This window comes from Stegostoma tigrinum, chromosome 19, assembly GCF_030684315.1.
Source record: "Stegostoma tigrinum isolate sSteTig4 chromosome 19, sSteTig4.hap1, whole genome shotgun sequence".
Taxonomy (NCBI): domain Eukaryota; kingdom Metazoa; phylum Chordata; class Chondrichthyes; order Orectolobiformes; family Stegostomatidae; genus Stegostoma; species Stegostoma tigrinum.
The window spans coordinates 60,030,777-60,102,865 of NC_081372.1; the positions used below are offsets into that span (position 1 = coordinate 60,030,777).

At 43.3% G+C, this 72,089-nt stretch overlaps 1 protein-coding gene across 2 annotated transcripts; it reads left to right on the plus strand.

Moving 5' to 3' along the window:
• The first annotated feature begins 2,656 nt into the window (after positions 1 to 2,656).
• On the plus strand, positions 2,657 to 39,340 carry pigt (phosphatidylinositol glycan anchor biosynthesis, class T). Of its 2 annotated transcripts, none has more exons than XM_048549719.2 (12): positions 2,657 to 2,928; positions 4,200 to 4,377; positions 13,625 to 13,752; positions 14,311 to 14,411; positions 15,197 to 15,283; positions 17,506 to 17,593; positions 23,173 to 23,270; positions 24,454 to 24,622; positions 29,124 to 29,324; positions 30,441 to 30,606; positions 34,188 to 34,271; positions 34,947 to 39,340. In XM_048549719.2, exons 1-12 carry the CDS (start codon positions 2,682 to 2,684, stop codon positions 35,194 to 35,196), a joined length of 1,797 nt encoding a protein of 598 aa, XP_048405676.1. In that variant the 5' UTR covers positions 2,657 to 2,681; the 3' UTR covers positions 35,197 to 39,340. The 2 variants fall into 2 exon arrangements, with proteins under 2 accessions (XP_048405676.1, XP_059508869.1); XM_059652886.1 differs by having other exon boundaries at positions 29,187 to 29,324.
• The last annotated feature ends 32,749 nt before the right edge of the window (positions 39,341 to 72,089 follow it).

Below are 72,089 nucleotides of genomic sequence, written 5' to 3' on the forward strand. Positions count from 1 at the left end.
CAGCAATGTGGTTGTCTCCAAACTGTCCTCTGGGCAATTAGGGATGAGAAATAAATGCTGCCATAGTCAGCGATATCCTCATCCCACAAATGAATAAAGAAGTTGTAAAGGAGCTTGGTTGGACCATACCTGCAGTGTTGTGACAAACAAAAACAGAAACTGCTGGAGAAACTCAGCAGAATTGGCAGCACCCGTGTAGAGAAAACAGAATTAATATTTTGAGTCCTGTAATACTTCTTCAGTAGACATACAGCTGTACTGTATGCAGCTTTGGTCTTTGTTTCAGTAAAGATATTCTTGCCATAGAGGGCGTGCAAGGAAGGTTCACCTGGCTTGTTCTTGGGATGGCAGGACTGTCTGAATTTCAATTGGGCAAGATGGGCCTGTAATCTCCACAGTTTTGAAGAATGAGAGGTGGTCTCATTGGAATTTACAAAGTACTTAAAAAGATGGACAATGCAGATCTCGGTAAGATGTTTGGCTGGCTGCAGAGTCTGGAACCAGGTGGCACTATTTAAAAATAAAGGGGATGCCATTTGAGTCAGAGATGAGGAGAAATATTTTTCACTCAAACGCTTGTGAATATTTGGAAATTTCTAACCCAGATGGCTGTTGCAGCTAAGCTTTTGAGTATATTTAGAGATTAATAATACTTGATTACCAATAGCATCTGTTATGGGGACAGTGTGATTCAAAGGCTTTCAGGTGTTTGATCAAACATGATCGTATCAAATGGTACAAGATTGACAGACTGAATGCCCTACTCTGTTCCTATCATCCTATATTTCCAACGTGTGCAGCTCCAACAACATAAGAAGCTTGATACCATTCAGAACAAAGCAGCCCACTTGATTGACACACATCCACAAACATTGATGATTAGCAGCAGCAGTGTATACCATCCTCGAGGTCTAAAGAAATTCACCACGGGTCCTTTTGCAGAACCTTCCAAACTCATGACCACTTTCATCGAGAAGGACAAAGGTCTGACACACGGGAACACCACAAGTTCCCCTCTGACTGGCTCATCATCCTGACATGGGCACATATTGCTGTTCCTTCAGGGCTGTTGGGTCAAAATCTTGGAAATCCCTCCCTAACAGCACTGTGGGTCTACCATTAACACCTAGATTGCATTGGTTTAAAAAAGGCAGCCCAATACCACCTTCTCAAGAGATATTAGGGATGGGTAATAAATGCTGGACTAGCTAGTGATGCCCACAGCTCATGAATGAAATGAAACCTCCCATAATATAGACATTGGTAATGTGGTTCTGAAGGATTCAATGAGTGTTTATTCCAGCTCTTTGTATGTAGATATAATACAGTCACAATCACTTCAGCATCTGGGCTAAACAGCACCACACTTCCATCGGCACAGCATGCTTCAAGTGGCTCTGGGATAAGATGCAGTCTGAGTCCTTTCAACCCTTAGGTTAGATGCCTTGACACTAGCATGTTTGCTAAAGATATACTAGATACTAGCTGTGAGATGCAACAGCTCAGTGACTAACACTGGCCTATCAGCAATGGACATCAGACCATTACGTGGCTGATATTGGTTCTCAATAAATGAAATACATGACAGTGATTGATATAGATTCTGACTTACTGATGTTGGGTTTCTTACGCAAACTCTTGTGTAGGCTTCTCAAGTTTTCAGACCCTCTAATCTATGCTGCTCCCCACTTCACTGGAATTGTATTCAGCCCCCCTACTCAACGAATGGTGTGTGCTCCTTAACTGATGTTGGCCCATCAGCTGGTGGTACTAAAGGGAGAGACCAAGTTGATGCAAGTAAAAAGTTTCTCCTGGTTGAGGAGTCCAGAACTGGGGCATAATTTGAAAATATGGGGATTGCCAGTTTGGACCAAAATGAGAAGTTTTTTTTTACTCAAAAATAGTGAATGTTTGGAATTTTATACCCTTGGGGGCTACTGAAACTCAGTCTTTGCATATATTAAAAGTAGAGATTGATAAATTTTTGATTGTCAATGACATTTGTTATGGGGCTAGTGTGGATAAAAATATATCTTGTAGCAGGACAGACTTCACCAGCTAAATGGCCTCAGGCTGTTTCTATGTATTCGGTCCTTCGGGCTGATATTGGTCCCACTAGGAATGGTTCTTAGTCCCTCTAGGGAGCATGGCCCTTCAGCAAGTGGTACTTGGCCCCTCTGGTTGATGATGACCCCCAGGGAGTGTTACTCTGCCTCTCTAGTTGATGATGACCCCCAAGGAATGTTGTTCGGCCTCTCTAGATGATGCTGACCCCCAGGGAGTGTTGTTCGGCCTCTCTAGATGATGCTGACCCCCAAGGAGTGTTGTTCGGCCTCTCTAGATGATGCTGACCCCCAAGGAGTGTTGTTCGGCCTCTCTAGTTGATGCTGACCCCCAGGGAGTGTTGCTCGGCCCAGGGAGTGTTGCTCGGCCCCTCTGGTTGATGACGTCCCCCAGGCAGTGTTGTTCGGCCCCTCTGGTTGATGCTGATCCCCAGGGAGTATGGCTCGGCCCCTCTGGTTGATGATGACCCCCAGGGAGTGACGTTCGGCCCCTCTAGATGATGCTGACCCCCAGGGAGTGTTGTTCGGCTCCTTTAGTTGATGCTCAGTGAAGCGTCACGCCGTTGGCCCAAACTTTGCTCTTTGACCTCGGAAGGCGACGCCGCTTCCGCTCTGGCGATGGCAGTTTCCATAGTGATGGGGCCTGCTCAGGCCCGCGGCCGCCTCCTACTCCTCGCCGCCTGCGCCCTGTTATGTGGGGGCGGCCGGGCTTTGGTGGCGGGGCCCCCGCTCTGTCCGCAGCGGGACCGCTTCGAGGAGGAACTGGTGCTGAAGCCGCTGAGCTCCGGGGACCTGGCGGCGGATTTCCAGTTCCGCACCCGCTGGGATGTGGAGCTGGACACGCGGGACAGTAAAGACAGCAGGGGTGAGGCTCAATGCCGGGGGAGTGCAAGCGTGCAGGGTGGGTGTATGCTGTGGGAGCGAACCTCCAGGGTGAGGGCCCGGGTTGTCAGGTGAGACTCTGTGTGGCAGGCATACTGTGGGAGAGCGACAGGGCTATGTATCGTCATGAGGGCCCTTTGGTGGGGGAGGGTTGCATGGACATACACCGGGTTGAGGTACAGACATGAGGCGGGCAATAGAGGCACGGAGAGGGATAAAGTGATGGAGTGGCTATTTGATGGGTGAGACCTGTCCCAGGGGAGACAGACCCGTGTGATAGGGATAAAGGTGTGGAGCTGGAGCAACACAGCAGGAAAGCTGACGTTTTTGGTCTGGACCCTTCTTTGGAAAAAGAAGTCTAGGCCCGAAACATCAGCCTTCCTGCTCCTCTGATGTTGCCTGGCCTGCTGAGTTAATCCAGCTTGTTATCTCAGTAAATTCTAAGGACTGCCTTAGGTGACAGTTGTGCTGGACAAGTTATAATCAGAGATACTCAAGCAGCTAGAATTAGCTGAGTGATGATATCTCGGACAGTTGTTGGGCTGGAGGAAGTTATGAAAGCAAGAACAGGCCCCACCACTGTGGAAGCCCCCGTTGCCAGGGCAGAAGTGGCATCGCCTTCTGGGGTCAAAGAGCAAACACTGGGTCAACAGAGTGATGCTTCACTGAGCCGTGAACTACAGGGGGTGAGTACTGCTCCCTGAGGGTCAGCACCAACTAGAGGGGACAAGCTCCACTCCCTGGAGGTCAGCATCGACTAGAGGGGCCGAATACTGCTCCATGGGGATCAGCATCAACTAGAGGTGTGTGCTGTATCTTTAACTGTTTATCTTTGGCCTGGATAAAATAACATGAAGTAGTTTTTGTTACCATGTTGTTGCCTGTAGTGTCTATTTGTCTATACATAAGAAATACACTGGTCCATTAAGAGTGATGAGGAATTTATTCCTTTCAAGGGTGGTTAATCTGCAGAATTATTTACCACAGAGGGCCTTCGATGTTGAGACATTAGGCTCAGATTGATGGATTTTTTAATCAGAAAGATAATTGAGGTTTATGGAGAAAAGGCAGGAAAGTGTAGTTCATAATTGGGTCAGCCATGATCTCATTGAAAGCAGAGTAGACCTGATGAGGTGAATGGTCAGTTTTTGCTTCTACATCCTATGGAGTGATCAAGTGCTATCCCTTTGGGGTTTTGATTCCAGAAATTCTGGTGGTAATGCTCCACTACTAATGCTCAGGTTCTTTCTAAAGTGTCTCACTACAGGCTGTTTCCAAAGTCACTGGGACAAGTAATTTCCAAGTTCTCGGTTCGCGAGCTGCACCTCTCCTTCACTCATGGTTTCTGGAGGCGGTCTCGGTGGGGGCAACCTTTCCTGCAGGCCCCACCTGGAGCGGAGCTTTGGATCTGGTTCCAGTCGTCAGTGTCGGAGTAAGTCACACGCTTACCTTGGCTTGTCCGATATTTACCCTCTTGAGTCTGGGTGTGCTTCCTTTTGGTTTCTGCTATTATAAATTCCTACGTTCATATTTTTGACATGCATTGCCTGTGTAAACTTCGAACACTTTTTAATTTAATCCTACTTTCTTGAATAGCAGGATCACAATTGCAGGGCGCTAGACAGAATGGGTAACTACAAGCTAGGTAGCTTGACATCATAAATTGCAAAGTTGCTAGAATCTATTATCAGGTAACTGGTAACAGGGCACCAGGGAAATCAATGTGTGATTAGGCAGCATCTGTTTAATTTTATGAAAGTGATAATTATTGATAAATCCAATAAAACATCTTGAGAGTATGATTAGTAAGGTAGATAAAGGGGGATGCAGCATAAGCATAAGGGTCAATTTAAATGTGACCTTTTAAATTGGCCTTCGAAAAATTGCTTCTAAAATGGGGCTTGACTTGTACATGGAATATTGATGTGATGATCGCAATATTTGTGAATCTGTAAGGGGTCTGCTGTATGGGCGTGAGCTTAAATTCCTGCACATCTATGCAGGACATCCCATATTGCCTGCTGGATCCCAAGGCACCTGGTTATAAGTAAGTAGAACATCAACATGTGGGCTAAAAAAACTAAGCCTAACACCTAATGTGAGTATGGAATGTCATGGCTAAAAAAGAGGAATTAAATTTTAAAGCAAGTGTGTAGAAAAAAAACATTATTTGGGGCAGAAAATAGCAGATCATCTTGAATGGCAGGTAGATTTGTATGTTGCAGTGTACGGTACTTAGATTTTCCAAAAACAGTCGATTTAAAAAGTTACATGGCAAGGTTCTGTGCAAGATGAGAGTTCAGTGGGTTGGGCTAATATATTGCATAGACAGAAAATTTGTTGAAACAGGAATAAACAAGTAATGTTGAGGTTAGCTGGCTGTTACTACTGGAGTGCTGCAAGGGTCAGAGTCTGTTGTTCGTGATCCACATTAATGCCTTACTCTCAGTATTATTGTCAAAGTCTAATATAGCAAAGCTCATGATTATTTAATCTTGGCTGGGAAGTGAAGGGATGAGATAGAAACAGTGTTTGCAAAAGAATGAGCAAATGTGAGGTTATTTACTTTGGCAGCAAGTAGAGAAAAGCTATTATTTAAACATTAATCATTTTGGATTTCCTCACACACTAAACACAAAGTGTGGGTACAGAAAACCACTTGGAAGGTCTGCTGATCTTGTAAGGAGGCTGGGGTACAAGAGAGGGGAAGTAATGCTAGAATTGAATAGGCCTTGGAGAGATTACACTGGGTTTAGCTTGTACGATTTGGTTTCCGTATTGAAGAAAGGATATACTTTCCTTGGTGGGAAAGATGCTGGAGTCAGTTATAAAAGATGAAATTACGACTCATTTGGATAGCAATAACAAAATAGGTCAGAGTCAGCCTGGATTTACGAAGGGGAAATCGTGCTTGACTAATCTTCTGGAATTTTTTGAGGATGTATCTATGAAGATGGATACGGGAGAACCAGTGGAAAGTAGTGTACCTGGAGTTTCAGAAAGCCTTTGATAAAGTCCTGCATAGGAGATTGGTGAACAAAATTAGGGCATGTGGTATTGGGGGCAAAATACTGAGTTGGACTGAAAATTGGCTGGCTGACAGGAAGCAAAGAGTAGTGATAAATGGGTCCCTTTCGGAATGGCAGGCAGTGACCAGTGGGGTACCACAAGGTTCGGTGCTGGGACTGCAGCTGTTTACGATATATATTAATGATATAGACGAAGGCATTAGAAGTAATATTAGCAAATTTGCTGATGACACAAAGCTGGGTGGCAGTGTGAAATGTGAGGAGGATGTTATGAGAATACAGGGTGACTTAGACAGGCTAGGTGAGTGGTGGGATGCATGGCAGATGCAGTTTAATGTGGATAAATGTTCGGTTATACACTTTGGTGGCAAGAACAGGAAGGCAGATTACTATCTCAATGGAGTCAAGTTAGGTAAAAGGGAAGTACAACGAGATCTAGGTGTTCTTGTACATCAGTCAATGAATGCAAGCATACAGGTACAGCAGGCAGTGAAGAAAACTAATAGCATGCTGGCCTTCATAACAAGAGGAATTGAGTGTAGGAGCAAAGAGGTCCTTCTGCAGCTGTACAGGGCCCTGGTGAGACCACACATGGAGTATTGTGTGCAGTTTTGGTCTCCAAATTTGAGGAAGGACATTCTTGCTATAGAGGGAGTGCAGCGTAGGTTCACGAGGTCAATTCCCAGAATGGCGGGACTATCATATATTGAAAGATTGGAGCGACTGGGCTTGTATACACTTGAGTTTAGAAGGATGAGAGGGAATCTGATTGAGGCGTATAAGATTATTAAGGGATTGGACACTCTGGAGGCAGGAAGCATGTTTCCGTTGATGGGTGAGCCCAGAACCAGAGGACACAGTTTAAAAATAAGGGGTAGGCCATTTAGAACAGAGTTGAGGAAAAACTTCTTCACTACTGAGAGAGTGGTGGATATATGGAATGCTCTGCCCCAGAAGGCAGTGGAGGCCACCTCTCTGGATAGTTTCAAGAAAGAGATAGATAGAGCTCTTAAAGATAGTGGAATCAGGGGTTATGGGGATAAGGCAGGAACAGGATACTGATTGTGGATGATCAGCCATGATCATAATGAATGGTGGTGCTGGCTTGAAGGGCCAAATGGCCTACTCCAGCACCTATTGTCTATTGAGTGTTGCAATAAAGATAGCCAGCCGGAGAGGGCTGTTATGTGGAGAAGATAAGGATAATGAGTATGTATTGTAGGGTGTTTAGAATAATGAAAAGTGATCTGTGAAATAAACTTACGACCTTGAGAAGCTAAATGCAGATTGGCTGTTTCTCCAGCGAATGGTTTTCCCCATTTCAGACTGAGATTGGAAGAAATCTCTTTGCTCAGTTCTTTGGCTGCCAAGTTGTTGAGTACATTTAAGACTGAAATCAGTACTCTTAAGGACTTGTGGGCATATGGGTCAACAGTTGAAGCCAATTGTTTAAGTTAGTTGTAATCTTATTGAATGATGGTGCAAGCTTGAGGGGCTGAATACTTCTGCATTTGTTGTTGCATGCTTCTTGCATGCTCCCTTCTATCTCAGCAATGCTGTGCCAATATTAATGGGAAGGTATGATTAAGCTTTGGTGTGTTTAAAAAGGCAACTTCCCCAAGAATTTATTAGGAAAATATTTTGAAAGAAAAAGAACTGAATTCTGTCTGCATACCCTGGCCTATAACCCCTTTTTTACTTGAAGATGTTTAATATTGACTTGCTGCTGTTAGGTTCGTTTTATTCCCTCCTTTTATCATTCCATGATAACCTCTATCGGGGCCAAGAAGGGAGTTACTAGTCTGTTGGTAATAATTCTGCAACAAGAGTTCAGGCATACCAGGAACGCGCAGCAAACAATTACGACAATCAATAAGACAACCGATTCTTACAGTAGGTATAAGCCCCAAGAACCACCCAGAAGCCATCCCAACCATCCTTCCCCAGATTGGGGTCCTTCTCTGTACTGGTCCAACTGACCCTGTATGGCTTGGATAGCTTGACTAATATTATAGAATTCATCGGTAACATGGGTAATGCATTTATTCCCTATAATTGTACATACTCCTTGTTGAGCCAGCTGATAGTCCACTGCATACTGGGTTTGCTGAGCATAGATCCGAAGTTCGGCTAATTCTTGATTTACTGCTTCCAATGCCAACATTGTGCTGTTTCGGTATTGGCATCCCAGGGTGACCTACTGGATCGGCTATAGATTATCTCTGCTGTCGTGAGTCCACATACAAGGTAGTTTCGGTTTTTAGCGGACACCGTCCCTGAGGACACTCCCAAATTGACAGTTCCCAGGAAGCCATATCCTAAGGGTGAGCCCAGGGTTACTGGATCCTGCTACTCAGCCCAAAACTCTTTGCTTATGGAGCATGTGGCAATTCGTTGTCGAGTATGTGCTCGTTGGGGACAAGGGACTGTGAGATGCCCAATGGCCCCAACAGCAAACAGCACCGGTGAAGTTGGAGTAGCAGTAGACAAGGTCCCATTGAGAAGCAAAACAAATCCCTTCTTAGCATGGTAGCAGGTGACAGACTCACATACTATCCTGTAACTATTCCAGGAGGATTGACCCTTAAATGGTTGGAAGTCTGAGGAGTGAAACAGAAATATCCCATACCTCGTTTGTGGGTGCCATTACAACTCCCACAAGTCCACTGTATGCCTGAAGTTACGTTTACCGGGCTTGATTCCAAACAGGGGCAGTTCAACTTTTCTGAAGAAGGGTCTCGGCCCGAAACATCAGCTTTCCTGCTCCTTTGATGCTGGTTGGCCTGCTGTGTTCATCCAGCTTCACATTGTGTTATTGCAGTTCAATAGCCCTCCTTTAGTTGTACAAGTTCGTTTTACATTCTGACGGGGCTAGGAAGCATCATGGCGATGGTTGGTGACGTTTACTAAGGCATATACAGAACAACTTGCAGTACCATTAAAGCAAAGCGGATAGCTGGTAGGATCTGTGCTGTTGGCCCATTCCTTCCCAGATTTAGACTTAGGTTTAGTACCTGTACAATTGGAGGGGCCGTTAACTATCAATTCCACACATTGACCCTGCACACCCCTCCTCCAAGTTCCTCCCTCCCCTTGGCAAGGCTCACCAGAATAACCTACTTCATAGAGTTGGTGAGGGTTCCATCCTGGGGTTGCTACAAATAAAGCCTGTATAGACTGTGCTAGCGGATAACACACCGTTCGATTAACATGCAGTTGGATATGTGTCTTATAAACAAATTGTCCTCCAACCCTCTCGTGGTCTGAACAATACTCAGTCCAATGATTAATTACAAGCTGGTGAGGGGACCCATCGTTTACAGTCACTGAGGTGGATCCAGCGATTCTGCCCTTTGACTTTAAGTGCTGTCGGAGTCTGGAGAAACACTTAAAATGGCCTTTTCCACCTTGGTCCGAGCTTGAAATCTCCTGTCTGTGGCCACGAAGAGCAATTCTGATCCTTAAGGTCCTGGTCTGATATCTGCGAAGCTGGTCCGAAGGCACACTTTACCTGTGAATGGAGAAACTTTAGAGATGACGTTAGCTGCTGGAAGTATTATGCATTTCTTCACCCATAACATTCAAGTCTATTTGGGTGAGTGGGCCAGTATTGGCATCCCAGTGTTCCCTACTGGGTCAGCCATAGACTATCTCTGCTGCCGAGAGTCCAGTGGTAGAGTGGGGTGTTATTCTCATGTGGTACAGAGCTAGGAGCATAACCTTTAAGCAGTTAAGGCCGGTTTCAGATGTTAGCTTAGTCAATTTAGCTTTGAGAGTTCAGTTAGCTCCTTCCACTATCCATGCCGCCTGGGGGGTGGTAGACACAGTGGAATTGTTGTTTCACACAATTCCTTACTGATCTTTCCTAGAAAGTGGGGGCCATTATCCGATCTAATTTGTCAAGGCACTCCAAACCTTGGTATTACTTCAGTTAATAACAGTTTTACCACCACTGAGGCTTTATTATGTGTCATTGGGAAAGCCTCTATCCATCTACTGAATACATCAACAATCACAAGGCAATACTTATAGCAGTGTACACGCGGTAATTCAATAAAATCTAGCTGAATGCATTTCAATGGCCCACCTGGCAAGAGTGTTCTTCCTGGTGGGCATCTCACCCCTTGACCAACATTGTTTTGCTGGCAAGTCAAACATGATGCTTTACAAGACTGGGCTGTCTCAGCCAGTCGGGGGTGCCACAAGGTACGGAGCATGATACCTCTCATTCCCCCCTTGCCAAGTTGGATATCAGAATGAAGATAATCAGCAAAGGCAACAAAGCATCAGGAATACACAGAGATAATGAGAACTGCAGATGCTGGAGAATCCAAGATAACAAGGTGTGGACCTGGATGAACACAGCAGACCAAGCAGCATCTTAGGAGCAGGAAAGCTGATCTTTCGGGCCTTTAGGCCTAAGATACTGCTTGGCCTGCTGTGTTCATCCAGGTCTACACTTTGTTATCAGGTATACACACTTGGCTGATTGGAGTAACCCTAAGGCCTGATGATGCAAAATGTGAACATGTATGTGCCTTCCAAATGTCCTTTTCAGAGGCAGGGGCGTCCCCCTGCCAGTGCTGAACAGTGACAATATCTGGCATGCCCGTCGTGTTCGAAGCACGTGAGCAATTTATTGCCTGCTTGCTCAGAGGGCACAATAAAAGTGTGATCTGCAGCAGCCTGTTTGGCAGCCCTATCAGCACGAGCGATGCCCTCTGCGGCATGGGCAGCGCATTTGATAATGGCCAATTGTTTATGGAGAAGGATTGCCTGGAGAAGGCCTTGGACATACAAATAATCCTGGATGGGTGTGCCCAAGGATGTTAAAAACCCACACTGAGACTACAACTGGCCGAAGTTGTGGGAGATGCCAAAGACATACCGAGAGTCAGTGTAAATATTTGCTGCCTTCCCTGAGGCTAGAATGCAAGCACAGGTGAGGGCAAAAAGTTCTGCTTTCTAGCAGACACCGGGGGGGGTCAAATGCTGCCAGTTCTAATGTGGAGGCGACGTTGACAATTGTGTATACGGAGAGGGGTGTACCCAAGGGATCATAGAGGAACTGCTGTCAGTAAACAAGGTAAGGTCCGGAGTAGGGAGAGGGACGCCAGTAAGGTCTGGGCAGGGACAGGTTAAAAATTGCTTCCTTAGTAAGCAGTCATGGGGGGGGGTTCTGAGACCTCATCTGGCGGGGCGGCGCACTCAAAAACGTGGCTGGGTTAATAGTGGAGCAGAAAGAGAATGTCAAAACGGGATTGTTAAGGAGTGCTACTTTGTAGCAGCTTAAATGTGCAATGGTAGGGTGTTGAGTCTGGTGGGAGATGAGGGGGACTACAACAGCATGTGAGGTATAGACAGTAAGAGGCTGGTGGAGAGTAACATTAGAGGCTGCAGTGACTAAAGAATAAATCGCAGGAAGAATCTGAGAACAAGGAGGGAATCCCAGAGCTAGAGTCCAGGCGGGTAGAGTTGTGGAGGGGGGCAGTGATCCCGTTGGGGCAGAGCGGTGCCTTCTGCAGTCCTCCTCATCTTGCTTGTCTGTGTCATTACTTTGGAACAACATCGGCAAGCCAGATATGTCAGGAGGTACCTCCGATTTTTCTCTTTCATCAATTTGGCCTGCCGCTGTAGTCCCTCTGTTCTCTGTTTTGTCTTTCCCTTCCCAGCCTTTCTTGTTTATCTCCTTCCCTTTCATTCATTTCATGATCCTCGCACTGCAGCTTTAAAACCTCCCAGGTTTTTTGGTTTCCCTTCATTATCACATATGGTAATCCCTCTCTGACGTGCATTATTCTCCCAGCTGGCCTGTTTAGATTTATTTGTTATTTCCTCAGCAGTCTTTCTCCACTTGGATATTAAAGTTTTCTGTTTTGTCCCCGTATTACATTTCCAAATTGCCTCTTCTGCTTTTATGCATTTATCTACGTCTCAAGATCCCCCTATTGGCCAAATTTCATTTCCCAATATCTTATTTAGCCATGCCGACAGACGTCTGAACCTTTCTTCATTTTCGGGGTCATCCTGACATAATCGATGCAAAGGCGTTCCGTCACCCGACTTATCCGACGTCTGTCCCATTTTAACGCTTCAACTTATTACTTATCTCTGCATACTAGTTCAGTATCCTTGGTCTCCACACCCACTTCAGGGTCCTGATCTTCGCGTGGGGCATTTCCCCTCTTAATGACCGGTCTAAGGCAGGGTAGTTGAGACAGACACTGTAGTTATCCTTTACCTTAGGTACTCCATTCCAGTGACTTGAATCCCGGTATTGGAGGACTCTAACCTCGGAATTCCAGGGGGACTCTAACCTCCCTGCCGAATTAGTTTATCAATCTGTACTGACCTGGGGACTCGAACCCTAGTCACTGGGAAATTCTAACCTCCTGGAATTAGTTTATCATAGCCCTGGGGACTCTAACCTCCAGGCATAGGATCCTTCAGTGAGTCGTCTCAGGGTTCCATCAGTACAGAGCCACGTAGGGATGAGGGGTCGCACAAGTGGTAGCTTAGTGAGAGAGACCAAGGTGAATCATACCTTGTGGGCCGTCTGTCTCACATCACCAACCCTCGAATAATCACTTATTCAGTCCTCCACATAGGACCTCTGTACATTTTTGAACCCTGCTCGCATGCCAAATGTTAGGTTTGTTTTCAGAGACCCTCTGCGGAGAACTGCTGTGCGCAACCAACACAGAGTGCTGAGTATCGTGAATGATTCTCCCCAAACAGGGGACAGTCCCTGCTTTTACACCCTTGGAATTGGCAGATACCTAAAACAAGTACTACATCTGAGAACAGGATACAACTTTGATTGTCACAAAGTGTCTGGTAACGACAGGATGCGATTTCAAGTGGTGACAACTGCCTGGCTTGATTAAAGGTCACTGACCTGGCCGTCTCAGCAGAAACAGGGGTACCAATCAGTGTGGGTAGAGCCATAAAGATTACAGAGCTTAATGCTTTGTGTTTACAGATGTTTCACACTCCCACATATGTTTCATGCCCAATCCTATTTGGGCAGGAAGTTGAGACAGTGTTCACATACCCCTGTATGAGGACGGAAGGAGCATAAAAAATTATGGGATGTTAACCCATTAAAACATCTCACTGTGTGTAAGAATATGGTGGTTTGCCTGATGACTTACTGCAATATTTGTATAAAGGTAACATTGCCATAGCCCTGCAGGACCATAGAGCTGCCCTGTCATTATACTGGTCGTAGTTTAACTTGGTATCACTCTGTATTGCAAACTTATCTGCCCAACTGGTTGTATGATGCTTGTTCCAATATGGACATGAGCCTACACCACAAAGCTGGTACTCAGACCATTGTGAGATAATAAAATGTGAGGCTGGATGAACACAGCAGGCCAAGCAGCATCTCAGGAGCACAAAAGCTGACGTTTCGGGCCTAGACCATTGTGGTTCTGTTTATTGAATATGTCTGTATGAGTGGTGTGTTACGTTGAATGAGGTAAAGTTTCATCATGCTTGTCAGCACTGCCTTGAAATTAGGTGAGGTGCAGTTTGTAAGTGAGACTGCTGATTTTGTCCATGTGTTAAGGATTGATTGTCACATCTCTGCATGTACATTATGTATTGACTATATGAACTTAACCTAGATGAACCTTTTGTTCACAGTGTTGACACCACCTGGAAGGAGCTGACTAATGTGCTGTCTGGTTTGTTCTGTGCATCTCTTAACTTCATTGACTCAACAAACACAGTTACTCCAACAGCTTCATTTAAACCTCTTGGCATCATTAATGGTAAGCATTACATTTTTCAGCTAGTGTGTGTATGTCTTTATAGATGCATTTTTATATTTGATATGTATATGTGTAGCAGTCTTCCGTAAAATCACTCCCTTGTTCTTGGGACTCACCCCAACCTCAATTCCTTGGACTGTGTAACAGTCTTCTTTCCTCACCATCATTTCCATGGCACTTACCCTCTTTATTGCTCACTGCACTTCTCCATCTTCCTTGCTTCCCATTCCTCCATACTATGTAGATAACTTAGTAGCGTGTTAGTGAGTGTGTTATACTTTGGAAAGTAGTGATAGTTTTATTCCACCAGCTGTGGATCATTACTGGTCATTTTCACTCACTAGTATGTTTTGTGCTTTCGTGGTTGCTTGTACACTGTTTTGAAAATATTCAAGCAAGTAAACAGGTTGGCAAACTAGATGCCCCATACAGTTGAATGCAGGTTGTATCAACCTGAGTAGGCAGTAGGATACTTGCTGTAATCATGCCTCCTGTTTTGCGTCTTGTACTATAAACTGGTGTCGGGATACCTCACCCTATCTGTATATTTTCCTGTAGAAACAGACCATAAATTCCTCAGGTATGCAGTATTGCCGAGAGAAATCGTTTGCACTGAAAATCTTACTCCATGGAAAAAACTTCTACCCTGTGGTTCAAAGGTAAAATGCACAAGTGAAACATCACTAACGGGGCTAGAAATAAAACTTAACTATGCATTGTGTTTTTACTTCAGTTTGTGCACATGATTAACACTAGCAAAGATTAGAAATAAGTCAAATGAAAAATATCTAATATGTTCAATTATGCAGCAATAACAGTAATACAAGAAATGTATTTACTATACAAAGCAAAGAGCCGTGAAATCCTTTGTGTAAAATGCAGTAAAAACCAGTACATAATGCATAAGTGACGACCATGCATCTTGCATGAACTGTGTTCTAGCTGGTTACCAGAGATGGGGTGAACCAAAAGGGCTGCCCTGCCTAAATTGAAACATGCTTGAGTTTGACCTGCTGAAGTGACACTGGGGGCACAGTGTTCTCTGGAGAGGTTGGACCAAGGTTGAATGAATGTAAGAGTTTAGGGCTGGGCAAAGGGCAATGACCATCTTAAAGTTTGTCAGGAGATTGAGGGTTTGTGGAATTGTTATTATTATTACAAAGTCATCCACAGTTTCACTTTATTTGGAATCCCATCTCCTTTGATTACAGAGATATTGTGTGTTCAGTAAGTGGTTCATAGATTAAGCTGAAAGTGGGAACAGCAGTAGTTGTGGTAGCTAGTGTACACTAGATGGAGCCTGTGACATCTGGTACGTCACGTGTGCTAGGATATGAGGCTCATGAAATTGCGATAGTAAGTTTTTACCTTTATCAATTCTGTTTTCCACCCCTGTTGTTCTCTCTTTTGCCTGCTCTTTGTCAAGAGGTGTTTTGTGTTATAGGCAGGATTGGCAGTACTGCTGAAAGCTGAACGATTGTTTCACACCAACTATCATTCACAAGCTGTCCATGTCAGACCCATTTGTAGGGTGAGTGTTAAACATTGGATTATGTAGTGCAACTTGGAGCTGCTTTTACCAGAGTGACTGGAGTTTTGTGTGATATTCACATGTAATTCTTTCGCAAACATCCCAGCTTTCAATGCAGTTCACATTACTGGGTTCCAAACTGCTCCTTTCTGCTGCTTTTTGATGAAATATGTACCATATTGGAGAAATGTTACAAAGCACGGAGTCTCAGTGATTTTACAGCACAGGAAGTCTCCGAACCCATTGTACATCTGTTGGATGATTCCTCCCATCCGTTACTTCACTAAAAATCTGGATTGTGTCCGTTAAACTAGATTTGCCCGTACTAAATTAATGCCTTCCTTTCCTTAATGAATCCATATTTGTCCATATGACTGTTAAGTTTGTTTTGGATTATCATCTCCAAAGGTTTTCTGTGCCTGGCTGATCTAGTTGTTGGGCTTACTCTCACAGCCCTCGTTGAACATGCTGTAACATTTGCAATTCTTTTGGCACCACCCATGTATCCAAAGAATATGGCCAGTGTCTTTGTAATTTCCCTCAGCATCCAACCCTGATAATTCAACAACTTTTAAGTGCAGTCTGCTTTTCTAATCTCTCCCTTTTTTATCAATTTTCAGCCCAGCCAGAGGTATCTTGACTATCACTTGTTTCACTGTGATTTGACAGCATATTCTTCCTTATTAAACACCGATGCCTCTGCCCTCATGAACAGATTCTCTTTATGGTTCTGATTGGCCCCACACTGTCCTCTTGCTACACTTTTATATGTTCCCATAAAACATTTTAGGATTCTGTTCTAATCTAGTTGCCAGTCTCTTCTCATGCTGTCTTTGTCTCTGCAATTATTTTTCACTTCCCTCCATGCATCATGTGTTGGGCTTCTTACTTGTTTCATCAACCTGACATTTGTCATGTACATGCTTTCTTTGCTATCTTTTATGTTATCCTAGAAACCATGGCTTTATTGCTTTACCTTTTCCCCTTGATAAAATGTCTTGACTGCCTTCAAACAGACTGATTAGATACAGCCATTGTTCTGTTTCAGTTTGCCTGCCAGTCATTGATCCCAATTTATCTGACACAGATTAACCTGTTAACGTGTTCAAGTTTACTTTCTCCTAGAATCTTACTTTTACAGTAAATTGTTCTTTGCCCTTTCCACAGATAACTAAATTTTACGATACAACTCATTGTCCCCTAAATGTTCACCTGCTGACACTTGATTCACTTAGCCTTTCTCATTCTCCCAGAGAGATCCAGCCATACAATGCCTCCTCTCCTGTTGGATTGGAAACTTTATTGATCTAAAAAAATTCTCCTGAACATATTTCATAAACTCTGCCCCTTGTAGATATTTTCACTATCACTGCCCATGTTACTATGATAATTAAAGTCTTCCATTATCAGTACTCCACAATTTTTGCCACTCTTTGAAGATCCCAACAGATGTACACTTCTAGTTTTCCACTAATTGATGGTCCATAGATTTACACAGTGTAATGTTATGTCAGTTGTTTCCTATCTGTAATCAAGTAAGCCCTGTCCTTTATCCCACTAGTAATTTTCCTTCTGTAACATTGTAATATTCTCTTTAAATCACACTCTACCTTTGTTTCCCTCTCTGTCCTTCCTGAATCCTTTGTATCTAGGAAAATTTTTGTGCCAGGCCATAAAATTTCCAAGTGGCTATCTACATCAATAGCTTGCCAACCTTATTTACTCCACTCTGTGCATTTCTATACATGTGCTGTAAACCAAAGTTAGATCTTATCGCCTTCCCTATGAGACTGACCCCATTGTTATTTTCTCTAGTGCATTACCCACACTCTCCTTGCTTCAAATATCAATCTAATTCTTCTGCAACATGTGTTTCTGGGTTGTATTCCAAGTCCTAATATAATACGAAATTGAAATTGGACCCAAAATTATCCAGTGTCTAGTACTGCAGTAATATCAGAATTGTGTGGAATATCTAGTCTATTATTTTTAAACATACGCATATGCGGCATAAATACAAAGAATTTTCCCTGTCTGATATTCCATTCTGTCAACAGAAGAACGAAGTTGTCCCGCACTATGAGCTACAACCACCAATTCCTTGTTTGTCTACCAGTATATTTGAGTATGTTTGTTTAGGTCTTTGTAATGTTTATAAATTGGTGCACCTTATATTTTTGCATTCTTATATGAAGAATATGTATTCTTTGCTACCTATCTAGAATGAACGGTGTACCAGTACCTCCTGGGAGCTGACCCAGACCCTGTCTGTCGTCTTTGACCTCTATGCCTCTGGCTCTGGTAAACGAGGTAGGTAAATTAGATATGAAATGATAGAAAATTTTCTGGGATGAGACATTACAACCTCTTTCTGAGGGTAAAGGGCAGCTTTATGTTTTGCATCTGGGCTTTTTATCAAAGGGTTAAAATGGGTAAAAGAAAACACTTACATGACATCTTTCTCAGAATTCCTAAAATGCTTTACAGCCAAATAAGTACTTCTGGAATTTAGTCACTTTTGATGGAGGAATAAGGTAATGGCTACATTTTTGTTTTGTTCTGATGTTGATGGTGGATACTGGGAAGAACTTCTCTGTTTTTCTTTGCCTAGTTGCATCCCAGCTAGGATGTTGGGTTAATGTTTCATCTGAATGATTTGCAAAGCTCGCTCAGTACTGAAATGTTAAGCCTTATTTATTGAATCAAATCTTGAGTGGAGCTTGATCCCCCAACATTCTGACTTGAGATGGGGTGGGTTAGGGTACTACAAACTGAGCCAAGCACAACATTTCAGGATATATACTGGAAATATTAACATTCTTTCTGCAAATTACAGACCAGTGAGTCACTTATTAGTGAAAAATTTATTGGAGAAAATTGTAAGGAGAGAACTAGTCTCCACTTGGAGAGGCAGGGTTTGACCAGGGATAGTCAGCTTGGCTTTGTCAGAGGAAGGCCATGCCTAACAATTTTGAATGCTTTAAGGAGATGGTCAGGTGTATTGATGGGCTTGGCGCAGTTGGTGTAATTTATATTGATTTCAGCAAAGCTGTTGAAAAGTTCTCACATGGGAGACTGTTAAAGAAGATAAAAGAGTAACATGGCAAGTTGGATCCAAAGTTGGTTTGGTGGCAGGAGACAGGGTCGCTGTAGAAGGCTGTTTGTATGACTGGACCGCAGTCTCCCTATTGTTCTTGATACATATAATTGATGTAGAAGAAACTATTGCAGTGGGTGGGTGGAGGGTGGTGGTAGGGGAAATGGTAAGTACGTTTTTGGATAACGTAAAGATCAGCCAGGTGATTGAAAATAAGGAAGAAGATCTTGGGTTATAGGAGGATATGGACGGATTAATCAGATGTTTAGATCAATGGCAGATGGAATTTAACACTGAAAAGTGAGAAGTTAAGCACTTTCTGAGAAGTAAAATGGCTGGGTGTACTTGATGAATAGCAGAACGGTATGAAACTTAGAGGAACAGAGATATCTTGGAGTGCTTGTTTACAGATCCCTGAAGGCAGCAGGTCATGTTAATAGTTTGGGTAAAAAGGCATACGGGACACTTATAAACTGTGGCATAAATCATAAGATCAGGGAGTTTATGTTGGAGCTGTACTGAACTTTGATTAGCCTGCAGCTGTCTCACTATAGAAAGGATATGATTGTACTGGAGGGGTTGCAGAGGAGATTCACCATGATGTTGCCAGAGATGGACCATTTTGGACCATAAGACCATAAGATTTTGAAGCAGAATTAGGCCATATGGCCCATTAAGTCTGCCACAGTATTCAATCATGGCTAAAATATTTCTCAATCCCACTCTTCTGCCTTCTCCCTAGAGCCCCGAGATCCTCTTACTAATCAAGAATCTATTTATCTCTGTCTTAAAATACTTGAAGATTGACCTCCACAGCCTTCTGTGACAGGAGTTCTACAGATTCACCACCCTCTGGCTGAAGAAATTCCTTGTCATCTCAGTCCTAAAGGGTTGTCCCTGCACTGTGAAGCTGTGCCTTCTGCTCCTGGGCCGCCTCCTACTGGAAATATTGTCTCTACGTGTACTCAGTCCAGGTTTTTCAATATTCTTTAAGTTTCAATGAAATCCCCTCCTCATTCTTCTAAACTCCATTGAGTACACACCCAGAGTTCTTAACTACTCCTAATATTAACAAGCCTTTCATCCACAAGATCATTCTTGTAAATCTCTTCTGGATACTCTTCAAGTCCAGCACATCAATCCTCAACTGGAATATTGTATGCCATGTGGGTGCCTCATTAAAGGAAAGGTGTGAATGCATTGGAGAGAATGCAGAAGCAATTCGCAGGGAAGTTTCCAGGAACGAGAAACTTCAACTGTGAGTAAAGATTGAAGAAAGTGGGCCTATTAGAAATGTAGAATATAGGAGCAAGAGTAGGCCATTCAGTCCTTGAATCTGCTCCATTGTTCAATATGATCATGGTTGATCATCCATCTCAGTATCCTCTTCCCACTTTCTCCCCGTATCCTTTGACTTCTTTAGTCTTTAGAACTATATCTATATCTTTCTTGAAAGTCTTCAATGTTTTGGCCTCAACAGTTTCCTATGGCAGTGAATTCCAGAAGCTCACCACTCTCTAGGTGAAGAAATTCCTCCTCTTCTGTGTCTTAAAAGGCCTACCTTTTACCCTTAAGACTATCACCCCTGGTTCTGGATTCTCCAGTCATTGAAAAATTTCCTTCCTGCAAGTACCCTGTCTAATCTTGTTAGAATTTTGTAAGCTTCTAGGAGATACCTCCTCAATCTTACAAACTTCTTTTCTTATTCAGTTGTGAGGTATGTGTGTCGCTGACTGGGTTAGCGATTATTGTATGTCCCTGGTTGCTTTTTGAGAATGTGTTGGTGAGCTGGTTTATTGAACCATTGCAGTCCATAGACCCCTTAGGGAAGAAATCCCAGGATTTTGGTGCTACAATAGTGGAGGAGCAGTAATATATTTCCAAGTCAGGATGGTGAGTGGCCTGGTGGAGAACTTGCAGTTGATGACTGATCCAGTCTTTCCCCATATGTCAGTCTTATCATTCCAGGAATCGGTCTGGTAAACCTTCTTTGCACTCCCTTAATAGCCAGAACATCCATCCTCAGATAAGGGGATCAAAACTGCACATAATGTGCAGTCCACCTTAGAGAGAAGAAGGCAGGTAAGAGTTTGAAAACTTCTGTCAAATCTCCTGAGCAGCTGGATAGAGTAGACAGGGAAAAGCTGTTTCTAGTTGTAAACAAAAAAAAAGGACAAGAGGGCATATAAGATAACATGGCGTGAAGCTGGATGAACACACCAGGCCAAGCAGCATCAGAGGAGCAGGAAAGTTTGACATTTTAGGTCGAGCCCTTCTTCAGAAATAGGAAGACATGTATTTAAAGTGATGTGCAAATGAAGCTAGTGGAAAGAAAAATTCAAATGGTTTCACTCTACCCCATAATAATTCCATGATTCTGTTTAAGGGCGCTTGTTTAAACAACAACAGTTATACTTACAAGAAGGCAATCACTCTTGTAGCTCGGACGGTCTTGCTTTCTAATGACTTTTAATAGTGTGTGGTTTGAAACTTATCATAGTCATACAGCATAGAAACAGGACCTTTAGCCCACCATATCGATGCCAACCAATAAACACCAAACTACACTCATCCCATTTACCCGCTTTTGGTTCATAGCTACAATGTCCTGCCATTTTAAGTAGTCATCCAGATGTTGCAAGGGTACCCGGCCCCACCACTCTTTCAAGACGGCACATATTATATTTCTGTTAATCTCTACGTGAAAGAATTTTTTCTCAGATCTCTTCTAAACCATTTACTCTTCACCTTAAACTTGTGCTGTCTGGTCTTGGACCCTTCTGCTATGGGAAAAAATTCTCACTATGTACCCTTTTGTACATTTGTATACCTCAATCAGTACCCCTCAACTTCCTCTGCATCAGGGAAAACAATGCCAGCCTATCTAGTCAGTCCTCATAACTGAGAGTTTTGATCCCAGGCAATATCCTGGTGAATATCCTCTGCACCCTCCAATGTAATTGTGTCCTTCCAATAATGTGGTGACCAGAACTGTACATGGCATTCCATCTGTGGCTTAAACAATGTTTTAGAAAGTTGTAGCAAGATTTCCTCGCTCCTATATTCTATCCCCAGCTAATGAAGGCAAGCATCCTGTATGCCATCTTCGCCAGCCTATCTATCTGTGCTGACACCTTCAGGAATCTATGGACTTGTACACCAAGGTCCTCTTGTTCTTCAGAACTTCATTGTATATGCCCTTCTCTAATTAGACCACCTGAAATGCATTACTTTGCATTTATCAGGATTTGATTCCATCTGCCACCTGCTCTGTCCCATTTACCATGTGATCAATATCAGGCTGTAACCTGAGACCATCTTCCTCCATCACCAGCACCAATGTCATTTGTGCCTTTCTGTTCTTCATTTCTTCTCCTTCGTTGTTGTCTTCAAATTCGCAGAACAAATCACTTAGATCATAGAATCCTTACAGTATGGAAACAGGCCCTTCAGCCCAACAAGTCCACACCGACACACAGCATCCCGCTGATTGCCCTATAACCCACCTAATCTACACAACCCCAAACACTACGGGCAATTTAGCATGGCCACTCCACCCAGCCTGCACACCTTTGGACTGTGGGAGGAAACCAGAACACCTGGAGGAAACCCGTGCAAACTTCACTGGGTCCCTGGCGCTGTGAGGCAGCAGTGCTAAACACTGAGCCATCGTGCTGCCTTCGAATGTTGAGATTTGACTGCTGAAAGGTGTAAACCTGAAACATCAACTTCCCTGCTCCTCTGATGCTGCCTGACCTCCTGTGTTCCTCTAACTCCACACTGTATTGACTCCAATTTCAGCATCTGCCGTTCTTGCTATCTCCTAATGTTGGGATTTAATTAATTTACAGCTACCTAGTCTGCACATCCCTGGATGCTATGGGCAACTTAGCATAGCTAATCGACCTAACATTCACATCTTTGGACTGTGGGAGGAAACAGACATGATGAGAATGTGGAAACTCCACACAGATGGTTGCCCAGGGCTAGAATCAAATCCAGGTCCCTGGCACTGTGAGCAACAGTGCTAACCACTGAACTACCATGCCATTCTCCCCTCTTACTTTTTAACTCTCTGCAGCCTTGGGCTTGTTGTGCTGTTATATTAGATTCATACTTTGATCTAGTTATTCTGTTTGCCAATGATCATTGTCCTTGGTTGCAACCTGAACAGGATGCCCTCGGCATCTAAACAACCCACTGTTCTTTTGGTCAGTCAGGATAATTGATATTCTTGTTCATTTTCAGCTCCAAAGTCTACTGATTATACATTTCAAAATATATCCCTTTGATCACAGCTGGTACCAAATTTGGACATGGGTCCTTACTTTCCTAATGCTGTTTACACCATCAATTCCTCTTTCAGTCTGAACTCAAGAGATGGGAACTAGATGTCTTGAATATGTATTTTCATCTACCAGGAGTTCAAGCAAAGATTGCAAAAATAATTCAAAATCTGAAGGTACACTAAGTAGAAAAGGTACATATTTCCTAGAGAAATACAAGTTAATCTAACTAGGAGCAATGTATTTCTCAATCCTAAAAGCGCACACAAGCAAACAGTAAAACAAAACACTGAAATCTGAAACAAAAACAAATTGCTGGAGAAACTGGTTCAGTTCTGAAGAAAAGGGTCATTGGATTCAAATTCTGCTTTCTCTCCATTGACGTTGCCAGATGTAGTGAATTTCTCCAGAAATTTCTGTCTTTGTGCCATAAATAAGCGGAGACTGTTTCTAAATTTTGCTTGGCCATATGTCGTTTACTCTGTTGTATTGTTGATATATTGCAGAGTGGTCACTGTTTAAGATGTTTTCACGGACCTTGACAGAGGTGTGCCCTTTAGCATCGCAAAGTACAATTTATGTGGACATCACAGACAGAGATAAGGTACAGAACAGGTTCCGACCCATGTTTGAATCTTCTCAAGATCTATCCAAATCAAAGAGTTTGGTTCCCTGGTGATGGTGATGGTGGTGGTGGGGTGTGGATTTCATTCCCTGGTGATGATTATTAGTTTGGGGGGGGTGCCTTGGTTCTGTGGCATGGCAGTAAGGGAGGGTGGTTCTCTGGCATTGGCGTGTTTGGTTCTCTGGGAGTTGAGAGGTTAGTTCACTGGCAGTGGTGGGGGACGGGGTTTGGTTCTTGGGTGATGGCAGTGGTGGGTGTATTCCTGCATGCCAAAAGTTCAAAAGATATTCTTTGCATATGAGTTTAGCCAGCATTGGCAGCCATTTAAGTGGAATGCATGTTACTCGTGGGCATGCATAATGTTGTCGATTTCCAGTAGAAATCATTCGGTACAAATCAACCGCTGAAGTTTCCAACCATTCTGCGTTAAGTCAGCTCAATGGCTGTCATGGCTGATATCAGCCAAATGATCCTCTGTACAAGTTGGACCATGTGTATCTTCGGGGCTGCATTTGTCTTGGATGTGGAAGATGATTTAAGAGGAGGAACAGTAAGCCAGAGAGTGGAGTGATGTTTGTAGGTTAGTAGCAGGTTCTGATTCCATTCTTTCGCTGCATGTGGTTGTAGTATATTCATGGAATCCCTATAGTGTGCAAACAGACCATTCGCACATCGAGTCGGTACCAACTTTCTGAAGAGCATCCCACCCCAAATCCCTGTAATTATGCATGTCCCATGCCTACTCCACCTAGCCTACATATATCTGGACACTACAGACAATTTAGCCTGGCTAATCTGCACATCTTTGAACTCTGTGAGGAAATCAGAGACCCTAAGGAAACCCACACAGCCATGCAAACTCTGCACGTACTGTTGCCCAAGGTAGAATTGAACCTGAGACCCTGGTGCTGTGAGGCAGCAATACTAACCACTTAGCTGCCATGCTGCCCTAAAATCAACAATGCGTTAATGGTCATCATTAGGCTCTTATTGAATTTGAATGCCTCCATTTGCCAAGGCGGGACTCAAACCTGGCTCCCCTGAACATGCCACTATGCCATTCCCTCTCCCTATGGACTGAAGATATGGAAAAGTGTTTAGTTTGAGTAGCTTTTCTGTGAAAACAAGGCTTCAAAACAAAAATCTGCTCTCAACTTTCCAGATTAATGACACCCAAGAGTTGACGCCACCAGCACCCTCTACGCTTAACACAACAGTGCACGGGAAATGGAGATCCTATGCTGTGTACAACCTACTGAACCCTCGTCTTTACAGCGCATCATCACACTCCTTAAACATAGCATTAAAATGGAAATTGTCCAAGCAGTTTGGTAAGTACTTTGGTATACTGTTTACACAATCAATACTGGAACCTTAGATTCTGCACAGTTGAGGATGGAACCTCCAGTAGACTGAACACTGGCATAGAGAGTCTGTAGAGAATCTGAGCAAATTTCCAGTGTCGTCTTCTCTTTATGACCAGATCAAAGAAAATTACAGCACAGGAACAGACCCTTCGGCCCTCCGAGCCTGCGTCGATCAAGATCCTCTGTCTAACCTGTCATCTATTTTCTAACGGTCTGTGTCCACTTGCTCCCTGCCCATCCATGTACCTGTCCAAATATATCTTAAAAGACATTAACGTGTCTGCATCGAAAAACCTCCGCTGGCAACGCGTTCCAGGCACCCACCACCCTCTGTGCAAAGAACTTTCCACGCATATCTCCCTTAAACTTTCCTCCTCTCTTTGAACGCATGACCCCTAGTAATTGAGTCCCCCACTCTGGGGGAAAAAGCTTTTTGCTATCCACCCTGTCTATACCCCTCATGATTTTGTAGACCTCAGTCAGGTCCCCCCTCAATCTCCATCTTTCTAACGTGTTTCCTAATTTCACTTCTGAAAGCCTTGGTTCTCATTTTTAAACAATGTAATGCCCACATCATAGAATCATACATTATACAACAGACTCTTTGGCTCATTAAAACTAAACTACTTTAAATATACACTGCCCCACTTTCTAGCACTTGGCCCACAGCCTTGAATAGGCTTGAATTCAAGAACTCATCCACATACTTTATGAAGGTTGTGAAGTTTCCTGCCTCAATTACTTCCCATGTCATGCATTTTAGACCGCCTCCACCCACTGAATATATTTTTTTTCAAATCCCCTCTAAACCTCCTGCTTTTCACCATCAACTTATGCCTGCTTGTTATTGATCCTTCAATTAAGGAGAATAGCTGCTTTCTATTCATCTGCCCATGCTTCTCATAATCTTTCCTCTTGTTCCCAATCTTAGCCTGTAGAAATAGTTTTTCCAAATCTACCCAACTCATTCCCCATTAATGTCTTAAACGCCAATAAAATTATCCCTTTAATCTTCTAACTTCCAGAAAATGCACCTTTTTTTAAAAATCGCTTCTTGTCACTTAACCATTGCATAAATCTGTACACCTCTCTTCAAGGCCTAAAGTGTGGTGCCCAAACATTTACAGGTCTGATTAACCTGTACATAACTTTTATCCCTTTGTATCCGATTCCTCATATTGGAAATGTTCCATTTACCCCATTTGATTTTTGGCAGATATTAGTGAGGTTAAGTGCAGCATCTTCCAACTTGCTGTACGAACAAACAGAGGAGAAACCTCTCCACTGGTTGGAGTCATACCTGGTACACAGGAAAATGGTCGCAATTCTTGGATGTTAGTTATCTCAGCTCCGGGACACCTTTGCAGGAATTCCTTAGGGTAGTGCCCTAGTCCGTACTATCTTCAGCTGCTTCATCAATGACCTTTCCTCCATCATAAGGTCAGATGAGGGGTTGAAGCAGTCAGTGTCCAAATGCAAAAGACCCAGACAGTATCCAGATGTGGGCTGGAAAATAACGCTTACACCACGTAAATGCTAGATAATGACCATCTCCAATAAGAGACAGTCCAACTGTTGACCCCAAAGCAATGATTTCCTACAATCAATATCCTGGGGGTTGCCATTGACCAGAAGCTTAACTGGACTTGAAATGTAGAAAGCTAGAATACAAGCGCAGCAGGCAATCAGGAAGATTAATGGAATGTTGGCCTTTACTTCAAGGGGGTTGAAGGATAAAGTACCGTCTAACTACAACTGTAAAAGATGTTGGTGAGACCTCATCTAGAGTAGAGAGAGCGGTTTTGGTCTCCATATTTTAACAGAAAATATCATTTAATTGGACACAGTTCAGAGAAAGTTCATTAAGATGATCCTTCGTCTTGAGGGATTGTCTAATGATCAAACCTACACTCATTGGGACTCTACTCACTGGAGTTTAGAAGAATGAGAGATGATCTTAATGAGACATACAGGATTCTAAGGGTCTAAATGGTCTAAATGCTATGGGGATGTTTCCCCTCATGAGAGAGTCTAGGACCAGAGGGCATAGTCTCAGAATACAAGGGTGCAAATTTAAGACAAAGTTGAGGAGGAATTTCTTCTCTGAGAATAGTAATTCTTTCGAACTCCTTGCCACAGAGAGCTGTGGGGCAGAGTCCTTGTATATACGTAAGGCTGAGATAGATAGGTTCTTGATCAGTAGGGGAATAAAGGATTATAGGGAATAGGCAAAAATGGATGTGAGGGATGTCAGATCAGCCACGAGCCTATTGAGTGGTAAAGCGGGGTGAGGGGCCAAATGCCCGACTGTTATTATTCCTCATGGTCTTGGGAAGCCTGATTGTACAGGAATTTTAGTCTTAATCTTTCTAGTAACAACCAAAACTTGAAACTGACCCTTAGATTTAGGACATGGTAATACTGTTAAATGCAGAAACTTAGGGAAACTTAAATACAAGCACAGGAAAATTGGACTGAGGAAGTTTAGCTGTGCACACACTAAATACGACAGCTTAGTTTTTCTTTGTGCCACAAGTACTTGAATGTCGTACTGCCTGACATGTAAATGCCAAAACCTGAATGGAGAATGAGTGCTGAAAGCTCAGACTTGATGGTCCGTAAATATGATGAACATATTTAAACTTACAAAGAAGCTTAGCATTCCACATGGAATGAGCATCATCCCCGTGTGTTGTTGCCACACTACAGTCAGTTCTGATATAACACAATAATTCTGTTCTTGTGCAATTTTGGATTATAAGAAAATTACACAATGGCTGCTCATTTAAACTAATGGGGCCGGCATTACATTATAGCCAATACAGGTAAGGAAAGTTTGTGTCCTACAAATAGCAGTCTAAATTCGTCAATTGCATTAAAGCCAATTCGTGATGAATAAATGCGCACTATAGCAGATTTCTGGAGAAGGGTCCCGACCCGAAACGTCAATTTTCCTGCTCTTCTGATGCTGCCTGGCCTGCTGTGTTCTTCCAGCTCCACACTGTAGTGTCTTTGACTCCAGCATCTGCAGCTCTTGCTATCTTTATAGCAGAATTGACTGTGTTTCAAAGTTCCCTGTTCCCCCAACCATAATTATAACCTATGAGATGGGGGAGAGTTTCAAAATTCACCTGAATGAGATCCATCTGGTCATATTGAGATAATCATAGACACTACTACCGTTAGAGTGCCTGCAGTCACAACTGATCTATACTTGACCTTATAGTTATAGGCTCTGGTTTGTTTTATTTATGTATCTTCCCTTAAGAATACAGCGTGTATTGATTTTCTATTTTAACTCTTGCTTGCATAAGGAAATTAACCTTCCCTATTTTGACTTCCTTAATTGTTGATCAAGCTGGCAAATTTAACAATGACCGATTTTGGTTAAATTCCATCATCTTGTATACATTCTCACAATAATATGCATAACTGTAATCAAAATGTGTAGCTGAAGACTGATCAGTTCCATTTCAATTATTTCAGTCCACATTACATACTACATCACACCCCCTTAACTTGGCCACACTAAACAAAGTCCCTCTTGCTGTTACTTCAAGCCATAGGATGAACTATTTCATTCAACGAGTCTGCATCAAACCTCCGAAGAGTATCCCACCCGGAACCCTGCATTTATCATGGCCAATCCACCTAACCCACATATCTTTGAACTGTGGGAGAAAAGCGGAACACCGAGTGGAAACCCATAAAGACATGGAGAGACTGTGAAAATTCCACACAGACAGTCACCCAAAGCAGGAATCAAACCTCCCTCCCTGGCACAGAGTCAATAGTGCTAAACACTGTGTTATTGTGTACCTTGCAGCCTTACCTGTAGCCTGAGTTGTTCCTTGATATTGGGCCTCCAGTCGGTGTTCTGGCCACAGCCTGGTGTAGCTGCAGGTAAATAATTGGCCAACAGCTCATGGTAGGCAGGATTCCTGCCCTTGGGTCCTCCCTATGTGCCACACAGGCATTTAACACCGATAGAGAGTGATATAGCTTTCTTGTTTGCTGCCCAGTTAGCAGGTAAAACTGTTGATGCCTCCCTAAAATCCATTCCAGTGTGTATCACCATTAACAATAAATGATCCAGTGTGATGTGCTGAAACCTCAGCCATATGTTTCTCATTTCTCAATTTCACCCCAGTGGTAATGAGATACTTTTCTTTATATAGAGAGAATGACCGGAGAAAGTCAGACAGAGATCCACATGCTAAGTGTTGGACTGGTAGCCACAGTCTCCATTACTTCATAATGGGGACATTTAAGTGATTAAAGCTTGAGGTGAATTTGGAATGCTATATTTTAATAGTTGCGGTATTAGGAAATTTTATTGCTTTTAAATCAATATGCATTAGCTGCATAAGATGAGGCTTTTTTTCGGGTTGTTCTAAACATTAACAAGTGCTCTCCAGCTTTTATGCAATGATTTGTTTGATTGTTCTTTCCACTGTTGGTGCAGCGATACCTGAAGTGCCTGTATTTAATGCAAAGAGATATGTGAGTGGCTTTGGCCTCCAAACAGGTAAAATCAACACTCTGATCTACAATAACCACCCATACCGGGCATTCCCAGTGCTGCTGATGGAGATTGTGCCCTGGTACCTTCGACTCTACATCCACACACTCACCATTACCACCAAGGGCAAAGAGAATAAACCAAGTAAGAGCTGCTTGCTTACCTCTGCTTTCTCATCCCGTCCTTTCTGTTTCTCTTACTGTTCCAAGCCATCTTTCTTCCTCCTCAGGATGGGGTGAATGTCTGTTCCTCACCACCTGTATTCAGAATTGTAATTTGTGCCACCTTGAGATGGCGCTGTAGAGCCACAAGAGGTTGGAACTCCACCAAGAGCCAACCAGCGGAATAGTATCATAGAATCGTAGACAGTAGCTCAGATACATTTGACCGTTAATACAAGAGGTGGGAACAAAGGTGTTCAGCCCAGTAAAATTAATTTTCAAAATGCAGTACTTCTTCTGATATAGCTTTGTGTGTTTTTGATTCTCACAAAAGTTCTGCCTTTGTTCTCCTATCTAATAGACCATTCTAACTGTCCCATTAATAGATTTATCATAATGAATATAGCAAATTATTTTTTACTAATTTCTATTTACCCCCCTATGAAATTACTTTGAAAAGGTGATTTGAGCTTGCCTAATCTATGCCATTTGATACTTCCCCATCATACTTAGCTTCTTGGCTCTTAAACACTCAATAAGTTTTCCTCTGCTCCCTACTGATTGCTGCTGTTTATTGTTCTCATCAGATTTTTGACTTTGAATTCCAGGAGGATAACATGGGGCAAGTTTTTAAACATTCCCTCTCCGTTACCCACTCCCAGTGCCGGCCTCCCTCATGCCTTGTCTGTATGACAACTTGTCAGCAGAATTATGTGCGTGGAACATGGCAAAGTTGTCATTATGTGCAGACGCTTCCTGCGACCTGACCAGTTGACACAGTGGGCAGCATCTGTGCATACATGGTGCCTATATTTTAAGGCTAATCACTTTGCCTTTCCGAGAAGAGATTTGACTGATCTGATTTATGTATTTATTGCCCAAGGGATAAATGTTAAAATTTCCCTTTCTCCAACCTTAGTTTCAAGAATATAGTAAACAATCTTTCTTGCGATTGATTGTTACTGGAAAAACAGAAATTATTACCCATTCCCTAAGCTGCTACATTATGATACTGTACTACTGTTTTCATAATAAACAATATTATAAGCAATTGGCTGCACCTTAACAACTCCTCATTCCCTGTCTTTTTTGATAACAGGTTATATCCATTATCAGCCAGCCAAAGACCGAGAATGCCCTCACCTATTGGAAATGCTGATTCAGCTGCCTGCTAAATCTGTCACGAAGATCGGCATTGAGTTTGAGAGAGCACTGTTGAAGTGGACCGAGTACCCCCCTGATCCCAACCATGGCTTCTATGTGGGGTAAGGAGGTAGAAATACAGCAAAATCTGGATATTGTTCAGCTCACTTTGTGTTCAGGGTGTAATTTCAATTTCTATCTTGGAAACAAAAGAAGGGAAAGAAACTAATTGGGAAAAATGAAATGCACAACCTCTGGGGTTTAATGTTCAATGAGGGGAAGTGTGAGACTGTGTGAAAACATATGGCAAACTTGCCTTCATTGGTTGGGACAATGAGTATAAGAGCCAGGATTTCATGTTGCAGCTTATAGGCCACACTTAAGAGTGTTGCGTTCAATTCTGGTCACCACATTACAAGGAGGATGTGGAGGCTTTGGAGAGGATTCACCAGGATGTATAAAATAGAATATCCTTCATTGTCACATGTTCCCCAGTAAAGGAGTACAGTGAAAAGGTTGTTCTGGGACTGCCCCGGGCTCCCCCTCGCCCTGCCCCAGGACTCCGGGCTCCCCCCTGCCCCAGGACTCCGGGCTCCCCCCTGCCCCGGGACTCCGGGCTCCCCCTCGCCCTGCCCCGGGACTCCGGGCTCCCCCTCGCCCTGCCCCGGGACTCCGGGCTCCCCCTCGCCCTGCCCCGGGACTCCGGGCTCCCCCTCGCCCTGCCCCGGGACTCCGGGCTCCCCCTCGCCCTGCCCCGGGACTCCGGGCTCCCCCTCGCCCTGCCCCGGGACTCCGGGCTCCCCCTCGCCCTGCCCCGGGACTCCGGGCTCCCCCTCGCCCTGCCCCGGGACTCCGGGCTCCCCCTCGCCCTGCCCCGGGACTCCGGGCTCCCCCTCGCCCTGCCCCGGGACTCCGGGCTCCCCCTCGCCCTGCCCCACAGCCCGTGTTTACCCCCTCACCCCACTCCGGGATTGCTAAAAAGTGAGAGGAGAAAAGAAGGAACAAAAAAACAGGTGGAGCAGAGGAGTTCTGCATGGAGCATCCTTCTCTGCTGCCATCTTGTCAGAAGCTGCTGGATTAGAAGGTATGAGTTATAAGGAGATGCTAGAAAAACTCGGGTTGTTTTCTCTGGAGCAGCAGAGGCTAAGGGGAGACTTGATAGAAGCCTATAAAATTTCAAGATGCTTAGTTATGGTTGTTGGTCAGAGTCTTTTTCCTAGAGTTGAAGTGCCTAATGTTAGTGGGCAAGCATTTAAGATGACGGGTGGTGGGGGGGAGTTCAAAGGGGCAAGTTTTATTTATACAGAGTGGTAAAAGTCTGGAATGTGTTGCTGGAGAGATAAACAGTGGGGTCATTTAAGGGGCTTTTGGCCTAGACGTGAGTATGTGAGGAATTGAGGGACATGGTCTAAGGTCAGGCAGAAGGGATTAGTTTACTCTGGCGTCATGTTCTGCGAAACATCGTGGGCTGAAGACCCTATTCTTGTGCTATCCTGTGTTAAGGTGCATTCACTGACCTTGACAATCAATTTGTGGTCATTTCATAAGTATTGGATAGACAGTTGAAAAGAGAAAGTTTGCATGGTTATGTGAAGGTGGCCTGGGAGTGAGACCAGCTGAGCTCCTCTTGAAAGGAACCAGCGTGGGACACTGGGTTGAATGGTCTCTTGTGATGTAACAATTCTTTGATTTTATAATTAAACATTTTGCTGCGCGAGTGATGGGGTCCGACGCTAGTAACTGACCTCTCTAGCTACCTGTCTCCAAACCCTTCAGCAGAAAGTCCTTTAAAATTTTTTTTCATAGGATAGTTCCTTGAGAAAGTGATTTTGAGCTGCTTCCCTCAATAACTGCTGTTCATGTTGCTTAGGTACACACAGATCCTTGAGGGGCTTTTTGCAGAACCATGGTGTGTCTTCTGTTTTCATTTCTGTCATTAAGTTTCACATCAATGTACATGGAGCCCCCTGTATTGGGTGTTCCACTTCCTTGCAATAAAATCCTGTAGCAGTCTTCTATAATTCAGTGAGCTTCCCTTTAGGAGGGACAGACTTCCATTAACAATAGAAAGGCTGCCTGCTTAATATGTAGTTAGCAAACACTGCTTGACGCCTTGTTGAGTGCTCATTCCCCCAGCTGACAGTTCTGCAGTCAACTAAATCTGGAGGAGGCAGACTGCGTACATCCGCCCTGATGCTCAAAGGTTGGCTGTAAAACTTGAGTCCATTCCTTTCAAAATAAAATAAAAAGTAAAAATGAACAGGGTAGCTAAAGCAAATAAAATGGAAGAACAGTCGTATCTGTCTCAGAATGTTTACTCTGTTTCTCTCTGCACAGATGTTGCCAGACCTGCTGAGTTTCTACAACACTTCCTGTTTTTATTTCAGACCTCCAGCATCGAGCTTTTATATGAACTGAGTTTTGTCAGCTTCTCAGGCAAACAGACTTTATTTACCTTCACCTGCACTCTGTAGATAATTAGAAAACACAAGCCTTCTAATTAATGATATATGTATGTAAGCAAGAGAGATAGAGACAGAGCAATGTCGACATGTGCAGAAGCTAATTGCAAAATCTCAAATTTAAAATTTGCAAAGATATTTACCAGCCTGAATGTGTGTTTTTCTGCAAGTGCTGCTCACTACCTTTGATACTGCCAGAATCCAGAAGGTACCAGTAGTCAAAACTTGCCTTTTTTTAAAATGTTCTCTCATGCAGTTTTGGTAAAGCCAGCATTTGTTGTTCATCCCTCGTTGCCCTTGCAAAGATGATAGTGTGCCACATCCTTGAACTACTGCAGCTCATTGGGTTCTGCTAGCAAGAGAGTTTGGGATATTGATGCAGTGACTTACAAAGAATGGCGTTGCAGTTACCAGTTGGTGTGGTGTATGATTTGCAGTTGATGTTTCACATAAGTCTGCCTTTGTCCTTCTAGATGTTAGAGATCCTTGGTTGGAAGGAGCCTTGTTTCAGTCATCCCTTCCAGTTCTGCTAAGCTTCAGGCTTTCCCTTAACCTCCTTCTGTATGTTTCCAATCTTTAGGATTCCTGCCACATTATTTCTAAACCCCAGGAAAACCTGCTCAATACTGCCAAAGCACAGAATTGCCTGCAGTTGAGTCAAGTCTGATGGATTCCTTCCAGGGCTGCCAAATAAAAAGAATCAATGTCCACCTGTTTTAGGAATGACAGAAATCCATGTGGACTAAAAGGCATTTTTTTTCTCTGAATTGTACAGTTTTGTCCCTTGTTTTCTAATATCGAGTCAGAATTAATTCTTGAGTACTTGCAATAAAAATGCAATTGAGTAAGGCCCTTGACAATATGTGATCCAGTTGTTACACAGCAGTGTGTCCTCCAACTAGCAAGGTACATGTGCTCTCTTTTGAGGAATGATTAGAAGTCTCATGCCTAGCTTCTGTTTGTTGTATTCTATGTGTAACCCTATGCACAGTGTTACAGATAAAAATGTTGAAAAGAAAGACAACTGAGCATTCTGTCTCATTGTCCTCAGCTAGAGGCTGAAATTTGCAACTGATTTACTCACTTTTAACTGGGATGGTGTGAATGCAGATAAAATTACTTCTCCAGGAATACTCAAACAGTAATTTTAAAGGGACATGTCAGGGTAGCAGTTAAATAAGACGCTGCGCAGACTCTCAGTGCTGTGTTTGGCTTTTTCCTTACTGGCTTTTTTTTTGTAGCTCCTCTGTACTGAGTGCTATGGTGCCGAGCAGAATAAATGTGGAAATGAACACCACTGAGGTCACACCTCTTCTCACCAGGCTGTAAGTATAAGGGATTCACATCATTTTATGATCCTAATGTTTGCTTCTTTCCAGTTTTCAACTGAGATCTTGTGAGATATGTGGGGCTTTTTCTAAAAAAAAATTCAAAGCACGGTTGAATGTTGGAAAAACAATAACACATTGCTGTGAGCCCTGGTGGAGAGGGATGTTTGCTGTGGGCGTTTGGTGAATTTGACAGCATGTCACAGAGCTGATTAGCCTTTAATAGAAACGCTCCTGACTGACCATGAAGCTATCGTCAGTGATAGTAAAAACCCACCTGTTTCACTCGGTCCTTACTCAATCTGGCCTACGTGTGACTCCAGATCTACAGCGATGTGGTTGACTCTTAGCTGCCCTTTGAAAATGGCCAAATAAACCTTTCAAGTCAAGAGGAATTTGGAATGGATACTGAGAGCTGGCCTTGCTGGTGACACACTGGCTTTGTTCCTTATTTTCTTTTAAAGATAGTTTTTCATTTATAGTTACAAAAAACATCTGGAGTGAGAAGACTCACCATCAGATTTCCTTTGTTTCTACAACTGTCCAGAATTGGTTTATACTTTTACATAAACAATAGAGAAAATCTGGAAATAATGTAGAGCATCATTTGTAGACTGTTAGTTTTGGAAGAACCGTTTCTTATCATCTGTGAAAAGTCTATTTTTGTTTCAGGTTTCCATCTGTCGACGCCTCAGTTTACTTTGTCAGGCTGTACACTGAGGCCTTGCTGGTGAATTTGCCCACACCTGATTTCAGCATGCCCTACAATGTCATCTGCCTCACCTGCACTGTGGTGGCAGTTGGCTATGGCTCCTTCTACAATCTCCTCACAAGGACCTTCCAGATCGTGGAACCCAGTGGTGGGGTAGCAAAGAAGATTGCTAATGTGATTCGCAGATTGCGCGGAGTCCCACCCATCTGAAATTGTTGTGCTTGCTGTTTCGGGGCCTGGAGAAACCCACGACCAAACTAGTGTCTGCTCCTGAGCTGGGTGACTGTCTTTTAATGGTGGTTTTTTTTACTGGTCTTTTAAGTTTGGATGAATTAAGAGCTGATGATCCACTCCAGCCCGACTTGATGTTTCCTGAACTTGCGGACTGGGATCTGGAAATCTTTGACATGCTGTGCAACCTACTGTATAAAACAGGTTGGCCTGTTTGTTATAAAGTGTAGGCGAAGCCTGTTGAAGATTAGAAGTATGTGGGTGAAGGACAGAATTACCTTTTTGTCTGGTGACAGGGAAAGCAAAAGCCACTGCACAGTGGTAAGCTGGGATGTGTGGTGTACTTGTATTGCTGGGAGTGACATTAATCTGTGTTATGTTAAAAGGCTTAAATCTCTTGTATGTACCAACCATCTTAACTCCATTCATTCATTTTATGAGTCACGTTTACAAATGAATGTCACTGGTGTGTAATAAATCTTGACCCGTCATTTCCTGCCCAACGTTGTCCCCTTGCTGCTAGCCCTGCTGTTTTGTCCTATTGGCCTGCATCTGATTTGAATTAATGACTGGGCATCCTGACAGCAAACACCTTCACAGAGCCGTTTGGTCAATCACACTGTAAGAGAGGGCTTTGGCCTCTCTATCTCAATACAGTGAACTTGCAGCAGGCATTCATCTTAAAGCAACAGTTGCCTTCGGTGAGTCCTTTTTAAAAAAAATGACTATGACAATGACAAAATTTTTGAGATTGGATTGAATTCTTTTACTGATACCAACCTCCTGAAAAGGTTAACAAGCTTGAATTTCCCATTTGTTGAGTAGCATATCTAAAGCTCCATTTCACTGTCCAATCTCCACCTGGAGCATGGCTCCCATTCCAGTCTATAACCCTGACTTTTAGCTCTGAACTACACCAACTTCAGTACTGAGACCACAGCTTCTTGCATTATATATCTTTATAAATGACTTTTACAAAACTCACCTTCAATTCCCAATCCTTATCCTTTCTAATCACTTCTTGCATCTTGTGATGGACTCCAGACTTCATTTCTTTGGCTCTAAACAACTGTCTCCATGCCCATCAACAAGCTCCTGGTGAGGAACGCATTCTCCAGGCCCAGTCTCTTGTTCCAAGGAATTCAATCTCCATTTTTCTAGTCTCAGGCCCCTATTTTCAAACTACAATGATGTAAGTCCTGGAATGATGTGAAATTTTATCTTTAAAATAGTGGTTGTTGAGATCTGATATGTATTACAGTTCTGCAGGAAAGGTTATAATCTCTCATTGAAGGTACTGTAATTTCTCTCATTAAGTTTCTTTTGTTCTATGGTGAGCAACTGGAAATGAAATGAATGTCATCAACAGGCACACGTGTATCCCTAAAAACTCTTCATTATGATGAGTTAATGCATAAATAAAATTTGTCTGCCCTCATCCACTTGCTGCTCCTGCTTCTGTTTATATCTGAGAGTTTCTTTTATTAAGGCCATCAAGTTTTATGGCGACCACTATCATTAGTAAACTGCCTGTGAAAATTACTGCGAGATACGCAAATTGAGAGGAGCCAAATGGATAATTATAGTCCTTTGGGATTATGAGTTCAAAGTGAATCACTTCCTAAATGAGCATCAACCGTTGTGAAAACCTAAGCAAAATGTCAGGATTGATTTCTTTTAAAAGTGTAATATGGTTCAGAAAGATGGTCCTTCCAGGAATGCAATATACAACAGCAGCAGCTTACGTTTTATGTTTTTTTAAAGTAAAAAATTCACTACAGAATGTACGGCTAGAGAGAGCAGCAGGGCTTGCAAGCTGTGGTCGATGGGTAATAGGTTTAAATAAGAATTTTTACTGTACCTGTCAAACAAAATAAGCACTAAAATACTATGTTGGGTGCTTTCCTTGTCACTGAAACCCAGAATCAACATTATAAACATGAACAGGAAAGTTGTGGACATTTATAAACTGCATATCTTAAACTCAGCAATCTACTTAGCACAGATCAGTAAACTCAATGGAGAAGTCCTTAAGGACAATGTTTTCCTTATGAAGTATTTCATTCCCTTCCTTAGAGGTTAGTCCTGTTGAGCAGTGCATAACCAACTCAAATTCCAAGCGGTCATCATCAAAAACATTACACATCTACAGAATCTTTGTTGCATCCAGGCCATGTTAAATGCAAGAACAGAAATGGCTGCAATAATTGTAAATTTGCTTGTTCTCAGCTTTGGGGTCTAGCCTTCAGCATTTCCAAGTTATTTTAATATGATTTAAAGCTGATTCAGTTTCCCCAGAAGTTCTGGTTTTTAGCCCCTGTTGCTGTTTCCACTCAATCTGTCTCAGAAACTGCAGACTTGATGTGCCAATGGCTTGCTTCTGTGCCTTGCATTTTGCTGACAGTATTTTTTGCCTCTGACAATGATGGGGGTGTTAGTCCAAAAGTATTGTGGTATTGGGCATTGAATTTTAATCTGCACCACTGTCACTGTTAGCATCTTAATGTAACTGCCATTTCCGATAGTATGTGGTATAGGATAAGGGGCTTTTAAAGATAGTTTGCTGCCACAAACCTTTATTTGTATATTTTGTGTCCGGGGCCTGTTTATCATTGGCAGAAGGTAGACTATTGAGGAGCCTTTACAGAAGTAGTACTTTTCACAGTTAACTAGCTGGTACAACTGGTGTTGCAAATCAGGAGTAATTACTAAGGCTGTCAGGAGCTGTATAGAATAAATCTGTTCTCTACAATTACCTGCAGAGGCCTCATGTATTTCCACCCAAAAACTGAGAGATCACCAGAATGAGTGGAGCTCAGCGTAGCGCAGAAAATAAAAATCAAGTGGAGAATGTGGGCATGAGCAAATAACTCCTTCAGCACCTTAGATGACATCTCCACCCCAAAGTTTACCCCATTGTTAACTATTATACAGTCATGTATATAAATGGTTTAACATGCACCAATACCCCATCTCCCCAAAGTGTCTGAATTCACAGATGCAGGTGGTTTTACAGTTTTCCCAAGCTAGTCAGGCTCAGGAGAATGTTAGGTTTCCAATTGAGGGTTATTCACTGTACTTTTGATCCATGGATCATTTCTCCCTGGAAGGATCGTTTATCTCTTGAGTGCCCTTTGCAGAGGATGTTGTTCCTTTAGATCTTGTCAATGGCCCATCAAGCAATTATCCTGAAAAACTCTCAAATACTTTTCCTGTTAACACGATAATTGACTGACAACATCGCCTGGAAGCCACTTAATCTTCTGGATGTCCATCAATGAACAAGCTATTCTTTTGCCCTCTTAAAGTTATGTTGGACTTTTTGTCTGAGGATCTGCCTGGGAGATTTCCTGGTTTCTGCTTCCAGCCCAATTTAAATAGCTTTCTCCAAAGTTAAATCTTCTTTGGCCTACAGGAATCTAACAAAGTTTTGTTTACAATAAAATCCAGCAACAATTCTGTCTGTGATGAGTTTTGATTTTGAAGGCTTCACATTCACAGTTTCCCACTACTGAATGCATCACGTATTAACTTGCTCAGCTTCAGTGTTTAATTTTGAGGCAGTGCCTCTAAGGAATGCAGCCTTGTGTGATCTGTATTGTTTGTACCTGAACTCAAATCTCGGAGGAAGTATTATCTCTCTTTCCATTAATTCTCAATGCTCTTATTGTTAATGTTGTAAAACTATTTTAAATCTGTAGTACGCCAATACTGCTTGTAATCTATAGTTCTTTAAGCTTACATTCTTGCATTCAAGGATTGTTTTTAACTAATACACCTGTATAGTTTGCTAGAGTCTGTATGGTGTTTTCTTTGTGGCAGGTCTCTTCTACACTGTATTGCTCTAATACCGTGTTACATTCTTCAATAAAGCTTTAAATTCTATGAACTAGCTGTTTGTAGTAACTTACCGTTTCCAGTGTTTTAAAGTGTGTTGCTTTGCGATAGTGTGTATCTGTACTATTTCCTGGGTTTTACTGCTATTTTAATGTTGTTATTCACCCCCAAACTTCAAGTTGTTCAGGTGGACTTTTTCCACTCCCTGGGCAAAATGATTGTTTCCTGACTTTCAACACAGTTTCTCCTGTGTACATTTTAAATAAAGTTCTGTATTTTAAGGCTGGTATTTGCTTCCTGTTGCATTGCAATTAGTGGTACGGTGCTGTACATTTGGCTGCCACATTCCCTATATTTCAGCAGTGACTCCACTTTAGTTGTATTTTACTGGTTGTTAAACACTTTGGGATATCCTGAAATAATAAAAAGCACCATATAAATACATGCCCTGCCTTTTTCTTTCCTCTCATTGTGGGAGAGAAAAATCTGACTGTGTGCAGTTAGGTTTTTGAAAATTTGACGAGCAAAGGTTATCAGGATAGTTGGCAATGTGGAGCAATTACATCCTTTAATGTCCAATACTGCTCGCTTACTGCCAAACTTAATAATCAGTTCGCCCAGTCCACTGTCTCTGGGCTTCACTTACCCACTTACTATTCCCTTCCCAACCTCCATCATCAGTCTACATACCTTCTTGCTGTCATTGGTTCTGAAGAAAGGTCCCTGGACTTGAAAGGTCTATCCTGTTTTCTTTCTAGAGGGACCATAAGACTGCTGAGTTACTCAAGCAAGTTCTCTTTGTGTTTATTCTGAAAATATATTTGCCAAAACTATACAAAATGCTAGTCAGATTGCAGCTGGAATACTGTGAACAGTATTGAATCTCTTTACTAAAGAAAGAACAAAGAAAATTACAGCACAGGAACAGGCCCTTCGGCCCTCCAAGCCTGCGCCGATCAAGATCCTCTGTCTAACCCGCCATCTATTTTCTAACGGTCTGTGTCCATTTGCTCCCTGCCCATCCATGTACCTGTCCAAATATATCTTAAAAGATGTTAATGTGTCTGCGTCTACCACCTCCGCTGGCAACGCGTTTCAGGCACCCACCGCCCTCTGTGCAAAGAACTTACCACGCATATCTCCCTTAAACTTTCCTCCTCTCACTTTGAACTCATGACCCCAAGTAATTGAGTCCCCCACTCTGGGAAAAAGCTTTTTGCTATCCACCCTGTCTATACCCCTCATGGTTTAGTAGACCTTAATCAGGTCCCCCCTCAATCTCTGTCTTTCTAATGAAAATAATCCTAATCTATTCAACCTCTCTTCATAGCTAGCACCCTCCATAACAGGCAACATCCTGGTGAACCTCCTCTGCACCCTCTCCAAAGCATCCACATCCTTTTGGTAATGTGGCGACCAGAACTGTACACAGTACTCTAAATGTGGCCGAACCAAAGTCCTATACAACTGCAACATGACCTGCCAACTCTTGTACTCAATACCCCGCCTAATGAAGGAAAGCATACCATATGCCTTTTTGACCAGTCTATTGACCTGGGTTGTCATTTATCTGCCCAACTCTCCAATCTATCTATATTCTACTGTAATCTCTGACAGTCCCCTTCACTATCTGCTACTCCACCAATCTTCGTGTCATCAGCAAACTTGCTGATCAGACCACCTACACCTTCCTCCAAATCATTTACATATATCACAAACAACAGTGGTCCCAGCACAGATCCCTGTGGAACACCACTGGTCACAGGTCTCCATTTTGAGAAACTCCCTTCTATTACTACCCTCTGTCTCCTGTTGCCCAGCCAGTTTTTTTATCCATCTAGCTAGCAAACCCTGGACCCCGTGTGACTTCACTTTCTCCATCAGCCTGCCATGGGGTACCTTATCAAACCCCTTACTAAAGTCCATGTATATGACATCTGCAGCCTTTCCCTCATCAATCAACATTGTCACGTCCTCAAAGAATTCTGTTAAGTTGGTAAGACATGACACTTCCCTGCACAAAACATGTTGCCGATCACTGATAAGCCCATTTTCTTCCAAATGTAAATAGATCCTATCCCTCAGTGTCTTCTCCAGTAGTTTTCCTACCACTGACATCAGGCTCACCGGTCGATAATCACCTGGGTTATCCCTGCTGCCCTTCTCAAACAAGGGGACACCATTAGCAAGCCTCCAGTCTTCTGGGACTCACCCGTGTCTAAGGATGCTGCAAAGATATCTGTTAAGGCCCTCGCTATATCCTCTCTTGCGTCCCTCAGAAACCTGGGATAGATCCCATCCGGACCAGGGGACTTGTCCACCTTATTGTCTTTTAGGATACCCAACACTTCCTCCCTCCTTATGTCAACTTGACCTAGAGTAAGGAAGGGTAGGCTAGCATTGGAAGAGTCCAGAGGTTATTGCTGAGCAGGTGCTGTTTGATAGCATTGATAATGACACCTTCCATCACTTTACAAATGATCAAGAGGAGACTATGGCAGTAATTGGCTGGGTTGGATTTGTTCTGCATTTTGTGCACAGGGCGTACCTGGGCAACCTGGGCAATTTTCCACATTATTGGGTAGATGCAACTGTGTAACTACCGACAGAGCTTGGTGAGGGGGGCAGCAGGTTCTGGAGCGTAAGTGTTCAGTCCCATTGCTGGAATGTTGTCAAGGCCTGCAACTTTTGCAATATCCAATGCCTCTATCCATTTCTGGACATCACAGAAATGAATCAAATTGGCTGGAGGTTGGCACCTGATGCTGGAGACCACTGAAGAACGCCAGGATGGATCATCCACTCGGCACTTCTGGCTGAAGATTGGTATGAATGCTTTAGCCTTATCTTTTGTACTGATGTTTTGGGCTCTTCCGTCATAGAGAATAGGGATATTTGTGGAGCAACCTGCTCCATGTGAGTTGTTTAATTGTCTACTACTATTCAGAAATGGATATGGCAGGCCTACAGAACCTGGAGCTGATTCTAAGTGGGATTTCTTAGCTCTGTCTATTAATTGCTGCTTATGCTGTTTGCCACATATTGAGGCCTGTTTGGTAGCTTCACCAGGTAGATATGCCTAGCGCAGCTCCTGGTATGCCCTCCTACACTCTCCATTGAACTAGGGTTGATCCCCTGGCTTGATGGTAATGGTTGAGTAGGGGATATGCCACGCCATGAGGTTACAGATTGTGCGGGAGTACAATTCTGCTGCTGTTGATGGCCCACAGTGTCTTGTGGATGCTTAGCCTTGCATAGTTAGATCTATTTGAAATCTGAGATAGCAAGGTGTAGAGCTGGATGAACATAGCAGGCCAAGCAGCATCATAGGAGCACCAAGGCTGATGCTTCAGGCCTAGACCCATTTCTGATGAAGGGTCTAGGCCCGAAACGTCAGCATTCTTGCTCCTATGAACGCTGCTTGGCCTGCTGTATTCATCCAGCTCTACACCTTGTTATCTCAGATTCTCCAGGACCTGCAATTCCTATTATCTCTATTTGAAGTCCGTCCCATTTAGCACGTTGATAGTGCCACACAACATGATGGAGGGTATTCTCAGTGTGAGGGCAAGACATAGTGTCCACAAGGACTGTGTGATGGTCACTCTTACCTATACTGTTATGGGCAGATGTATCTGCAGCTGGCAGATTGGTAAGGATGAGGTCAACTATGTTTTTCCAGCTAGTTGGATCCCTCACCACCTGCCACAGACCCAGTCTAGCAGTTATGTCCTTTAGGATCTGGAGTCAATGCTGAGAACTCTCAGGGCAACTCCCTCCCAACCATACAGCACAGTGTCTCCACCTCTGCTAGGTCTGTCCTGCCAGTGGGACAGGACATATCCAGGGATGGTGAGGGTGATACCTGGGACATTGTCTGCAAGCCTTAATTCTGTGAGCACGGCTTCGTCAGGCTGTTGCTTGACTACTCGGTGAGACAGCTCTCCCAATTTTGGCACCAGCTGCCAAAACTGGTGGCGGTGCTACTTTGCAGCACCAGGGACCTAGCTTCAATTTCAGTCTCAGGTGATAGTCTGTGTGGATTTTGCATGTTTTACTTGTATTTGTATGGGTTTCTGCTGGGTGCTCTGGGTTCCATCCCTAGCCCAAAGATGTGCGGTTTAGGTGGATTGACTGGTCTAAATTCCCCCGTAGTATCCACGGATGTGCAGGTTAGGTGGTAAATATGGGGTTACAGGCATTGGGTGGTATCCTCTCTGGAGGGTCAGTGCAGCCTTGATGGGCCAAATGGCATTTATCTACACTGTAGGGATTCTATGATTTTATGTTAGTAAGGAGGGTCAATAGGGCCGTTATTTCTGGCACCTGTGTCAATACCAGATGATCAGCCTGGTTTTGTTTCTTTGTTGAGACTTTGTAGCGATTAATACAACTGAGTGGCTTGCTAGGCCATTTCAGAGGGCAGCTGAGAGTCAAACACGTTGCTGTGGGTCTGGAGTCACACAGAGGCTAGGCCAGGTAAGGATGGCAGGTTTCCCTTCTTAAAGGACATTAGTGAACCAGGTGGGTTTTTCCCTGAGCAATGGTTACATAGTCATCAGTAGATGGGACAGACCCAGCAGAGGTGGCAGCACCGTGGTATAAAGTCAGCTGGGAGTTGCCCTGGGAGCCCTCAACATTGATTCTGGACGCCATGAGCTCTCATAGGCAAGGAAACCTCCTTCTGATCACTATGTACCATCCTCCCTTGGCCAATGACCAGCACTCCATGTTGAACCACACTTGGAGGGAACACTGAGGATGGCAAGAGCATTTCAATGTTTACCACCAATAGCAACTTGGTGGCAGCACTACCGATCGAGCTGGTTGAGTCCTAAGGAACATGGCTTCTAAACAGGGTCTCCGGGAGGTGATGAGGGAACCAACAAGAGGGAAAAGCATACTTGACCTCACTCACCAGATGCAACTGTGCCTGACAGTATCAGTAAGCGTGGCCACCGCACAGTCCTTGAGGAGACAAAGTCCTACCTTCACATTGAAAATAACTTCCATTGTGTTGTGTAGCACTATCAGAGCTAAACGGGACAGAGTTTGAATGAATCTAGCAACTCAGGACTGGGCATCGATGAGGTGTTGTGGGCCATCAACAGCAGCAGGTTGTACTCTAGCACAACCTGTGACTTCATGGCCCAGTATATCCCACCCTCACCCATTACCATCAAACCAGGCAATCATCCCTGGTTCAATGAAGAGTGCAGGAGGGCATGCCAGGAGCAGCACCAGGCATTCCTGAAGATGAGGCATCAACGTGGTGAAACTACCAAACAGGACTACTTGCGTGCCAAGCAGCATAAGCAGCAAGTGATAGGCAAAGCTAAGCAATTCTATAACAAACAGATCGGTTCTGCAGTCCTGTCACATCCAGTGTTGAATGGTGGTGGACAGTCAAACAACTCACTGGAGGAGGAGGCTCCACAAATAACCCCAACCTCAATGATGGGGAATCCCAACACATTAGTGCAAAAGATAAAGCTGAAGCATTCACAGCAATCTTAAGCCATAAGTGCCGAGTGGATGATCCATCTCGGCCCCCTCCAGTGGTCCCCAGCATCACAGATACCAGTCTTCAGCCACTTCATTTCACTCCACATGATGTCAATTAATGGATGGCACTGGATATTGCTAATGTTATGGGCCCTGACAATATTCCAGTGATAGTATTGAAGACTTGTGCTCCAGAACGTGCTGCTCCCCTAGCCTGGTTCTTTCAGTGCTGTAACTACTGCAACAATAATGTGGAACATTGCCCAGGTATGTTCTGTACGCAAAAAGCAGCACAAATCCAACCCGGCCAATTACTGCCCAATCAGTCTACTGTTGATCATCAGGAAAGTGATGGAAGGTGTCATCAACAGTGCTATTAAAAAACAGTATGTTTTTCATTTGTAATGGGATTTGGGTATCACTAGGTGGGGCAACATTTATTGCCTATCCCTCATTGTAAAGGCAGCAGTGGGCCTGGTCACAAATGGAAACCAGCCCAGGATGATGGACGTCCTTCCCGAAAGGACTCTACTGAAGTAAATTGATTTTTATAACAGCAATTACATAGTCATCCAGGGTTTAGCTTTTAATTACAGAGTTTTGTTTTATTGAATTCAAATCTCACCATCTTCCATTGTGGGATTCAAACCCATGTCTCCAGAACATTAGCCTGGCATTTGGGGATTACTGGGCCAATGACAGACCCCTCTGTCAGAACCGAGCGGAGGTGTTCTGCAAAGCGGTCCCCAAGCCTCCGCTTGGTAAACCAGCCCAGTTCGTCCCCTCCCCCCACCGCACCACACAACCAGCCCAGCTCTTCCCCTCCACCTACTGCATGCCAAAACCAGTCCAACCTGTCTCTGCTTCCCTAATCTGTTCTTCCTCTCACCCATCCCTTCCTCCCACCCCAAGCCGCACCTCCATCTCCTACCTACCAACCTCATCCCACATCCTTGACCTGTCCGTCTTCCCTGGACTGACCTATCCCCTCCCTACCTCCCCACCTATACTCTCCTCTCCACCTATCTTCTTTTCTCTCCATCTTCGGTCCACCTCTCCCTCTCTCCCTTTTTATTCCAGAACCCTCACCCCATCCCCCTCTCTGATGAAGGGTCTAGGCCCGAAACGCCAGCTTTTGTGCTTCTCACTTAGAGGTTGGGATGCTGCCCCTGTGCCACAAAACGTGCTGTAAAATTGCTTTTTCACTAAATTGAACAGCAACAGCCTCCAATCTCTAGTTACATCTAACAGTGTGTCAGTAGGGCCCTCTTGTGGTACAGTGGCGTGTCCCTACCCCTGGGCTGGGAGCTCAGTTCAAGCCCTATCTGTTCCAGAAGTGTGTAATAACATCTTTGATGATTGATTAGAAACATAGGCTTAATAAAATACTGTGTGGGTTTGGCTGATATAATTTCACCCATCTTCTCCTTCCTGAAGGATTGTTTGGATTTAACAGGTCTTTAAGATGCTAACCAGATGCTGATTAATCTGATTAAAACCCTGCACAGCTGAGCCCTGTTGTTTCTCTATAAAAGACTGTGAGGGAAGGGCCAGCCTTATTTGGAAGGGTCCCTTCATGTTTCTGATTACAATGGCAGGATTAGCTCCCACACAGCTGTCCTTGCACGAAGTGCTGGTTATGCATGGTCAGCCTGTGAGTGAGGAGCAGGCGTGGGCGTTGTGTTACCAGGGCTGTCGGGCTCTACGGCGGGAGCAGCAGAGCCTGGCCAAAAACTGGAGTAACTGGTTGATGAACTGGAAACAGCCTCTCTTTAGAAAAGTGAATGACTTGACACTGTGTGAAGATGGGACTGTTGTGTGTGTCTCTACCAGCAATGGTAATTTGGGTGGGGTGTTGGAGGAAGCAAAATTACCCCATCTCATCAGTAGATGGCTTGCAGCCTGCTGGACTTTTCTTGCAGCTTTTTAAAGTTGTTTTTGGAAAGCCAACAGAACTGAGTGTCTACTCTACTATCTATAATCCTTATGATGAAACCCATCTTGTTCCTCCTTTGATTGGGGTGTGGTCCTGTTAGGCCTGTGTGTGTTCCCCAACCTAGTTGCCATTGCAAAGGTGGTACAGACTCTTCACCTTGAGTTGTGTTGTAAATGTGGTGGCAGTGTTGCATGGTTCTGTTGTGAGGGGTCTCCCAGGACTGACGAAGGAACAGTGTCTAACTGAGTATGGACTCAATGGGCCAAAAGGCCTGCTTCCATGCAATTGGCACTGTGCTTCAGCCATTTCCTATCATGATTTTAAGCTACTGAATTCAGGTTCTGAGGCAGTAAACTCCTTTTATCCTGGCTTGCTAGAAGCTTTTCCTGTCCCACTAAGAAAATCTTTCAGCCTTTAACTGGGGCCTCATTTGCACTTGATCTAGTTTCTGTAAGCTTTAACAGCATGTTGTAAACTATATTGCCTCTATTTGTGGCAAAATCCCTGGAGAGAGGAACCTGAGAGCTAATGTAACCAGGCCATTTAAAATGTCATCCATAGATTTTATTTGATTTAGTGCCTTTCCATAGGCTTGCTGTTCTTAGTGTAGTCCTCAAGAGAGGAGTCCAATATTCCAATAAGATTTACACTTCTGTCCCTATCAATAAAGCCAAGAATGATTTTTCAATTGGCCTTCTCAACGTGTGTGCGTGCGTGTGTCTAAATCTGTGTCCCTGCTTTCAGGTTTTGTCACCTGTCAGTATAAAATATTGTACAAGCCTGTGATGTGACTGTATAGCAAAGAACAGAATTGTAAATTTTGACTACTGAGGAATACCTGTGTAGCTCTGTGGTCTGTAGAAGTATTCTTCACCATTACATCTTGCTTTGTCACTTTGCTGGATTTTGTACACTCCCCTTCACTAGTTTTAATTGCCATTTTGTTAGCAAGTCTTTTTGGGGTACTTTGTTAAATACCACATCCCTCATCAATGTAAACCTCCCCTTGCTCTCGTTCTGGCATGTTCCCCTTTACCTACCCTATCAAATTCTTGACTCATTTCTCTCTTTGATTCAATTTCAGCCTAATTTTTTGTTTGGAGACTAATTGTTGGTACTTAATTCCAATCTTAGGAAGCGCCATCTAGACTTGAAATATTGGCTTGTTCTCTCTATGGATGCTGTCTGATCTGCTGTGATCTTCATTTGATTTTGTATTTCCAATAATTTAAATACTTGCCCCTATCCTTGCTCCACGTTCTGCCACCTGCTCCTCTTTCAAGTTTCTTGCTGTTTGGAGAATACAGGATATACTTGGAGTCAAGTTAGACATCTTGCCACTTTCTGGCGGTCAGCACACATTGATCGGTGAAATAGACAAAACATTGGCCAATGCCCTTTCCTGTTGTCATTTGTTTGATTAACTTGGCCACCTCACTAAGGTTTATCAACATTCTTGAATCTAGAGTTTTGTCTCTTTAGTTGAGTCATTGATAAATCTGTGGTAAGTTGAGAACTGTAAGTTATCCTTAACTAGAATAGTTAAGTTGGTTTTTGGGGTGTTTTTAGATGAGATTAAAATGGTACAAGCATGAAGGAATTTCTGGTCAAGAGCCAGACAGGGAGAAGGAAAGATGGATTTGTACTCTTATTACACTTCAGTGTTTTATAGAACAAAATGTATTAGCACAGCAAAGCCATTACATTGGCTACTGAGTCACTACTTGTCCAGTTATGAACAGAGATTGGGAACATGACTAAGCTATTTGGCTCTGAGCTTGCTTTGATGCTTGAAAAGGTTATCTGATCTAACCTCAACACCAGCACTCTTCCCCACCGCACCCCCACCCCAGCCATTTCTCAATGTCCTTAGCTCTGATTAAAGGAACCATTCTGCATCTTAAAAATAATCTCACATCAGTCTCTGGGAAGAAACTTCTAGATTCATGAATCAAATGAAAATATTTTTCCTTTCCCTGCCTTTGGGATTCAAAGTGGGCTGTTTTGTTCTGTCTGCTGTCTTTATACTTGTATTGTTAAATATTATTTCTTCTCTTTTCTTCCTTTCAATCTTTTGGGTAGCTGTTTTTTAAGTTGGATTGTTGAATGTCATTGGTTGATCACATGCACAAAGTTTGAGCAAATAAGGTAAATACTTAAGAGCATGATCAATTCTGGAACTGTAGACTGCTTTTATTTCCTCACTCTTTCAATTGGATTTGAAGCTGTTTGGTTAAGTAAAAGTTGCTGCATAAGTTGCATATAGAAGTGTAGTTTTTATCCTGAATGACTGTTTAATGTTGAAAAGCATAGGTGATAACTGGCTCAGACAGCACTTTGGGTTGATGAAGCTATTGCTAAATAAGAGTTAATGAAATTCTAGCCTTTATCATGGCAAAGTTTTTTAAAAGTTAAGAGTTAGGGATTAGAATAATAGAATCCTGAGTATGAAAGCAGGCCATTTAGCCCATAGTCTACAGTGGCTCTCTGATGTGCATCCTACCCAACCCCAGCCTGTTCTATCTCCTTGCATTTCTGTGGCTAACCCACCTAACATCCACATCCCTGAACACTGGGCAATTTCGCATGGCCAATCCATCTAGCCTGCACATCTTTAGAAACCCATGCAGACACAGGGAGAACGTGCAAACTCTGCACACGAGGGTGGAATTGAACCCAGGTCCCTGGTGCTGACGCTGCTGTGCTAACCCACGATGAATATATACAAAATCCTAAGACTGTAGCTAAAGTCTGTACAGTAATGCACTGTACTTTATGGAAGGATATTGAGGCTACATTGACAGGATACAGCACAAAGCTAAATGGGCCAGGCCTGTATCCTCTAGTGTGGAGAACAGTCACATGCCTTATCGAAGCATGAGCCTGAGGGGACTTGACTGGATAGGTATCAAATGGACATATCCTTTTGTGGGTGAATCTCTAACTAGGGGTCATAATTTTATAAATAAAGCATAGCCCATTTAAAACACATTTGAGAGAGCATTTTTCTGATGGTTTAGAGACTTTTTGAATTCCTTTCCTCAGTCCATGGATGCAGAATGTATAAGTCTTATGGCCATTGTAGATTCCTGGTTGGCAAGGAAGAACGTGAAAGATTCAGGGATATGAGGAATGTATATTGATGTTAAAACCTATTCAACCACTATCATCTTGCATGGCAGAGCAGGCTCAAAGGACTGATAGGCCTAGCCTTTCCTTGTTCATATGTTCCCCAGGATGCTGTCCAGTCTCGGGATAAAGCCAAAGCCTCAGCTCCCAAAACCAGTCCAACCTGTCTCTGCCTCCCTAACTGGTTCTTCCTCTCACCCATCCCTTCCTCCCACCCCAAGCCGCACCCCCAGCTACCTACTAACCTCATCCCACCTCCTTGACCTGTCCGTCTTCCCTGGGCTGACCTATCCCCTCCCTACCTCCCCACCTACACCCTCTCCACCTATCTTCTTTACTCTCCATCTTCGGTCCGCCTCCCCCTCTCTCCCTATTTATTCCAGTTCCCTCCCCCCATCCCCCTCTCTGAAGGGTCTAGGCCCGAAACGTCAGCTTTTGTGCTCCTGAGATGCTGCTTGGCCTGCTGTGTTCATCCAGCCTCACATTTTATTATCTTGCCTCAGCTGATTATAGCTTTTCTAAACAAAACCTGGAGATGTGTTCAAAGTGTTTTAAAAATGATGGAATCAAGGGATGGAGTGAATAGAGAGCAGATTACTGGTACCTTCAGGCCATAGGTACAACATTGAATCTGGGCTTCATATAGGAGAGCAGGCAGAGCTGCCTTAGGATTGAGATCATGTGAATTATTTCTAATGTTGATGTTGAGGGTGAAATTGCCATCAACATCAAGAGCCAATTGAATAAGGGCTTGCAGATAAGGGGGCCAAAAGTGTTTGAGAACAAGTGGATAATATTGTTTACTCAAGTAGAGGGATAAATATATCATGGGTGGATCGGTAGTGACTGTTGCAACTGAATATTTGATGCATCAGTTTCTCTTGCAGATTTTAAGTCATGACGTGACCCCTTTATGCCTTGCTCCTAAAAGTGTCTCTTAATTTACAGATAACCTGAAGAGGACATGCACAGAAGAGCAGGTAACTCAGTTCTGCCTTTGTTTGCTCTAGGTGGAAGTTAGAATGAGACAGTCATAACTATAACAGGTTATTGAATGGGCCAAACAAATTGAGCTCTCAATGCTGTGAATTTGATACCTAAATAAGCCCATTCTTTGGGAATATAGGATTTTGTTGAGATTTTGGGGATTGACATTGAAGGTTGCACCCATTTCTCAGTGGAACGTCAGATCGTTATTGTGTGGCTAAATCCAAACCTTGGTTTATTCTGTGGCTTCTCTAAAAGATGAGATTGTCATGTTTGCCAAAATATGCATTAGAATAGGGTCAGAACTTTATTCCAGAAAGATATGTTAATGAATTCTAACCATCAAAAATTGGACACTTGATTTGAGTATATGATTTGACTTTGATTTAATATTGGTACAGTGAAAAGTTATGCATTCTGTATAGACAGATCATAGAAAATGCACAAGGGAGAAAGAGCAGGAATACAATGTTATGGCTGCAGAGAAGGTGCATGAAGAGCAAGATCACTGTCATTTAAAGTTTGAGCTCCATTCAGAAGTCTAATAACAGTAAGGAAAAAGCTGTTCCTGAATCTGTTACTAAATGTATTTCAGCTTTTGTATTGTCAGCCAGGCTAGGTACATTATTGATGGGGAATTTTCTCTCTACGTTAGACCATACCATACCATTCAAGTCATAGGTTAACTGATCTGGTACTTTAATCTAAAAGTGACATTCTGCCAGCCTTCTCTCAGTTAACAGGTTAGGGTTCAGTTCTCTACTATGTACTTACAATCACTAAGATTGGGATTGAAGTTGATCTCCATTCTGGAAATTCTGAAGGAGTGAATTAATACCCACTTGGAAAGGCATGGTTTAACTGGGGATTGTCAGCATGGCTTTGTCAGGGGAAGGTCATGCTAAAAATAAAATTTGCTAGAATTCTTTTGAAAAAGTGATTCTGTGGATGAGAAAAGGTCAATTGATGTAGTTATATGAATTTTGTCAAATCTTTTGAAGTCCCACATGTGAGACTGAAGTTGGAATTGAGGGAAACTTGGTGAGATTGATTAGAAATTGGCTTAGTAATTGAGGGGAGGGGGAGATGGTGGGATGTTAAGCAACTTTAAGTACATGACACCATGATCAGTAAATTGGTTAATAGCAAAGATGGTTGAAGGTTTCATGAAGATATGGATGGGTTGGTCAGATGGGCAAACTAATGGCAGGTGGTATTTAACCCTGATGTGTGAGATGATGCACATTAGAAGAAGAACCATTGAAAGAGTATTTAGTGATTGGCAGGACACCAGGTTGCTTAGAGGAACAGGGAGATTTTGGGGTAATTATTCACAGATCCTGAAGTGAGCAAACATGTGGACTAGAATAGTTAAGGCACATGGAATGTGTTTTCATCAGTTGTGGTGTAGAGTATAAGAGCAGGAAGGTATGTTGGAGTTGGTAAGGCCACAATTGGAGTACTGTGTGCAGTTCTGATCACGTTTAATACTGATGGTACAGAGGGGGTTCACCTGATGAAGTGTCATCCAGACTCAATGTTAGCTTACTCTCTGGTGCCTGACCACCTGGTGATCTCTGGCACTTGCTTTGTCCACCAGGATGTTGTCTGGGATGGAGAAATTGAGCTGTAAGGAAAGACTAGTTAGGCTTGGACTGTTTTCTTTAGAATGGGAGGTGGGTGAGCAAAACACGATTGAGGGGTATGGAGTATGGACAGGGTGAATGACTAGCTGTTTCCCTTGATTGAGGGGTCAGCCATGAGATGGTGTAATTTTAGGGTAAGGGGCAGGATATTCGGGGGGGATTCAAGTACAAAAATACTTTCCAACAGCAGGAGGGTAGGAATCTGGGAAGGTAGTGGAGAATGTTTAGAAAATATTTGGATGGTGCTTACACGGGTATGGGATCTGCAGAAAGTTGGGACCGGTGTGCTCTTAGTGGTAGTTATGGTACAAATTCGATGCTGTATGAACCTGAGTTCTTGTACTTTTCTCTCTGCCAGCAGAGATTGTGACAATCATTTCATTTGCCTGAAATGACTTCAAACCCAGGTCCCAGACATGAAACAATGATGGAACGGTCTGTCAATGGAGATGTTTGTCTGCTAGCCTTAAACTGCTTTATGTATTAATGCCAAATAAGTTCTATTATTGGAATCATAAATTAGAAACATGGATAAACAAATGTGCATTGATTGCAATACCCTTGTTAATGGATTTCTGTGGGCTTAACTGCTGTTAATTATCCCCTAGCTTGCCAGTTTCACATTCTGCTTAACTTACCACTAGTAGAGACTTTACCATCCACGTGAAGCCTTAAACACACAATGTTGCTATACCCCTTTTAATGTGCGACTGGTGTCCCTTCTGTGGGTGTTTTGTTTCAGCGGTGCCTTTTCTGGTGCTCTTGAGGCTTCTGTTGACCTTGCCAAGAGGAAAAACCAGTAAAATTGATGAATGGGGAACCTCAATTTGACTGGTATAGTCAGACAATAGACACTGGAGTAGGCCATTTGGCCCTTCAAGCCAGGACCACCATTCATTATGATCATGGCTGATCATCCACAATCGGTAACCTGTTCCTGCCTTATCCCCCATAACCCTTGATTCCACTACCTTTAAGAGCTCTATCCATCTTTTTTGTGAAAGTATCCAGTGTGTTGGCCTCCACTGCCTTCTGGGGCAGAGCATTCCATATATCCACCACTCTCTGGGTGAAGATGTTTTTCCTCAACTCTGTTCTAAATGGCCTACCCCTTATTTTTAAACTGTGTCCTCTGGTTCTGGACTCACCCATCAGTGGAAACATGCTTCCTGCCTCCACAGTGTCCAATCCCTTAATAATCTTATGTCTCAATCAGATCCCCCCCCTCATCCTTCTAAACTCAAATGTACACAAGCCCAGTTGCTCCAATCTTTCAACATATGATAGCCCTGTCATTCGGGGAATTGACCTTGTGATTCTGGGAATTGACCCAGTTAAAACTGGAGCTATAGTTCAAGCATTGTTTCTAATATGATTGATTATGCTGCCCAGGTCATTTCTAGAGTGCTCAAACCTGCTTTGCAGGTTGCTGCTTTTAATGTAAGGTGCATTCTTGAATAAAATCCACATGTTTACTGTATCTGAGCTGTGCCAATGACAATAGGTTTGAATGCAAAGAAAATAACTATCTAACATGGTTTTTCAAAATATTTGTTATGTTTCATCATTTCTATAACTGAGTGGTGTTTATTCTTATGTGCACAAAAACAGAAGTTGCTGGAAAAGCTCAGCAGGTCTGGCAGCATCTACGGAGAGAAATCAGTCTCAACAGATGTTGCCACATCTGAGGCTTTCCAGCAACCTCTGTTTTTGTTCTTGATTTACAGTATCAGCAGTCCTTTTGGTTTTTATTTGGTGCCTATGGAACTGGCTTTAGTCTTCTGCAGGACTTTGCAACATCCACATGGCTACTTTAAGGTTGGAGATAACAAGGTGTAAAGCTGGATGAACACAGCAGGCCATGCAGCATCAGAGGAGCAAGAAAGCTGACATTTTGGGTCAGGTCAATTATTCAGAAATGGGGGAGGGGTAGGGGATTCTGAAATGGGGGGGGGGAGGGGGGTGGGTGTGGGAGGAGAGGTGGATGGAAGATGGATAAAGATGATAGGTGGAGAGGAGACACAGGCCAAAGAGGCAGGGTTGGAGCCAATAAAGGTGTGTGTGGGTAGGGAGTTAAGGTGGGTGATAGGACAGGATGAGGCTGGTAGGTAGGAAGTGGGAGTGGGGCTTGGGGTAGGAGGAGGGCATAGGTGGGAGGAAGGACAGGTTAGGGAGGTGGGGATGAGCTGAGCTGGTTTTGGGATGCAGTAGGGGAGAGGAGATTTTGAAGTTTGTGAAGTCCATGTTGATACCATTGGGTTGCAGAGTTCCCAAGTGAAATGAGGTGCAGCCTTCGGGTGGTATTGTTGTGGATCCCACACTCTCTACCTAATTAAGGTCATTCTAATCAGGTTCATGTGTGCAATCAATTCCTTGGGGAACCTACTACATTCTTCAATTATTTAGCAAATAGAGGCAAAATTACTGTGGGTGCTGGAAACCTGAAACACAATCAGAATGCTAGTGAAACTCATCTGGCCTGGGCAGCATCTGTAGAAGGAGATGAACAGTTCACATTTCACTTCCAGTATGGCTTTTCAGAAGTTTGTTCTCTTCTGAAGACTTGTATCAGACTTGAAAAGTTCACTCTGTTTCTCTCTCCACAGATGCTGCCAGACCTAAGTTTCTCCAGCATTGTGTTAATTATAAAGGTCTATAATCAAGTGTGGACATGGCAGGAATTGCACATGAAGCCTGGGTTATTACATTCCATACTATCAGCATAAACAAAATCCAAAGTAGTTGAGAACAGGTACTCCTTGTCCTAAATTCTTAGTTCTCATCACTCGCCCCAGCCTTGCTAGTATATCTAGAACACTTTCTCAGCAACATAGTAAGCCCATTTATCTAAAAGCTACATTTTTCATAGTGAAAAATTTGAAATTTCAAGTGATGTAGAAGGGGGAAGTATGGAAATTAAATGTCTATGGGTCAAATGGTTCAGTAAGTATAAGTGTGAAGCTGGATGAACACAGCAGGCCAAACAGCATCTCCAGCATTGACAGGACCTACTATCTCTGCAGTAAGTATGTTGAATTTCTTTAATTCAGTTGCATTCAGCTTAAAGCCACCCCAGCAATGTTCTATTTGTATCAGAAATAGGTTGGCATATCTCCAAGGTTTTGAGGGCAGGCTTAAGGAATTTGTGATGTATCAGGTAAAATATTAAGGGAATTTGATTTTGGAAGTCAGGCTTGGACATGAAGAATAATAAAGTAAAATATATCTTGATACAAGAGCAGGCCGTTCAGCTCACCAAGCATGTGCTGTTTCTAATCCTCATTTGGGTCTGCTACTTATTGTCCACATGTGGTTTCTATCCCTCCTGGCCTCCTGTTCACTTCACCCCATTGCACCTCATTTCACTTGGGGAAACCTGCAACCCAATGGTATCAATGTGGGCTTCACAAGCTTCAATGTTGTGCCCTTGCCCAAGAAGGGCAGTAGGGATAACTCAGGTAATTATAGACCTGTGAGCCTTACATCTGTTGTAGGAAAAGTTTTGGAAAGGATTATGAGATGGTTTATAATCATCTAGCAAGCAACAATTTGGTGATAGTCAGCATGGATTTGTCAAGCGCAGGTCGTGTCTCTCAAACCTGACTGTTTTGTGAAGGTGACCAAGCATGTGGATGAGGGTAGGGCTGTTGATGTGGTGTATGTGGACTTCAGTAAAGCCTTTAAGGTTCCAAATGGTAGGCTGTTGGAGAAGATAGAGGCATGGGATTGAGGGAGATTTAGCAGTTTGGATTAGAAATTGGCTTTCTGTAAGAAGGCAATGAGTGGTGGTTGATGGAAAATATTCAGCCTGGAGTCAGGTCACTAGTGGTGTGCCACAAGGATCTGTTTTGGGACCATTGCTGTTTATCATTTTTATAAATGACTTGGACGCAGGTATCAGTGGATGGGTTAGTAAGTTTGCAGATGACACTGAAGTAGGTGGTGTGGTGGACAGTGTAGAAGAATGTTGCAGGGAGACTTGGATAACTGCAGAATTGGGCTGAAAGGTGGCAAATGGAGTTTAATATGGATAAATGAGGTGATTCACTTTGGGAAGAATAAAGGAAGGCAGAATACTGGGTCAATGGAAAGATCCTTGGTAGCATGCAGAGGGATCTTGGTGTCCATGTACATAGATCCCTGAAAGTTGCCACCCATGTTGATAGTGCTGTTAAGAAAGCATACAGTGTGTTAGGTTTTATTAGTAGAGGGATCAAGTTCTGGAGCTGTGATGTCATGCTGCAACTGTTCAAAACTCTAGAGCAGTCTCATTTGGAATATAATGTACAGTTCTGGTTGCCCCATTACAGGAAGGATGTGAAGCATTGGAGAAGGTGCAGAGGAGATTTACCAGGATGTTGCCTGGTCTGGAGTGCAGGCCCTATGAAGAAAAGCTGAGGGACTTGGGTCTGCTCTCATTAAGAGAAGGTGGCTAAGAGGGGATTTAATAGAGACATACAAGATGATCAGAGGATTAGATATGATCGACTGTGACTCTTTTTCTGAGGATGATGACCTCAGCTTGTACAAGGGGGCATAGCTACAAATGGAGGGGTGATAGATTTAAGACAGATGTCAGAGGCAGGTTCTTTACTCAGTGGTAAGGGTGTGGAATGCCCTGCCTGCCAATGTAGTTAACTCAGCCACATTAGGGGCATTTAAACAGTCCTTGGATAAGCATATGGATAATGATGGGATAGTGTAGGGGGAGGGGGCTTAGATTAGTTCACAGGTCGGTGCAACATCGAGGGCCAAAGGGCCTGTTCTGTGCTGTATTGTTCTATGTTCACGTGTCTATCAAGATACACCTTAAACATTGCTAGGGTGTCAGCTTCCACCACCTCCACTGGCAGTGCATTCCAGGCACCCACCACACTGAAAACATCTTCCCCATACTTCTACCCTAAACTTACCACCTCTCACCTTGAACTGGTGCCCTCTTAGTTGACCTTTCCACCTCAGGGGGTGGGGGGGGGGGGGGGCGGTCGTGGGGGTTGTAGGTTCTAACTATAAGCCTTATCTATGCTTCTAGTTTTGTAGACCTTGATCAGGTTGCTACTCAGCTTCCCTTTTTCTAGTGAAAACAATCAGTTTATCCAACCTGTCCTTATAACCAAAACCTTTCAGCCCAGGTGCTGTCCTAGTAAACCACCTCTGCACTCTCTCTCTTCAAAGCATCCATGTCTTTCTGGTAATTTGACATCCAGACCTACATGCAATCTTCCATACGAGTCCTACCTAAAGTTTTGTAAGGCTGTAACATAATTTGGAAAGCTTTATATTCAATGTCCTGGCAATGAAGGCAAACATACTGTGTGGCTACTTTATCTACCAGTGTTGCTGCTTCCAGGGATGTGAAGAGTAACTCTAAATCAGTCGTGTGTTTTAAGTGTTAATTGGAGCTCATTAAATTGGCCAAGTCCCCACAGAGGGATGCTTTTGCAATCAGGGACCACTAAAGTTTTGATAGAATGTGCACTCAGACTGGACCCAGTTTAGAACATAGAAAAGTACAGCACAGTACAGGCCCTTGTGCTGTGGATTAATCCTAATCCAAACATAAAATAACCTAACCTTCATTGCCCTCAATTCACTGATGCCCATGTGCATAATCCAGCAGTCTCTTAAATGTCACTAATGACTCTGCTTCCACGACTTCCATCCGCTCAACTCTCTGGGTGAAGAACCTCCCTCTGACGTCTCCTCTATACCTTCCTCCTAACACCTTAAAACTATGACCCCTCGTGGCAGTCAATCCTGCCCTGGGGAAAGGTCTCTGGTTATCAATTCGATCCATGTCTCTCACTACCTTGCACACCTCGATCAGGTCACTTCTCTTCCTCCTCTCCAGAGAAAAGTCTGAGCTCAGTCAACCTCTCCTCGTAAGACAAGCCCTCCAGTCCAGGCAGCATCCTGGTAATAAAATGTGAGGCTGGACGAACACAGCAGGCCCAGCAGCATCTCAGGAGCACAACAGCTGACGTTTCGGGCACCCTGGTAAACCTCCTTTGCACCCTCTCCAAAGCTGCCACACCTTTCCTATAATAAGGTGACCAGAACTGGACACAATATTCCAAGTGTGGTCTCACCAGGGTTTTGTAGTGCTGCAGCATAATCTCAGGGCTCTTAAAACTTGATCTTCCTGTTAACGAAAGGCAAAACACCATATGCTTTCTTAACAACCTTATCCACTTGGGTGGCAACTTTGAGGGAGCTATGCACTTGAATACCAAGATCCCGCTGTTCTTCCACACTGCTGAGAATCCTGCCTTTAATCCTATATTCAGCATTTAAGTTTGACCTTCCAAAATGCATCACTTCGCATTTATCCAGGTTGAACTCCATCTGCAATTTCTCAGCCCAGTTCTGCATACTGTCAATGTCTTGCTGAAGCCTGCAATAGCCCTTGATACTATCAACACACCTCCAACCTTTGTGTCATCAGCAAACATACTAACCCACCCCTCAACCTACTCATCCAAGTCATTTATAACAACTACAAAGAGCAGAGGCCCAAGAACAGAGGCCTGTGGGACACCACTCAGCACTGACCTCCAGGCAGAATACTTATCATCTACAACCACTCTCTGCCTCCTGTCAGCCAACCAATTCTGAATCCAGACAGCCAAATCTCCCTGTATCCCATACCTCCTGACTTTATGAATAAGCCTGCCTTGGGGGACCTTGTCAAATGCCTTGAAGTCCATGTACACCACATCCACTGCTCGACCCTCATCAACCTGTTTCGTGACCTCCTCAAAGAACTCAATAAGATTTGAGGTATGACCTGCCCCCCTCAAAGCCATGCTGACTCCCTTTAATCATGGCATGCTTTTCTAAATAAATCCTATCCCTCCGAATTCTTTCCAAAACCTTGCTGACCACAGACATAAGACTGGTCTATAATTTCCATGGATTTCCCTATTCCCTTTCTTGAAAAGAGGAACAACAATCTTCCGGTACGACTTCCGTGGAGAGTGAGGAAGCAAAGATCTTTGCCAGCAGCTTAGCAACCTCCTTTCTCACTTCCTGGAGCAACCTAGGATAAATCTGATCTGGCCCTGGGGACTTATCAATCTTAGTGTTTGTGAAAATTTCCAGCACATCAACTTCCTCAATCTTGATCTGTTCAAGCCGGTTTCCCTGCTCCTCAAAGTTCTCATTCACACCAAGGTCCCTTTCCTTAGTGAAAACTGAAGCAAAAAGTTCATTTAGGCCTTCCCCTATCTGCTTGGACTCCACACGCATTCCCTATGCTATCCCTGATCGGCCCTACCTTCTCCCTGATCATTCTCTTATTCCTCACGTATGAGTAAAATGCCTTCGGGTTCTCCCTAATCCTTCCTGCCAAGCCTTTCTTGTGCCCCCTCCTGGCCCCCCTCAGTCCACTTTTGAGTTCCCTTCGAGCAAGCCTGTAATCCTCTAAAGCTGTGCTCAACCCTTGCTTCCTCCACCTTATGTGAGCTGTCCTCATCTTTTTGATGAGAAGCATGTCTGTTCCTGTCATCCAAGGCTCCTTAATCTTACCCCTTCTTACCTGTCTGAGGAACAAATTTATGCATCACTTGCAACAACTGCTCCTTAAACAGTCTCCACATGTCTGTTGTGCCCTTTCTGTGGAACAATTGCTCCCAATCTGTACTTCCCAACTCCTGCCTGATAGTGTCAAGGTTTCCTTTCCCCAGTTAAATATCTTCCTCTGGTAACTGCTGCTTTCCTTCTCCATGGCTATGGTAAATGTGAGGCTGTTGTGGTCACTGTTGCCAAAGTGTTCTCCCACCATGAGATCTAACACCTGTCCTGGCTCATTGCCGAGCACCAAATCCAAAATGGCGCCTCCCCTCGTCAGCCTGTCCACATACTGAGTAAGGAAACCCTCCTGAACACACCTGACAAAAACTGCACTAAGGAGGTTCTGATCAATATTGGGAAAGTTGAAGTCGCCCATAACAACCCTGCTACGTTTGCACTTTCCAACAATCTGCTGGCCTATGAGTTCTTCGATCTCCTTTTAACCAATGTCACTTGTGACATACTGGTATTGAGTCCTATGATGCAGTCATGAGACGAAATAAAGCATTCAAGGAACAACAAATTGCCTGAAAACCTGGCACAGGTTTGGCAACATCCATGTAGAAAAGCCAGAGTTAATGCTTTGACTTTGTTGCTCTCACCTCAAAATAATTTGGTTTTTTGTTTTAGATCTCCAGCACACACAGTTCCTTGTTTTTAAAGTATTCAAGAAACTAACTTTAGAAAGTTGCACTTAAGTTTCCACCCGAGTGACCCAGATTATATGAGCCCACCATTTAACAAAGCTTCAGGGAATTTTTGAGATGACTATCACTTTCTTGATGAACAAGATAAAATGCCCATTTTGCTGGGAAGCCAAGACAATAAAATGGGTAGTTAGAATACTTTTGCTGGTAGAAGCTGTAGATTTAGCGGTGAATTGATCCAATATTCTAAAGGAAATCTTGTGCGAGGGGCTGTATAAGAAATGTTTTCCCAGAGAATCTTGTGGACAATATTTGAGACAATATTCATTTAACAAAACATGTTGCTAAACAAAAGCTGAGGATTGATTTTTGCTGACATAAAGGAATCTTTAGAAAGTAAGGACACTTCCAAAATAAAGTGGATCGACACAAGTCACCAGTTATCTTTTCATGAGAAAAGGTTACAACAATTTTTTAGAGATTCTCAGGGATATTGAGGAATTATAATATTGAAAACAATTTGAGTGTTTTAAGGTTAAAAATGTTCTGTTTTATTTTTATTTAACAAAGAATGTGGAAGGTTAATGGAATAATGTCTGAAAATAATTCTGTTGCTCTATATCAATGTCATGACAGTATGGGGGATAAAAAGACTGGCTTTGTTCAAGGACTGTTTAAAGTTGCATTTAAAGAGAGGGCAATCTGTTAATACTGTAAGTTAACTTGCTGGAGCACCAGTGTCTGATGTGTAGAAGGAAACAATTAAATTCCAGACAGAGGATATCTTGCTTTCTATTTCATCATTTTGGCTGGGATAGACTACATCAACATGGATCCATGTGGAAACGTGGACATTCTTTCAAGATTTCCCATGACAACTGATTCATTTTTAAGCCATTGAGCTACCAGTGAACAATTTTACACAAATGACTTGTCAATCTCTCTGCCAGTGATGTTAATGATGAAACACTTGCAAAGACATGATGCTCAGCAAACTGCTCATTTAAGCCAGATCTTAGTGATGAGGAATTTCAAACGTGAATCCTGTGTAGAAACGACTTGTGTAGCTGAAGGCTATCCTGTGTTGTTTAAGAGTAATTGTTTTATTAAGACTCAGATTGGTAGAGGAACCCTGAGTCTGTATGAAAACAATAGCAAGAAACTATTTTGAAACTTGAAGGCAGACAAGGATATTGACAAGTTGGCGAATTGTTGTAAAGTGTCTCAATAAGAAATGGCCCAACCTATCCACAGCCTTTCTGTTCCATGACAAATGACAACAATGGGAATGTCTTTGGCCTTTTGAAATGGGAGTGTTTAGAAGAAGTAGTGACTTGATTGAAACATACAAGACTGAGGGGTTGGAAGTAGTCAGGATGTTTCTCTGTTGTACAACCTAGAACTGGGATCTCCTTAGAAGGGGCTGCCTATTTAAAACAAAGATAGTTGGATTCATCAACTATCATGGCATAAATATCTGGTTAACCTGCTATAGCTCCTGACTTCTTTTTGGGATCTGGGTGAATGCATTCCTTAGTGTATGTGGCCTGTGTAATTAAGGCATATTTGTGATTTTCCTTGGCAAATGGACCATGTGATCTCTGAGCAGTTGTACCAGATTTTGATCATGGTTAGCAAAGGAGAGGCTTGAGAAACTAGAGTCGTTTTCTCTGGAATGGCAGGATGCTGAGGGAAGACTTCCTAGAAGTCTATTTAAAATGATGAGATGCACAGGGTTGACTGTCAACCTTCTACCCCAGAGTTGAAATGTCTAACACTAGGGCGTATGTGTTTAAGGTGAGAGAGGGGAAAGTTCAAGGGAGATGAGCAAGTGTTTAACACAGTGGTAGAGGTCTTGAATGTGCTGCCAGAGGTGATGGAGGTAGAAATGATATGGGTGCCTGAAACTACAGCACAAATATGCAAGGGATGGGGACCAAGAGTAGGCAGAAGGGATTAGTCTAATTTAGCATCCTATTTGGCCCAACATTGTGGGCCAAAGGGCCCATTGCTGTGCTGTACTGTTCTGAGTAACTCCAGACAGACGCTATCTCCAGTCTATTTGGATTTGCAGAAGGCATTTGATGTTCCATTTAAATAACTTGCATTCACTTCCACAAGTTTATCATTTTCTTCAAGATTGTTGAGGACAGACTAACAATGTGTAATATAAGGAAGTGCTTTGTGGTGTCCCATAATGATCTGTGTTGAAACTGCAACTGGCCACTTATGCTTATTAATAACTCAAATAATAGGAGCTGCAAAATTGATAGTATCATAAATAGTATAAATGGGTGCATAAAATTGCAGAGAAGTATTGGCAGATTAAAGGGATCAAAATGGGCCATGCATATTGATATGGTTGAGTAGATTTCAGATCAGAGTACTTAATGATGATCAATGAACATCCAAAGACATTTAGGAGTTCATATACAAAACTGGCAGTTGGCTTGAAAATATTCATCAAAGGCTAATGAAATGCTGATCTATACAATTGGAGCTGAGTATTTGATTACAGCTGTCAAAAGCTACTGATACTGAATACAGAAGCACTCTGCAGTTCTTGGGAGGATTGTATTGATGGTGGGGTGCAATGAGGATTCATAGAATCTTATCCAAGACTTGAGGTCTATCTTATCTAAGCCAGAACTTTCTAAATTGCAGTAAACAGAAGGGGTGAAATGATTATTCTGTCTTCAAAATTCTAAAATAATAGCTAGCAAGTGATTTCCTGTGAGAAAATAGCCTTCAGGGTGGTGTAAGGTGGCTCTGATTTGGCACTGTAGCCTCATTGGGACCTGACTGTCTGTCTGTGTAGAGTTTACACATTCTCTCCCTGTCTGTGTGGGTTTCCTCCGGGTGCTCCGGTTTCCTCCACAGTCCAAAGATGTGCAGGCCAGTGGTTGCACATAACATTCAGATGTGTAGGCTAGGTGGATTAGTAATGGGGAGTGCAGGGTTACAGGGATAGGGGAGGGATATGGATCTGGGTGAGATGCTCCTCAAAGGGCTGATGCAGACTGAAAAGGCCAAATAGCTTCTTTCTGTACTGTAGGGATTCTATATGCTTCTGCAGAATAAGGGTGTCTATCAGACTCCTGAGAGAAGCAAGGAAATGCTGTCTCTCCAACCATGGGGCAGTTGGGGCTAACTTGAGCTATTAATCAGATTACTCACTTTTATTGCTCTGGGCTATAAGCTGACAGAGCCAAGGCAGGTGAGATACCAATCAGTCATGATCCCAATGAATGGTGGAATGGACTTGAACCTATGTGACTCACTCTGACTCCATGTCCCTTTGTACTTTGCATTCTCAGCTGTAGTTACGACTCCAGGTGGTCACCACTGACTCCCACCTGGCCCTGCGTTTGTTTGTGAGCAGGTTTCTCTGGCATTCCCCTTCACTTAGTGTCTACATTACACCTCTGCTGCTGCACCTGCACCCCACCCCCCAACCCCCTGCCCAGTGCACAAAGAGGAGGATTTCACTGAGTTCTAGCATTAAGATTATAAAAAAATTGGGTTGCAGAATTTGCCTTGCCAGCAGTATTTCTATTTCACTTTATGCAGATTTAACCTGGTACGATTTTTGCTTGGCAAGGGATGACAATTTCTTTCCATTCTGTTAAAGAAGTTTGTCAACTTTTATGATAACAAGGTGTAGAGCTGGATGAACATAACAGGCCAAGCAGCATCAGAGAAGCAGGAAAGCTGAGGTTTCAGGTATGGACCCTTCAGAAATGGGAGAGGGGAATTGTGGGGGGGGTGGTTCTGAAATGAATAGGGAGAGGGAAAGAGGCAGATGGAAGGGAGATAAAGGAACGGATATGTGGAGAGGAGACGGACAGGTCAAGGAGGTGGGGATGGAGTCAGTAAAGGTGTGTGTCCCCACTACAGAGAGCATTTTCCCTCCCCACCCTATCTTTTTTTCCTGAAGTGTCCAGACCTGAAACATCAGCTTTCCTACTCCTCTGCTTGGCCTGCTGTGTTCATCCAGCTCGCTACACCTTGTGTCAGATTCTCCAGCATTGACAGTTCCTACTATCTCTTATCAACTTTTATACTAGGTTTCCACTCTTCTTGAAGTGAATTTCACCTGAAATATGTTGCCCTATATCTTCTACATATAGAGGCTTACAGTGCAGGAGGTGGCCGGTCAGCCCATCAAGCCTGCACTGGCTTGTGAAGAGTAGTCATATTTAGACTACATCTCTGCTTGTGTGCAACCATCCAAGTTCCTTACCCTGAAGCACTTGTCCAGTTACTTGTTTTAAAAGAAATTCAGTGTCTACTAGTTCAAGCAGATCATTCCAAATCATGACAACCAAATAAACAGTTTGCATCTTCCCATTAAACATTTTACCAAGCAGTGTTTGTTGATGACACTACTCTTGCTGGAGGAAACTTTTTTAATTCTTGTTCTTTATCACAGGATGTAGTTGCCATTGTTCATCCCTGATTGTCCTGGATAGGGTGGTGCTGGTGAGCGGTCACATTGGCTATTGCATCCTTAATGGTGTAATTAGAACCACAATGCTGTTGGGGAGAAGGTTTTGACCCATTGTTAGTGATATATTTCCAAGTGAGCATAGTGTGTGGGGCTTGGAGGTGAATTTGCAGGTGATATTGTCTCATGTATCTATGATGTGCCCTTGTCCTTCTAGATCAGAGTTGGCAGGGTCAGAAGGTTACTTTCAGAGGAGCCTCAGCAATTGCTGCAGTGCATCTTGTAGATGTTGCACATCCCTTCCACTGTGGTGATCGAACACGTAAATATCGAAAATATGATGGATTAATCTCCCACTCACCTTGATATGGTGCTAATTTGTCCTAGATTGTATCAAGCTGCCTGTGGTGTTGGAACTGCACCCACATGGGGGGTGGGGTGGGGGGGTATGCCATCACACTCCTGACTTGTACCTTGTAGTTGATGGACAAGCAGTATGTAGTCAGGTGAGATACTTGCCACAGTGTTCTTATCCTGTGAGCTGTCAAAGTCTCATGGTGACGATCTCTTGGTCAGATGTTCACCTTTTCTGCTCCCTTGAGAGCAGAAGTATCATCCCTGGTTAATACCTCACTCACTGTCCTTATGTCCTTACCAAAACTTTACATCTTTCCTGAAGTAAAGTCTAGCATTGTCTGCCAGTGCTGTTGGGTTTAGCCAGTAACTTATCAGTGTTTAACACGATCCAGCTTATGCATTCATCCTTACGTAAATGAATGCAGTTTCTCCCACAATTCCATGTTTCCAGCTTCTTAAGGAGTTGCTCCTGTGGTGTTTTATTGAATACTTTCTGCATGTCCAACACATGCTAATATCTTGATCATCCTTCTGTTATATCATCAAATGATATTTGACTTCAGATTCTTGTCCCCCTGCACTGGCTACTGAGGGATGTGATATTTCTGTATTCTCTGACTTTTGTAAATTCATTTTGAAATGATTGCAACAGACTCCACAATCCTCTACTAAAATGTGCCTGTGTTTGGGCTTGATGTGTTCAGCATACATTGAGTATGCTGATTTAAATTGCATCCAGCTAGGATGCACAGAGCTGGGAAGGGAATAGGTTCTACCCAATCAACAATTCACATCTCACCTTGGGTATAACCGAGAGGTGCAAGTATAAACTGAAGCAACTAAATTAAACTGATTTGTGATGGTGAGCCTTGATATCTGCTTGTCCCTATTTACTTTGTATGCGCAAACATAAGTACCTTGCAAGTAGGCCTTCACTGCTAATTGGCTTTCTGCAGCATTTGCTTTTGTAATTAGACCCATGAATAGCTCTTGGACAATCTTACTATTGGTGAATAGTTTATACCAACCTGTGAATCTCCAACGGGTTACAAGTTTAGAGGATCCAGTGGACACTAGGTTTATAGATAAAGGTTAAAATGGATCATGTTAAATGCTGATAAATGACTGGCTGCCTGTTCTTGTGGCAACAAAGGTGAACATCTGACTTAGTAGAGAATGGAATTGCTCTTTCAAAGCCTAATATATTTGAGGGAAGAAAGTGATTACCATTGGTCACCAAATCACTGTTCTTGACTGGTACTGCCTAACAGTCTGTCTCCCATTATAAAATCAAACAATGCACACTGACAGGCCAGCCTTACAGAAGTCTTGACATGTGTCCATAAACATGGAATTAGGTTAAATGTTCCACTGCTTTTAACCAGCTATGAATCAACAACATTGATATCATTTCATTAATTAGGTTCTGTTGAGTCCCTCAATCTGTTTATTAATTTTAATTATAATGTTCCAATATTTCTCCATGGTCCAATCTTCCTTTTACCATGTGATTGATTGGGATGCTTCCTATTTGATTGTATAAATGATAAAACTAAGCTGCTGCTTTGTTTCAGGTTGTCAATTCTCTGGGAGTGCTGATATACAAGGCCTTGGACTGGAGTCTGAGTGAGGATGAGGAACGTGTTCTCAGCCTGCCTTTGGAAGAATTGATACAGCAAATGGTGCTGAGAACAGACAATCGGCCTCTGGGCACTATCAGTGAAATACTCATGGTAACTTACTGTGTGAACAGTATTGTAGCGGATCTGTTTGGAATTATTGCCTTCACTGAAACACCTGCATCAAGGTTTGTTTTGGAAGAAGGAAAAACTTCCAAACATCTGGAATTAATCTAACAATGCATTTTGGTTTTTGTCTGATTTAACCTGTTATAAAGGATGGTGTCCATTTCTGGTAAATGCCAATTTGTCTGTTCCAAGTGAATGCCAAGACCAGGAAGATAGGTGCATTTGCTACTAATGAGTGAAAAACAGTTAACACTTCAGGCCTTTGACTTCTCAACAGAATTTGGAAGAAGTTAGAAATGTAACAGGAGTGAGAGAGAGAAGGTAGACAGCAGGACAGTGAGTGACAATGATTCCTGATTCAAGGCCGAAATAATTAGTGACTGTATAAATAAAGATCTTAAAGGTGTGTTTTAGAGGAGGTTAGAATAGTAAGATTTAATATTCCACCTGATAAACATTCTGAAACTCGTGTCCTCAACCTTCTGCAGTATTCAATTTGATATTTCATGGGACAAACCTTAGCTTTCCACTGGATGCTTTACAGCCTTCTGAACTCAGCTGAGTTCATCAATTTTGGATCATAGTCCCTGTTTCCATCTTATCTTTGCCTTGATTTTTCTTTCCCCTTGTTTTCCTTTTGCATTCAGCTGGCATCTACTCATCCTGCTTGGCATGCCAGTTCTGACACTTTGCTTCCTTGTATAAGAGGACCTCCCAGCAGTAGGTGGTGATGGTGAGGGAGCAGGCAAATGTGTTCATCCTAAAAATGAAAGGCACCTTTGGGAGCAGGACTGATGAGAAAGGGGAGCAGATAGAGAAAGGATTCATCATCTCAACGTAAACCATATGCTCTATTTCATATAAACATGGCTAATGATTTGCTTAATCTTCTTTTCTGCCCTTGTTTGTAATGACCTGGTAGCAGTGTAGCAAAGAATTGCTGCTTCACTATCTTTGGGCTGTCCATGTGCTCAATACATATTTGGGGTAGTTGGCAGGATTCTGCAACATAGGCACCAGGCTGTGCTGGATAGAAAGGTCCTGACTGAGTTGTTGCAGTTGGTGGGGGAGTTGGAGCTCACGATGTCTGTCAGGAGACTGAACTCCTCAAAGATCGTTGGAGGCTCCAGTATTGTTAGAAGGAATTAGATCAATAGACCCAACCCAGGCAGAACAGAGGCTCCCCATATTCATTCCCTTGGTGCTGCAGAGGAATATAACAGTATTCCTGGATGTTCCACTTGTTGATAGGAAGCTAAAAATATTTGGGAAGACCAGAAACACCTGGTGGTGATCTGGGAATTCAGGATGCAATAACCAGCTGTGCATCCTTGGACCACCTCCATGAAGCATTTGTGATAGAACATCTGTCTGGGAAAGGTCATCAGGAAATATTAGGATGAGGTGCAGATAGTCAATGATTACCTAATATGGGTTTTTAAGGGGACAGCAGTAGCCTGACATGACAGCTGAAGTTCAAGCTAAAGGGAAGGGTCTGGTTTCCATGGCCCTGGAGGTTGAAGTTGTTCAAATGCACTGTCTACTTCGATGCCTTGTCCTGATCAACCAGAATCCCAAAGGATGAGACTATCCAGATGGAATTGAGGCTTCTGAGACACCTGTTAATTGTCTGCCTTTGACCCAAGGATCACAGCATCCAGATCATGGACACCACATCAGAGCAGGAGCCAGGCCACCACTGGGGAAGTGACTGTCAGTAGAGACAGGGATGTAGGCCTCAGGAACAGATTGCTGCTGCACAGCAAGATCAGGCTCATTCCTCAACTGGCCACCTCCCATGGGTCATCCTCATGGTCAATTATTCCCAAGGGATGCTGTAAAGAGCAGCTGGAATGGTGCCAGGGCTGGACATACTAAACAAGACTGCCCTCAGTGATCATAGCTACCACTGCCACCAGGCAGAGAGACTTCCCTTCTCACCAGCAGTGAAACTGGTTGGCTCTCCCCTCTATGGGCTAGGCAGAGGATGCTTCAGGAAGGAGCTTGTATAGAGTGGTAGGGACCTACTGCACAGTGAGTGTGAAGCATCGTCTGAGTTGAGAAAGGGGTGGGGGGGGTGGGGTCCTCTGTCATATACCAGTCATTCTGGTGAGTATTTGGCCGAGGGATGTGAGCTGGTAGATGTCTCTTCCCTGATCTGGATTTCTTTCACTGGGATCAGACATCCCCCACCATCGTGGCCACGTTGTACTCTTCCTTTCATCCCTCGGTCTCTCTTTTCACAGCCTGGGTTATCTGGGAGTTTGTATCTAATCGATATTTTGGGAGAACAAAGGACATTGGGAATGACACTGGTTGTTAGTGTGAGAAGTATGCTTGCAGAGCATGGGCAGTGAGAGGGTGCAGTAGGCTTTGCTTTTGTTTCGCATGCTGAAGGCCCATCAGTCTTTATGGGACCCTACTATTTGTGTAGCAGGGGATAGGGCTGTTCTTTATGTTCTGTGCACGATCACTGCTCTGGAAGGGCTCATTTCAGCCACCTCGAACAGGACAATGCCTGTTCTGTCAAGCAGGGCTTCTGTTTGGAATTGTGGGAGAAAAGTGGTGTTGAGGGGTTGGGGGTTGGGGGGAGGGGGGGGTGGTAAACACGTGGAGATCATCGATGTCAGCAACAGGGATGTTTACCTTCAGCCAAGTACCCTCACTGTTGACCTCAAACCTGGCACAGTCATGGGCAATTGGGAGAGATGTCCTGAACCTCATTTCAAAACTGGATGTTGGCAAGTTGGAGAGACTGAGGAGGAAGCTTGTTTTTAACTCCCTCTAATTACGGGACAACTTTCAGTGGTGATATTGGGCATTACGATCTGGTAAACTGTCAGATTGTGATGACAAACGATGGTCCAGTAAGGATTCCATATAGGATTCCTGCCCTTCAGTTGGAAGAAATCCAAGAATTACCTGCAGAAGGTTTTGGAGAGATGTCATCAGTCAACACATCTGTATGTCTCCCCCATAAGCCCTGTGAGAAAGGAAGATGGAAAAGCTTCAGTCTATTACTGGGCACTTGGTACAAAGACTCATGATGCTTACTCTGTCTAGGATTGAGTCAGAATTTTACAGCACAGAAAGAGACCCTTCAGTCCATGTGTCTGTTGGTTGTCAACAATTGAAGCATTACAGGTTCTCAAAGGTGCAATGTGTTTCTAGTGTCTTGATTTGGCTTAGTCGTAATCTGCTACCATCTTCAAACAACACTGACAAGTCCGTATTCTGAACAAGGACGTCACAAATACACGAGTGATCTTTGGCCCCTGCAAACTTCTTGCAAATGTAGCCATAATATGGAGGTGCTGGAGCTGGACTGGGTGGACAGCCAGAAATGACACAACACTAGTTATAGTCCGAGATAGTAGGAACAGCCGATGCTGAAGAATCTGAGAACATGGTATGAAGCTGGATGAATGCAGCAGGCCAAGCAGCTTCAGAGGAGCAAGAAAAAAGGGTCCTGGCCCAAAACATCAAGCTTTCCTGCTCCTCTGCTGCTTGGCCTGCTGTGTTCATCCAGCTTCACACTGTTATACCAGGTTATAGTCCAACAGGTTATTTTGAAGTCTTGTGCTTTTGGAGAGAGCTGCTCCTTTTGTCAAGTGACTTCACCTGATGAAGGAGCAATGTGATGAAAAGTATGTGATTTCAAATAAACCTGTTGGACTATAATCTGGTATCACGTGACTTCTGATCTTCATGCAACTAGGTGGAGCTTTTGGTGAATCTCATTTCCCTCATCTCTGCAGTGTGCGCTTCCCTTCAGCTCTACCTTTTGACGAGACATTTTGTAATAATGGACTCCCCTCATAGCTAGCTAACCACAGTATTAGGATCCAGCTGGGAAAGTGTACTGTTTCCCAAGCGCTCTTACTTCTGGAGTCATCACAAATCTACACAGCCTGATTTCCCTGTCTGCTGGTGTCACGTTAACCTGACCAGTTCTAGTACTCAACCAGAACTTCTGATTCCTGCAAATCTGTAAATTCTAGCCACATGTAGGTAGGTATGATCTGTTCAACTTGTGAAAATACTTAACCCCCTTTATAGACCCACTACTCTCTCAGACCCCTTAGACCAAATAATATTGGTTGTGAATGGAATGATTAAAAACTTGGGAAACTCGGTTCACTAGCACCACTCCACTGGGTTTGAGTTGTTCCTGTTGGCTGTCTAAAATACTTTTTAATTTGCTTCCTCCAGGCTCTTTCACTTAATCATAAAAGACATAGGGTGACTGCTATACTGACTATAACATCTCTTAATTACTGGTTAAAGGCAACAGTTCCATCGACTAGTGAGAAAATAACTAATTTAATCTGGATACTTTTACTGCAGTGAAATGGTGACAAACCACCTCTCCAGCAGTCCAAAGGCTTCTAGATCATGCATCCATACCCACAAGCTGTCCAGGAACTCAAGCTGTTGTCAGGGTGATTACCCCGGCACCCACAACAGGTCACAATTTAAATCTCACTGTGCACGTATCCCTTCCAAGGTGACATACCTCCCCTCTTCCTTCCCTTTATTGGTGTTTACACTGCTTTGTTCAAGCAGAGTTTCAGGAGCTTGTGGAGAAACTGCACAATTCCTTCCACAGCCCTTTTTTAAAACATTCCCTTTCCATTTTTTTAAGCCTATAACCCAAGTACAGAAAATAAAACAATAGCCCTCTCTCTCTCAGCACTTCAACTTGAAAGTCAAACAAAAGGATTTCCAACCTTTCTGGTCAGAATTACAGGACCTGAGAGCACTTGTTACTCCTGATGAGAAAATCTGTGGTAGAGGAATGGGGCAGTGATCAGATGGGGCAATGGGCAGAGGAGTGGCAGGAAAAGCTTAAATTAAATAAATGAGGTGTTGCATTTTGGAAAGGTAAACCAGGGCAGGACTTAGAGACCAAGGGATGGAGGCGCAGATTTCTTTTGAAAGTTGCATCAGGGATAGACCAAGTGGTAAGGAAGGTATTTGATACACTTGTCTTCTTTGGCCAGAGCATTAAGAATGGGAGTTAGGATGTCATGTTATGGCTGTACAGGACATTGAGCTCAC

Bases quoted from the DNA above. Each gene is read 5' to 3' on its own strand.
- pigt (XM_048549719.2), top strand. From the start codon at position 2,682: ATGGCAGTTTCCATAGTGATGGGGCCTGCTCAGGCCCGCGGCCGCCTC. The intron at 13,753-14,310 runs GTAAGCATTACA...ATTTTCCTGTAG, and splicing joins ACCTCTTGGCATCATTAATG to AAACAGACCATAAATTCCTC. The intron at 23,271-24,453 runs GTACAGAACAGG...TCAACTTTCCAG, and splicing joins ACATCACAGACAGAGATAAG to ATTAATGACACCCAAGAGTT.